This window comes from Loxodonta africana, chromosome 12, assembly GCF_030014295.1.
Source record: "Loxodonta africana isolate mLoxAfr1 chromosome 12, mLoxAfr1.hap2, whole genome shotgun sequence".
Lineage (NCBI taxonomy): Eukaryota > Metazoa > Chordata > Mammalia > Proboscidea > Elephantidae > Loxodonta > Loxodonta africana.
The window spans coordinates 5,571,097-5,632,044 of NC_087353.1; the positions used below are offsets into that span (position 1 = coordinate 5,571,097).

General features: G+C 43.7%; 1 protein-coding gene across 25 annotated transcripts; it reads right to left on the minus strand.

Moving 5' to 3' along the window:
- Positions 1–4,278: 4,278 nt before the first annotated feature.
- On the minus strand, positions 4,279–59,996 carry KBTBD11 (kelch repeat and BTB domain containing 11). 25 transcript variants are annotated; one of them, XM_064294966.1, is made up of 6 exons: positions 59,777–59,996; positions 38,400–38,534; positions 23,583–23,745; positions 20,162–20,252; positions 19,409–19,503; positions 4,279–11,228 (listed from the first exon to the last, which is right to left on the minus strand). In XM_064294966.1, exon 6 carries the CDS (start codon positions 10,349–10,351, stop codon positions 8,225–8,227), a length of 2,127 nt encoding a protein of 708 aa, XP_064151036.1. In that variant the 5' UTR covers positions 10,352–11,228; positions 19,409–19,503; positions 20,162–20,252; positions 23,583–23,745; positions 38,400–38,534; positions 59,777–59,996; the 3' UTR covers positions 4,279–8,224. The 25 variants fall into 25 exon arrangements, with proteins under 25 accessions (XP_064151036.1, XP_064151040.1, XP_064151022.1 ...); XM_064294970.1 differs by lacking the exon at positions 23,583–23,745 and having other exon boundaries at positions 59,777–59,995; XM_064294952.1 differs by lacking the exon at positions 19,409–19,503 and having other exon boundaries at positions 59,777–59,994.
- Between the last annotated feature and the right edge of the window lie 952 nt (positions 59,997–60,948).

Genomic DNA, 60,948 nt, shown 5'->3' on the forward strand with positions numbered 1-60,948 from the left:
GCTTTTTAAGAGGAAAAAAATAGTCTTTAAAAGATCTTTACATTAACAATAACATGGGCTCAATCTCACATTGAATGCAAATGTAAAAAGAAACTCTTGCTCTACTAATTGTTACGCAAACTTTTCATTTATAGGAAGCTAGATGTGGGTGGGTGGAAGGTGCTGGGAGGAAGAAGAGAATAAGGCTTGGGCTGCAGATTTGAAAGGAGTGGCGGGCGGTAACCGAGTCACTGTAGCTTCTGAATGGGGTGATAAAGGAGACACCATAACAAGGATTTGCTCTCATTACCGTGTTAACAGTGGGGGGCCAGACTCCTCAGGTGCACCCAATCAAGATCGTTATCTGCCCCACCTTTTCGTCATCTTCATTACAGAACCGTTTCCTTTCCAGTGCTTCAGGGCCATCTCTCCAGCTCTGGCATTCTATCTGATCAGAGTGCTGGAATTGCACCCTGTCCCCTCCCCTTCCCAGTTCCGTTGCAAGCCTGTGCACGCATCTCAGGAAAAGCCAGCAACGGTGAAGGGTCCTGTGTGCTGCAGTGCATTAGAGTGAGGGTAACTGGACCGTAAGGGGCTCTGATCCTTGTTCGCAATGACACCCTGTGCGACATTCTGATCCAACCTCCAGCATAGAGTATATCAGACCATCTCTCCACTCCTCACTTCTGGCCCTGATGTTCTCTGTGCTAAAAATTACCTCCCTGCTTACACACAGGGAGTAATAGTGGGATGTTGCCTGAAGCTACAGATGTGTGGTCTTATGAACGACACAGTCACCACTCCCAGTTTCCATGCAGAGGAAATTCCCAAGGGTCCTATTTCTGGTCTCTGGGTTGGTTCTACTGCTCTCCCCATTCCCTTTTCCCCTGGAGTAGGGGAAGAATGACTTAACTGAGTGGTGAATTTGGGAACCTGGTGGCACAGTGGTTAAGAGTTATGACTGCTAACCAAATGGTCAGCTGTTTGAATCCACCAGCTGCTCCTTGGAAACCCTATGGGGCAGTTTTACTCTGTCCTACAGGGTCACTGAGTCAGAGTTGACTCGATGGTGGTTATCCTCCCCTTGGAGTTCCTGGGTGGGACAAATGGTTAACTTCCTTGACTGCTACTTGAAAGGTAGGTGGTTTGAGTGCACCCAGAGATGCCTCAGAAGAAAAGCCTGGTGAGCTATTTCTGGAAATATCAGACACTGAAAGCCCTATGGAGCACAGTGCTACTTGGACATATGTGGGGTGGCCACAAGTTGGAGTCTACTGGATGGCAGCTGCATTTTTTTTGTTTTTAAATATTCCCTTTACATATGTAGTTCAATCCATTCTGGGTTCTCACTTTTTTTTTATATATATATTTTATTGTAGTTTTGGTGAAAGTACACACAAGAAAACAGGTTCTCATTCAACAGTTTCTATACATAATGTTCAGTGATATTGGTTACATTCTTCAGTCTGTGTCAATATGCTCGTTATTTCCCTTCTAGTTGTTCCACTCCCATTAATTTAGCCTTACTGCCCCTTCCCCAAACTTCTCATCTATGCTTTAGAGTTACTGTTGTCCAGTTGGTCTTATGTGGATAATTTTTAAAAGAGTATAGTTCTCAAGGGTGAAATTCTTTACTTTTTGAGCTAACCTGCTGTCTTAGTTATCTTGTACTGCTAACGAACTAACACAAATAGGTGGCTTTAACAAACAAACATTTTTTTTTTTTACAGTTTAGAAGGCTAGAAATCTGAATTCAGGGTCCCAGCTCTCGAGGAAGGCTTTCTCTGCCTGCTGTGAAGAAAGGTTCTTATCTCTTTTGAGCTTCTGCTCCTGGGAGATCTTCGTGTGCCTTGGAATTTCTCTTCCCCCATCTCTGCTCGCGTACTTGCTTGTTTAATCTCTTTTATATCTCAAAAGAAGGAGCCCTGGTGGCCCATTGGTTAAGGGCTCAGCTGCTAACCAAAAGGTCGGTGGTTGGAACACACGAGCTGCTCTGTGAAAGATATGGCAGTCTGCTTCTGTAAAGATTAACTAAAACCAAAACCAAACTTGTTATCATCCTGTAGATTCCGACTCATAGCGACCTTATAGGACAGACTACAACTGTCCCACATGGTGTCCAAGAAGTGCCCGGTGGATTGAAACTGCCGACCTTTTGGTTACAGCCCTGGAAATCCTTGTGGCAGTTCTACTCTGTCCTATAGGGTCGCAGTGAGTCAGAATCCACTCAAGAGGCAATGGGTTATACCTCAAAAGAGATTGACTTAAGACACACCCTAAACTAATACTGTCTCATTAACATAACAAAGAATTAAACGGGATTATAACCACAAGTATTAAACACACACACACACACACACATTGCTGTCAAGTCAATTCCGGCTTACAGTGATCCTATAGGACAGAGTAGAACTGCCCCATAGGGTTTCCAAGGAGCAGCTGGCGGATTCAAAATGCCGACCTTTTGGTTAGCAGCCAAGCTGTCAACTACTGTGTCACCAGGGCTCCAACCATAGGTATACCAAACAAAAAACCAAACCCATTGCCGTCGAGTCGATTCCAACTCAGGGGTTAGAATTTACAGCACATATTTTGAGGGAACACAATTCAGTCTGTAATACTTGCTATTTAATTAAAAGGTGATTTCATGGGATGGTTTCTGTTCAAAGTTTAAAGAGTATCTCAGGACAATAGTCTCGCGGATTCCTCCGGGCTCGGTGGGTCCAGGAAGTCTGCTGCGTTCACCCTCTGGTGAACCTGCAGAGAGGCATTCTTCTGTATGATTCATGTCAACTAGACTGAAGAAGAGGCTTGTAGTGGGTGGGAAAGTATCTAATTTAGGTGGTATTTGCAAGTCCACCTAAGTAAACTGAAAACCACATTCTTAACAAGCCATTGCTAGCAATAAAAATAGCATCTAGGTCTGTTTGATTATTGTGCCTGTTTTTTTGTATTTGTTCTGAACCTGGCAGAGGGACGGACAACCATGTTCTATGTCGGACCTCTTAAATACCAGTATGCACGGACTTTTGAGTTTTAAAATGAGGGTTTGCTTATGAAAGGGCAAAAGAAGACCCAGTAAATCTTTTCATGCTTTCATCTAGCGTTCCCATTGGTACCTCTAAACTCTGTCCAGGAGGAGAGAGAGAAGTCTACCGAGAGGCTACAGTTGGCCAGGAAGACAGGCTAGGGAAGAAAAAGAGTAGCAGCGAGAATTATTTTCCCTTCATAAACAGAAAAAATTTAATACACTTTCATAAATATTAAGGAACATCCTTATGATTTTGGAAATTATTCCTGTCCTTGACTATAAAGAATGTGACCCAGCTGGAGCTGGACTCACAAGGACACATCAGCTGGGCCCTGAGGTATCCAGACAATAGCTAGGATGATGTTGGAAAACATCTTTTAGGGAAATTTTCACAACAACAAATCATAAACATAGCAGAAAAGACCCGCTATTTTCCACTCTTTTTTATTAGCATTCAGTCATTAGTAAGATTTGCTGGACCCATGAAGACCCTTCTGACTGCGATTACTGAAACCTGTACCAATACTTATTTTAAAAGACAAAAATGTAGAATCATGGTGATTTGGCAGTTTTTAGCCAATTTGTGAAAAGGTAGAGCTTTAGAGCAGTGATTCTGCCCATTTGTAATGTGAACACATACTGACGATTCTGTAATGTTCCTTGGACTCAACAGACCTGGCTCTGGCAGAATGCTTGTCAGTTTCCCCACTTTTGCCTCTGTTAATATATGCTAAATAAAATCTCTTTTTTTTTTTTTTTTTGCCTTACTGTAACTGTGTGGTGTTTTTGACCCTAGAACACTTAGAAATTGTGAGCTGGAAGGGATCTCGGGAATGGTCTAGGTCAACTCTGGGTGACACAGACAAACCACCATCTCCTGACGCCCAGGCCAGTACATTTCCCAGGAAGGAATTCCCCACGGTTGGAGAACATTCTGGTGTTCTGCTGCTAAGAGAAAAGAAGAAAGACAAACACCGCATGGATTTGAGGAGCGCTGGCACTGGCATTTTGCACATATTTATTTCATCAGCATAAGTTGACATACATAGAAGGTTTTACAGTATTTATTTATGCCTAGGATTATAGAACTGAAGTGTTAATAAATACATTAACTACACATTAAGAGCTGACCTGAACTGTGCCTTAAGCAAGTATACACTGTCTTTAACATATGGAAACATTCGAGTACTACTCAGAGTTTTTAAATGCTTTGAAGTAGATTTATCCTCACATTAGAACACATCTAGCACTTTTTTTTTGCAATTCAGTTTAAATCAATTTGTGAAGCCTGCACAAAGCGCAAGCTACTTGAATGTCACACAGTCCAGGCTTTTCCTGGACACGGGAAAACGTGTAAATAAGGAGACGGCTACTGACATAAACTCGGATGCAACTAAAATGTTTGTACATTTCCATTTTTAGCTCGTATCGTTTTCTCCTCATGATCAGTGATATTGTACAGGAATGAGAAAATTGATTTTAATCCAAAAATAAAACTTTTCGTAAATTCAAAAAGCATCTAAAATAAGACAGCACAAAAGAGCACTTTTGTGTACATGACCCTCCTGGGATACTAAACAGAGTATGCCCTGAATCTACCTCAGCTTTACGAAAAGGCAAAAGGACCTCAGAAAGCATCCAATTTTAACATCTGTTCCAGGAAGTTACATAAGAGACCCACAGAATAAATCACTGCTGCTGGAACTGCTAAACTGACGCTAGAAATTAACAGAATTGGAGCAGAGGATTCAATTAATACTACTGAAGTATTTGCAGCAAAACTGATGCAGGGAAGAGTTTTAACTAACAAAAGAGTTTCCAGGGCATTCATTTTCTTAAAGGACAAGAAGTAGGTGTCACCAGAGACACAGAAAACAAATCATTAAATTCCAAACCCAAGCTCCACAAAGCCGCCAAGAGTCAGTCCTAAGGGATGGGAGTGGGGGTCTCAAGACAGAGTAAGAACAGAGGAAATGAAGTCTTCAGCTAGTTCCCTTGAGTCCCAAAGGAACCCTGCTTAACAACACAAAAGTCATCACTGCCCACTAACGAAAGATCAAGCTTTCCTGCATACCACGCTTTCCCCTCAAAATACAACTGCTCTTTCAAGTGTTTGGAAATGTCCTCAGTGGGCCTGGGTTACTTAATTTTATGAGAATTTTGGATGAATGTCATAAATGAGTTAGACTCATTTTTTAACTCTTAGCTGACTGATGATCAGGAATATTTCTGCAGCAACTGTTGCGCAAAACAGCGCTGGATACAGAATTAGAACACCACATTGTATATGGGGGATCCCACTCACAGCAACAGACCTCTAGAGGCTAAGTCTCGACAACCACCCAGCAGTCCTCCAACCTAAGATCTTGGAGAGGGTGGCTTTTCAGTTCATCTGATTGGTGTACACCCTCACGGCTCCACGCTCCAGGGCGGTGGTGTTGGTAGCTGCTGTCCAATAGCTTCCGATTCACGGCAACCCCGTACGTGCAGAGTAGAACTACGCTCCCCAGAGTTTTCAGGGCTGTGACCTTGGGAAGCTGATCTCCAGGCCTGTCTTCTGGGGTGCCTCTGGATGAGTTATAAGCAACTTTTCAGCTAGTAACCGAGTTCATAACTATTTGCGCCACCCGGGGACTCCTTCGCTGGCCCAGAAAAACAAAGTGAACTGGTCCTCACGGCATGTCAGGTCCTCTGGCATTTGCCTTAATGTAAAATTATTATTTGGGGATTCCCATGATATATAACATTCTATACTTTTTCAAAATTGGTTGGCTAGACATCCATTAGTGACTGCTGCTAAATCCTTTCGAATATCCTTTAGGTTTCCTGGTGTAGTTTGTTTTGAGAAGATAATAGGAAAACCCTGGGACTCTGCTGCCAGTTCCCACAGGAAGTGATGCAATGTCTAGTACAGAAATTCCTTTATTGAATGAAATGATAAAATAAACATTCAAAAACTCCAGCTGGGGATGTTACTGTGTGGCCGTCCACATCCGACAGCTACAGCACACTTCTAATATCCTCTTATGTGAGTGATTTTACTTTAGAAGCCAAGTTTTAATATTATCAATAGTAAAAATCATACTTTTTCCTGTTACAATATGACAATTTCTTAAGTAAAATCACAGTGATAGTATTTTATGAATTTGATATTTAAAGCATGAAAAGACTAATCTGGTTCCACTTCATATCAAAATTTCGGCATAAACAATAAAATTCTAGAGAAAAATGTACTCCAATATGAAATGTACATTTCTTTAAAAGAGTACGATTTGTTTCCTTTGTTCTGTGTTTTTTTCGAGTATAATTTCTCCAGTACACCCTTAGGAAAGGCCAGTGAAGTCAGGCAAGAGGATGTCTGTTTTTCTTTCCTAAAATGATTAGCCAAGTTGCCAAGACGTCCTCTCAGTTGAGTGACCATTAGCAAGCATACATGCATCCAGGATATACTCCAACGGAAGTCATAAATTCCATTCCTTTGGGACATGCATAAGACTGAAGCGGATCATTTCTAAGTATACTTAACCGGTAACTTTCATAACCACAGATGCTCTAGAAAGCATAATCCAGGTGACCCGCTGATTTCTACAGAGATGACAACTCCAATCACTGGGTTAACTAGCAGGTTAGCATAAGGTCGGTGTGATTGTTTAAATGCCTACATTTCCTAATGTAATAAGAAAATGTACTGGATTCAGGATCCAATCAGCTTGCCTGTTTGTCAACATCTATTTATCTTTAAACTCTTCATAAACAGTGAGTCCCCTCAGTAGATACTTGAAACGTGAACTACTATGACAAATAAGGAGCCATCAATTGACTTGTCTTTCATCCTGGCGCTCTAGCAAAGTAGTGAGTTGCATGGCAATTTTATTAGGGTATTTTGGAATTCATAATTAGGTTAATGCAGTTTGCTTACTAATCACATTAAAAATACGTTATTTCCCCTTATATTAATATGGCCGTTGTCACTCTGCCACATTTTCATAGAATGACGCTTATAAAAGTTAATTTCCCTCATCAGAATTACATAACACCTACTTAAAAGGCTGTAAGTGGTGGGTTCAAAATGGGAGGAGAGGTTTGCTGCAAGGTTATTTTTAGAACTGTCAAAAACGCACGATTTTACCTATTCTTTTTAGTTTTGAGGAATATCTCAGCCTGTTATAAAATACGAAAATAGTTGAGCATAGGCTCTCAAAAGTTCCTTTTAAAATAAACAGATCACCTTTGTCAGATTTTCCTACTCCAGATATGTTTGTCTCTTAACATTCAGTCACCAGACTTAAAATCTAAATAACTGTAAATCTCCACTGTATCATTAACATCTCTTTAACCGAAAATATTAATCTCAGTTAAAGAGTGAGATGAAACTGTTCTCTGTGGGTGTCTGCGTGTCTGTGTGTCCACGCGCACGCGTGCCATGTGTGTCTGCGTGTCTGTGTGTCCACGCGCACGCGTGCCTGCAACTATGACATCGTTTCTGTAAAGGAAATAGTCCCAATGCTTACAGGACAATAAACCATACTGGAAATTACAGATTCTACCTTTCATTCTTATTACATTGTTCTTTTTGGAATTGAGCCAGCCAAAACTTAAAAATTAGTGCCATGAACTTTTTGCCTGTTAAATAGGTTTGAAGAACTTTACTTATCAGTTATCGTTTTAAACCTCAAGACAAAAAAAGAGCGTGACCTTCTTTCAGTGGTTCTACTAATAGTTCAGGCTGGCCCACTTTACAGTCCTGTTTCCATAACCCCCAGGTTCCTGCCAGGCATTCTAATCACGTGGTAAGCAACAGCACTCTTCAAGATCCAAGCCTACTCACCCACAATGCCACTCAGGAGCCTGAGTACACCCTGGGTACACCCTGACCTCAAGCACCGACCCTGAAGCTGGAGCTTTATCTTTTGATTCCATTGCCTTCTCCGTTGGGTATCCTGTATCTTGTTTAGAAGGTTACCTAATTTTGGACACATCCTACATCTTACCACTGATCCCATTAAGCAAAGTGAAGCAAAGGGGACTGCAGAATAGGGTAGCCGACCTCTAAATTCAAGGCGTTTAAATGATCCAGCATCTCCAACGGCCCACCCCACAACTCTCTATTCTCCACTTCACCCTCCCCTCCCATTTTGGAATCTCAGCGCATGTGGGTGGTTTCCTTCACCGCAGAGCTGCCCTAGGGAGATACCTAGTGGACCTGGGCCCTCCCTACACGGTCCCCTGCTCCCCTTTCTCCGGCTTTTCCGGCAAGGTGAGCACAAACGGGAAAAGCACACCTCGGGCATCGAAGGGCGCTTGGAGCAACTCGGGCTCGAAGTTGCCCCTCTGGCCCCCGTCCTCTCCAGGCTCCCCATCCTGGGAGAGGGCGAAGCGCCAGGTGCCCGCACGGTTCACACAGTAGATGGTGCCGTCTAGGGCCGCGCAGCGGAAGGGCTGCAGGCCTGAGAGTCCGCCCGGGGGCCGCAGATTCGAGGCACACTGACTCCACTGCTTGGCCAGACAGTGGTAGCGAAAGACGTTGACCCCTCCGCTCGTACCGGCCACCGCCTGGGGGTCGCCGCGGCCCCCGCAAAGGTCGAAGCGATAGATGAAGCCCTTGAGGGCCACCATGTCGGCCGAGCGCTTGCGGCTGCTACTGCAAGGGCACTCCTGCCACTCGTCGCGCCGGGGGTCGTACTTGAGCAGGCGGTAGAAGAGCGACCCCCCGGACACGTAAATCTCTCCGTTGCAGGTGGTAGCTTCGTGGGCCACGGCGAAGGCGCCCTTGGGCAGCGGGGCCACGGGGCTCCAGCGGTCGGCGCGCGGGTCGTAGCGCTCTACGCTGAAGAGGCACTCGCCGCCCACGGCGTACAGGTAGCCGTCCAGGGCCAGCAACTTGAGCTGCGAGCGCGCCTGGCCCAGGGGTCGCACGGTGCTCCAGCTGTCCGTGACCGGGTTGTAGCAGAAGACCTTGTCGGAAAGGCGGGCGCGCCCCTCGGGCCCCCCCTGCAGGATGCCCCCCGCCAGGAAGAGGTAGTTGTAGAGCACGCACATGGCGCAGCCCTTGGCGTTGGCGCCCTCGGGCAGCCGGGTCAGGACGCGCCACTGGCGGTCAGCCTCCTGGTAGTAGTAGATGACCGAGTCGCTGTGGCCGTCCTCGTCCTCCGAGGGCGCGCGGGCCGGCGGCGGCGACCTGGGCGGCTGCTCCCCGGGGGACTGCGCGGAGGCGGCGGCCGAGGGGCTCTGCGGCCGGCTGCTCTCGCGGCTCTGCGGCCGGCTGCCCACGCGCTCGAAGACGTCGTTGATCTCGGCCGCCAGGAGGCAGCCGCGGCCGCCCTGCAGCCGGCGCTGCAGGATGAGGTCCCTCTCGGCGCCGGTCAGGCGGCCGTAGACGGCCGGCTCGCGCAGCACCTCGAGGTAGTGGTCGCTCATGAAGCGGTAGGCGGCCTCCCGGAGCTCGCCGAGCCGCTGCTGCTTGGCCAGGCTCAGCACCTGGTAGCAGTTGGCCAGGGTGATCTGCGTCCGCACGGCGTCCATGGCGCACTGCACGGCGCAGGGCATCTGCAGGAAGCGCGCGCCGGCCACCACCTCGGCGACGTTGTCCGGGCGCACGTCGCCCATGCGCCCGCTGTACAGGTAGTCCACCAGCCGCCGCAGCGCCGCGTAGCTCACGCCCTTGATGCGCAGGATCTCCCGCGACGAGCGCGCCCTGAAGTAGTCGCTCTTGGCGGCCAGCACGGCTTTGTGCGCCCGGATGCGGCGGCCGGCCACCTCGATCAGCAGGTCGGGCTCCTCGGCGGGCGGCGCACTGCTGGGGGGGCCCGCAGCCCGGGGACCGGGGGGGCCGCCGCCCTCCGCTCCCCGGGGCCGCTCTCCAGCCCGGACAGCGTCAGCGGCCGGCGCAGGCTGGGGCGCGGGGCGCTCCCGGGGCGCCGCCTCCTCCGGCGCCGGCTCTTCGGACGTGGCACCAGCGCTGCAGATTTCCCACTGGCTCTTCACCACCCGGCTTCCTCTGAGGGCGGAAGGCGGCGAGGCCGCTGCGCCCTCCGCCGCCGAAGACGCGGTTGCACAAGACTGCGGTGGAGAGTCCTCCCCGGAGCTGAAACACAGGGAAGAGCTGAAACTGCAGGGTGTTTGCACCAGCGACTCGGTGCCTTCTCTCCCGTTGATACCCGTGCCCTGGTCCTCCTCGTCCGTGTCCGGCTGCTGGAGGCGACCCTCTCCACAGACCGCGAGAGCGTCCGCCTGGCCCCCAGCCTCTCTGCACACTCCATTAGCAAAGGCGCCCCCGGGCTTTGACCCACTGACTGTGTCGTCACCTGGGTACAGGACGCAGGAAGCCACTGAGTTCTCCATGGTGCAGAACGGCTGCCCCCACACCCACTTCCCTTTCAGCAGCTGTACATATCGACCGGACTCGGGCTGGGCAAGGTTAATCGTTACTCAGGGTTTCTTGCCTCACACAGTTTTTTCCTGGCACGTGATCAGATTTCACTTGTTTCCACACTTTTTTTTTTTTTTTTGCTCACAGGCAGATTCCCTTTTGTCCTTCCACACTCCTTTCCTGTGAAGAGGGGTGTGTCAAACTCTAGCTCACTCTGCTGAACTTTTGAACCGTCATAAACTTTAACGTTATATGGCTATCTGCTAAGAGTCTTCAAGAATTAGCCTCATTGCCCAGGTGGTATTGGTTTAATTAAATATACAGGAAAGTCCTGGAGCTACAGCGGGTATGTCATTTATGGTTCCTTCCTCCGCTAAACTGAGTTATCAAGGTACAGCTAACAAATCAGGGCATGCCCGTTCTGTGAGCCAGTGTTTACCCACATTATGACTTTACATTTCGTTCACTCTTCATTTCCACCGCATTGCTGCTGCCCACAGAGCCAGCAAATCTGAGACAGGCTGTAGCCGAAACCTTAGGATCTTGATTTTTATCTCCGTTTTTTGTTGAGTCACCCCAGTGAGCTCTCATTTGTGACTCCCATTTGTGATTATGGTTTACGGAAGGTCAGCTGGAGAATCTTTGTGTCCTGGTATCTGCAGCCCACACTTATCACCTGGGCAGAGACGCAGCAATCCACAATTCACGTGCCATGTGGGTGTTAGAAAAAACAATTATGGTAACTGTTTGAACGGCCTTCCCCATTTATCAATCATGAGCCTTCCTTTGCAGCTTCCTCTGTTGGGATATCAGGTGTTTCCATATCATTTCACCATACTCTTCTTGTTCCTGTTTACAGGGGGAAAAAAAGAGAGAATGTTTGAATTCACATTTTTCAGTAAGATTGTTTTGTGTCAGTGGAGTCTGTCATACTTCCCTCCCCGACTTTCAGGTTATAGGATTCAGATCTGGTAGCAGGAGATGGTGATGTTTCCCCTCTGCATATTGTGATGACCAGGACGTACGGAATCTTATAGGAACATAAGCCATGACCTCTCCACACTCCTCCCAGGATTTGGATGGACGCGGAGAACACAACTCAGGCAACAGGCATTACCAAAGAGGAAGGTCTTAAATATATTAAGTTGGGCCACATGACATTGCTAGGTTAAAAGCAACCAAACATCACCAATTTCATATTTTTCAACCAAATAAGATATATAGATTAAATTAAGAACTCCTTTTAGTGGAGAAAAAAAAAAAAAAACGGCTAGGCTATGTTTTATTAACATGTGACAGTTTTCCCTTAGTCTTTTTCAGCCAATTTTTTTAAATTCAGTTACTGTGCAACAAATACTTGGAGACAGGTGCTGAAGGTACTTCTCTGGAGTTGCCTTCCTCCAAGAGTATATAAAGGATCCCTGGGGCTCCAACTCCAGTTTTGAACTAGTCATTCCTGGAATTACATCTCTGATAAACCGCAGAGAAGCAATTCTCCAAATAGCTCAAATGCAGCAAAAGAAAAGCAGAAGCAAAAAGGCTGAAGTACTTAGATGACAGATGTGGGCATCTGCAGATGAATTATAAAGTATTTCCTAAATTGGCAAAATGTCCACTGAGACTCCCTAATCCACTGAGAAGGGACTTAGAAGTCTTCTGAGTCAACACGAAACCTGTTGCTGTTGAGTCGATTCCAACTCACAGCGACCCCATAGGAAAGAGAACAGCCACCCCATAGGGTTTCCAGGGAGAACCTGCTGGACTCGAACTGCCATTTTGGTTAGCAGCCAGCCTTTAACCACTGTGCCACCAGGGCTCAAGTCAACACAAGGCGAAAGCCAAATTGCATTTCAGCTTTCTAAAGAAGAGAAGGTGGAAAAGGAAAACATAAAATACAACTCAGCCTTGTCACTGCTGTATAGAAGGAAGTGTTCACATCTCAGATGAAACAGACAAAATGATACTTAACTGTCCTTCTCTCAACTTCACTCTTCTGATCTTACACGTGATACCGTTACCTGCTGTCTAAATGCTCAGGGTGAAGCATTATCTATCTGCTTGTCCTGTCCTTCTTGCTAGCATCACTGAAAAAGCTTTCCCACTATTCTCAGAAATAAAGGTGTTTTAGAGTTGGGAATTCAAGACATTCAATCCTCTGTTGGAGATTTTCAAACTACATATATATATATATATTTTTTTTTTTTTTTTGGCATGTTCACTATGTGCAAGGCCCTATCCCAGGATGCACGGGAAATGCAATGTTGAGACAATTTTGAGAGTAACCTGAAACTCTGATCTATGGGGTGTGTAGGTCACAGACAATACTCAGCAGAACACAATGCTCTTGAATGTTTACTCAGCTGCACACCACCCTCATGGTGATGTCCTGCTTTCTCTGGAGCTATATTCGGGGAAATGGAAATGAACGCGGGCCCACGGTGATGAGAATGTAATGACAAAGTATAAAACCTTTAAAAATGTTATAGGTTCATTAGAATTTTCCCCCAAGGGTTTCAGAGGTGCTTTTCTAATGGGCTGAGTCATCCAAGGGAAAGTCAGATAAAAATTGAGACATATTTCACTATATACACACACACACCCCTTAAGGTCTGAAATAAAATAAGAGAACTGGCTCTCTTGCTTAGCTCATTCTTTTCATGTTTCTTCTATAAAATGTTACTGGAAAGTAACATAACAATTTTTTTCTTTGGCCTGCAAAAAAAAAAAAAACTTTCTAGGTCTTTGTCTGGCTTAACTCTGATTAGAATGTGCAAAAGCCTAAATTCCAAGAGCTATGTTTATGTTTATGTAAACCATTAAAGATTTGAAAGAAAAGGCATGGAATAGAGCAAATTTAAAAGCTAGATCTGGACCTCTGTTCTTTAAGACACCTACAGAATCAAGTTGAAGCTAAAAGAATCAAGCTGATAAGTATGTATTTTGTAACAGCTACAATGAAGCAAAAGATACATCTCAGTGATAAAACATAAGCCAACCAGGGGCTGATGTGAGCGGTAGTGATTTCTGCCTTCATAATAAGGATGCCGTTTAGTCAACTGCAAGAGAGAGAATTGGTTCTTGTTCCCACTAACCCCAAGAAAGAATACAAGTATCTCTAAAAATCATGATTCTAGATTTCTTAATAACTCTATTAATTTTACCTCCCCCACGAAAAGATTATTATTATTAAATTGTGTCCTTTTGAGGTACACTTCTGGTAGCCATGATGATTTTGCGGTTTGCACCCACATTTTCCCACCTCTGTCCCCAGGTGCCCCTGGGCGTGTATTACAGTTAGCTGGCGGAGTCAGGGATATAGTCTGAGGCCATGAAATAGCACAGGACAGCTCTACCAATCTCGCAGTGATCAAACTATGAAAGTCTCTTAGCAATTACTCAACCAAGACAATCAGCTATATAAACATCAAGAAATCTAAGGCAACGGGTATCTGTTTACCATATATATTCAGCAAAATTGCTACTGGACCCATGCATTTTATGAGATGAGTTAGAAGATCACCCGTGACTAGGATGTCAAAACAGCAGTGATGCTCAATTTCGAGTCCTGAGAAGCCACATGAGCAGTCCTGCCACTACTGAGCTACCAAAAACCAAACCAAACCCGCTGCCCTGGAGTCGATTCCGACTCATAGTGACCCCACAGGATGGAGTAGAACTGCCCCACAGGATTTCCAAGGGTGTAAATCTTTATGGAAGCAGGCTGCCACATCTTTTTCCCTGAGTGGCCAGTGGGTTCAAACTACCGAGCTTTCAGTTAGCAGCCAAGCGCTGAACCAGGGCTCCACATTGAACCTAACTGTTATTGTTAGCTACCATTGAGTCAGTTCAACTGATAGCAACCCTACAGGACTGAGCAGAACTGCCCCACAGGGTTTCCAAGGAATGGCTGGTGGATTTGAACTGCCAACCTTTTGGTTAGCAGCTGAGCTCTTAACCACTGCGCCACCAGGGCTCTGTTGTTGTTGTTGTTAGGTGCCGTCGAGTTGGTGCCGACTCATAACGACCCTATACACAACAGAATGAAACACTGCCTGGTCCTGCGCCATCCTTATAACCGTTGTTATGCTTGAGCTCACTGTTGCAGCCACTGTGTCAATCCACCTCGTTGAGGGTCTTCCTCTTTTCCGCTGACCCTATACTTTGCCAAGGATGATGTCCTTCTCCAGAGACTGATCCCTCCTGACAACATGTCCAAAGTAGGTAAGACGCAGTCTCGCCATCCTTGCCTCTAAGGAGCATTCTGGTTTTACTTCTTCCAAGACAGATTCGTTTGTTCTTTTGGCAGTCCATGGTATATTCAATATTCTTCGCCAACACCACAATTCAAAGGCATCAATTCTTCTTTGGTCTTCCTTATTCATTGTCCAGCTTTCAAATGCATATGATGCAATTGAAAATACCATGGCTTGGGGCAGGCGCACCTTAGTCTTCAAGCTGACACCTTTGCTCTTCAACACCTTAAAGAGGTCCTTGCTGGCGGATTTGCCCAGTGCAATGCGTCTTTTGATTTCTTGACTCCTGCTTCCATGGCTATTGATTGTGGATCCAAGTAAAATGAAATCCTTGACAACTTCAATCTTTTCTCCATTTACCATGATGTTGCTCATTGGTCCAGTTGTGAGGATTTTTGTTTTCTTTATGTTGAGGTGCAACCCATTCTGAAGGCTGTGGTCTTTGATTTTCATTAGTAAGTCCTTCAAGTCCTCTTCACTTTCACCAAAGCAAGGTTGTGTCATCTGCATAACGCAGGTTGTTAATGAGTCTTCCTCCAATCCTGATGCCCCATTCTTCTTCATATAGTCCAGCTTCTCGGATTATTTGCTCAGCATACAGACTGAATAGGTATGGTGAAAGAATACAGCCCTGGCGCACACCTTTCTTGACTTCAAACCATGCAGTATCCCCTCGTTCTGTCCAAACAACTGCCTCTTGATCTATGTAAAGGTTCCTCATGAGCACAATTAAGTGTTCTGGAATTCCCATTCTTCACAATGTTATCCGTAATTTGTTACGATCCACACAGTCGAATGTCTTTGCATAGTCAATAAAACACAGGTAAGCATCCTTCTGGTATTCCCTGCTTTCAGTCAGGATCCACCTGACATCAGCAATGATATCCCTGGTTCCACAGCCTCTTCTGAAACCAGCCTGAATTTCTGGCAGTTTCCTGTCAATATACTGCTGCAGCTGTTTTTGAATGATCTTCAGCAGAATTTTGCTCGCGTGTGATATTAATGATATTCTATAATTTCCACATTCGGTTGGATCCCCTTTCTTGGGGATAAGCACAAATATGGATCTCTTCCAGTCAGTTGGCCAAGAAGCTGTCTTGCGTATTTCTTGGCATAGACAAGTGAGCACCTCCAGCGCTGCATCGGTCTGTTGAAACACCTCAATTGATATTCCATCAATTCCTGGAGCCTTGTTTTCCGCCAATGCCTTCAGAGCAGCTTGGACTTCTTCCTTCAGTACCATCGGTTCCTGATCATATGCCACCTCTTGAAATGCTTGAGTATCGACTAATTCTTTTGGTATAATGACTCTGTGTATTCCTTCCATCTTCTTTTGATGCTTCCTGCGTCATTTAATATTTTCCCATGGAATCCTTCACTATTGCAACTCGAGGCTTGAAATCTTTCTTCAGTTCTTTCAGCTTGAGAAACACTGAGCGTGTTCTTCCGTTTTGGTTTTCCATTTCCGGCTCTTTGCACATGTCATTATAATACTTTACTTTGTCTTCTCGAGCTGCCCTTTGAAATCTTCTGTTCAGTTCTTTTACTTCATCAATTCTTCCTTTTGCTTTAGCTGCTCGAAGTTCAAAAGCAAGTTTCAGAGTCTCCTCCGACATCCATCTTGGTCTTTTCTTTCTTTCTTGTCTTTTCAATGACCTCTTGCTTTCTTCATGTATGATGTCCAGGGCTCTGAGGAGGCAGCATTTCTGAAAGATGGTTTCACACATGAGAACTATCTGACCTGGTTCTATGGCTCTCCCACCACCTTGCATAGATGTGTGGTATCAGGAGATTTCACAAGGGCAATTGGGAAATTAAGCAGGGGGACCCTATTTGTTTTCACACAGTGGTAAAGAAATTCAACATTTTTTCCCCCCAGACCTCAGCAACTCTGCTAAGACTGTTAGTTTCGAATTTCTCTGGATTAGAAGTTCAGGATTTCCAAAGGGATTTTTTTCCCCATCTTGTGGTTGGCTCCAGCATCAGAATTCTCCACTGAGAGGCTCGACCAAGAATTCTTCACAGAGGGCCCATCCTCGTTATTGCGCAATAACTGAGACTCCGGACCTGACGGAGACACTGGAAGGGTTTACTTCCTGAGTGATTATCACTAAGCATTTCCCTGAGCACCACTTAGAAGTCTGTCACAGTCAGACAGCAAACAGAATCTCAGCACGGTGTGCTAACTGTAAGGAACTGCGGGTGGGGGGGGGGGCGGAGTAACAGGTTTTCCTCTTGACTGTTGGAAAATTATTTAATAAGAACAAACTTTAAATATACTCAACATAGCATTCCCCCCAATGATGTAAACTTCTTTCTGACCTTATAAATACCTAAACAGAATTTTAAAAGGTTTCTTCTTATTAATTTGAATTCACTATTAACATGAATTAAACACAAAAAGCAAAGATGAGAAGGCAGGAAGGGACAGGAAAACTGGACAAATGGAAACAGGGAGCCCAGGTGGAGAAGGGGAGAATATTAACACATCACAGGGTTGGCAACCAATATCACAAAACAATTTGTGTGTTAATTGCTTAATGAGAAACTAATTTCCTCTTTAAACGATCACCTGAAGCACAATAAAAAAAATAAAACATCGTATATGGTTTCCTAACTGAAATTATGTACTGAATGTAGGCATTAGTTTATTTATGTATTTAATATGGGTATTAGTTTATTTAAAACTAAATACCATGCTTTATTATAATAACACCAGTTGCTAAAATAGAATCTTCCTCTCAAATAATAAGCTTAAAAAAAAACTGTTAATAGACTTAGGAACCTTATCTAATCTTCTGTAATACGTGTTGTTTATAAGACATTCATTCCATGTATTCCACCGTCAGCCTTGTAGTGGTTTTTTCATACAAGACTCCCCCACCACATTCCCAATTTGATGACAGATTCCTTGAGGAAGGAGCCTCTGCCATGTACATTGTGTGCTTTCCACCACATCAGAAAGATGACATTCATATAGTAAAGAGCCAATAAACTGTGAGATTCATTAGAAAGAAAACTCATACACATAAGAAAAATCACAGACTCTTAGAAAGTTGCAGGGAACCTCTGGGTCATTTCTGTTTAAGAAAAAATGTGTTGATTCATTTCCACTGTTGATACAAATATTGCTTTCCAATGCTATTTTTTCTTTAGGCCCAAATTAAAATTAGTTCACAACTTCTAAGCACACATGACCAAGGGTGGGAAGAGATGGCCTGGAGTGAGCTGAGGAAGGAAGCCTGCCTGAGACTGAAAATGGACTGCAGACGTTCCGTGAAGCTAACAGTCCTCGCTGCAACCCTTAATACACATTTTCTCAATACTCTTTACAGTATGGGATAGAGTTTTACGATTACCATCAAAACGACTTATGCAGAATTACATAGTCCAAAGCAAGCCTGTCAGGAGCATTATTCATGAAATATGTTTTCATTTTATAATGGATTCACTAAATATGCTGTATAGAGAACCCCTGCAGGAACAGGAGAGCAGTGGGATGCAGACCCCCAATTCTCATAAAAAGACCAGACTTAATGGCCTGACTGAGACTAGACGGACCCTGGTGGTCATGGTCTCCAGATCTTCTGTTAGCCCAAGACAGGAAACACTCCCAAAGCCAACTCTTCAGACAGGGATTGGACTGGACAATGGGATAGAAAATGATACTGGTGAAGAATGAGCTTCTTGGATCAAGCAGACGCATGAGACTATGTGGGCAGCTCCTGTCTGGAGGGGAGATGAGAGGGCAGGGGAGGTCAGAAGCTGGCTGAGTGGACACGGAAATAGAGGGTGGAGTGTGCTGTCTCATTAGGGGGAGAGCAATTAGGAGTATATAGCAAGGTGTATATAAATTTTTGTATGAGTGACTGACTTGATTTGTAAACTTTCACTTAAAGCACAATAAAAATTTAAAAAATATATGCTGTATAGCTGCTAAAATTAAGGTACTGCTTGAGTCTTGGGAGGGTATGAAAAGTCACAAGCTCTTAGTCTCTGTCTTCAAGATATCAACAGTACAGTTCAAAAATGAGATACTAAATGAATAAAAGAAAATTAAAACTAATTTAAAGCAATATATTCTGTACAGTTTAGAAATGGACAGGGTGTCTAATAAGTGGCATAGTTTGTTAAGTAATCAAACGAATAACTAAATGACATTAATTAAGTTCACCTCTATTCCACTAGCTATAATTTTTTTCTTTTTTTTAATGAAGAACATTCTTAAAAGCCTAAAAGGAACGGTAATACAACTTGAATCCACAACAGTAACAATAAAAGTATTGACAGTTAATGTTTATTTTGCCAGACACTGTTTTAATACGCTTCACATCATATTAACATATTTAATCCTCACAACCATTCTATGAGGTTCTTGTTATCGTTAACTGCGGTGGAGTCGATTCCGACTCATGGCGGCGGCCCCATGTGTGCAGAGTAGAACTGCTCCATAGGGTTTTCAAGGCTGTGACCTTCTATGAAGCAGATCACCACACTTGTCTTCTGAGGCACCTCTGGGTGCAATGGAACTGCCAATCTCTCGGCTAGTAATCAAGTGCTTAACTGTTCATGCCACCCAGGGACTCCTGTGAATGGTTGTTCATTTTACAGAAGAGGAAGTAATACCTTGTATGATTTCACCAACACGATACAACTAATAAATTATGCAGCTCCTAAGTGTCAGAGCCAGAAACTGAACCCAGGCAACCTGGCTCCAATGCACGTGCTATTAAACACCACGCCACGACGCCTTTTGCATCATTCTGTTGTTCGTACCTGATTGTGCGTGAGGTGACGTCTGCTATTCCACGCATCACAGTGACTGAAGCCCACCAAATATTCATATTTATCAGTCTAGTGCCTATGCGATCCTGCAAGCAGAGTTTTAGTCAATCTGGATAAGCTACTCAGTTCTGAGAACAAGGCAGATGGCGACAGTGGGGAAGCACACAGTGTACTGGAATAGTCTCAGCCTGGCTGTAGCAGCATGTACTCCACGTGCCTTTGTGCAAGTTATTTAGGGGACTAATAGGAGGTTGAATCTTCTGGCAGGGCTTAATTAGGAGAAATAAAATTATTGAGAATTCCCCCCCGAAAAAAGATTTTATGTAACAGATATTCTTAAAGCCCCAACTCCTTAGGCTTGTAAATAAGGTGCTGAGCAATCTGATCCCAACTTACCCTGCATTTTCATCTCTCACTCCACTTTACCAGAACCTATATCTCTATCCTATTACATGAGCACACGGGATTGCCCATCACTCTCCATAATAAACAATGTGTGTTGGTATGTGTGCATGTATGTATGCATGTGCACACATATGTGTACCTATAATTCTACAGAGCCTTGCTCTCTACAACCACCTTTGTCCTTTTCTGAGCTAGGAAATTATTGCTCAATCTTCAAGCTCAAGGTCCAACGCTACCTTCTCTACATCACCTTCCTCACCCCTGCCCAGTGTGAGTCACCTTGGCGTCTCCGTTTGCATACAATGTCTTACTTTAGCACCACATAGTATCATTACTTACACGTGTATGTATCACCCTCTTCCATTAGAATATGAGATTCATGAAAAGGAAGGTTACTTTAATCACTCCATCCTCAGCACAGAGATGGGCTCTGCAAGGTAATCAATAAACATTTGATGAGGGAAGGAAGGAATAAACGTTAGCCAGGAAACTTAAACAAAAGAAAAGAACAACTCTGAAAGTATTCAAATAAAACATATAAAAGCAAGTTCTTAAAATATTATTCTTGAGATATTATCAGTGACATATGGTGTACCAAAAAAAACCATTGCCGTCGAGTTGATTCCAACTCATAGTGACCATATAGGACAGGGCAGAACTGCCCCATAGGGTTTCCAAGGAGTGGCTGGTGGATTTGAACTGCTGATCTTTTGGTTACCAGCCAAGCTCATAACCAGTGCACCATCAGGGCTTCAATATATGATATATTCCACAAAATGAGGTAGTGCACATATATCAAATATGATGTATTCCTTTTAAAAAGAAAGGTTAACTCTGGATGATGGATTAAGATAGGGCATCTTACCTTCTATAAAACTATACTGAGTTTTCCTACTTTCTGAAATAAATATATATGGCTTTTGTAATCATAAAAGTAGTGGGTTTTTTTAAGTACAGACCAGTTAAAAAAATAACACACACACACAAAAGCTCGTTGCCGTCAAGTCAATTCCGACTCATAGCGACCCTATAGGACAGAGTAGAACTGCCCCATACAGTTTCCAAGGAGCGCCTGGTGGATTCGAACTGCCGACCTTTTGGTTAGCAGCTGTAGCACTTAACCACTACACCGCCAGGGTTTCCATGAAGAATGAGAAACATCAGCATAAGGACAGGGGTTGGGACAATGGACAATTTTTATTTTCTTCTTTAAATATTTCTGTTTTCAATTTTTAGTATGAGGAACGAGTGTGACTTTTATAGCCACATTTTTTTAAATATATAGGCCATTACCAATCCTGGGAAATCTTTCAAATTATTTACATCTCTGGCTACCAAGTGTTCTCCTATTCACCCTTCAAATTTAACCACAGGTCTCTAAAAAATCTCATTCCTGTCTCCCTTTATCAATCTACTTTCCTCACTTATTTGTTCTTCTTTTCTGTGTATATCTAGGCAAAGGCAAAAGGCAGGAGGAATAAAACATATGCTTTCAATTAGGTGCCAGGAATTGTTCTATGGATGTTAGACATGTTGCCACGTCTCCCAACAACCTTGGAAGGCAGGTATTATTTCCCCCATTTTACAGTTCAGAAAATCAGTGCTTGGAGATTAAGAAACTTGCCCAAGATTCTTCTTTCGTAAATGACTGAGCCACGATAAAATTCTATACCATGCTGCCTACTGTGAAATGAACAGGCATGGCCATATTCCAGGAACGCCAGTATTCTTTGTGAAAATAAGGTACTACTAGCAGTAACTCTCAGAAGCAGAAGATGAGGCTTTAAAATTAGACATTCCTAAGTTAAAAATCATTTGCAATGTGGCCTTGGACAAATTAGTTAACATCTCTGAGTGTTTCATCACATGTTATATCCTCCCTCATAGTCTTTTTATAAAGATTAAATAAGCTCAGAATGGTAAATCTCTCACTTTTTTATTGTACTTGAGATGAAGGTTTACAGAGCAAACTAGTTTCTCACTAAATAATTACTACCCGTATTGTTTTGTCACATTGGCTGCCTCTAATATGTTCTTAGAAACACTCCCTTTGGTGTCAATCAGGCTCAAGTTTGAATATCTTCTCTGTAACTTTCTAGCTACAAGACCCTAGGCATTTAGCTTAATCATTTTAAGCTTCAGAGATCTCATCTCTAAAATTGAAATGATAATACACTAATGGGCATCTTCCCACTGAGACTGCCCCTGTTCTGCTCCATTGAGGAAGAGCTCTACCTTCAGTAAACATTCCCTGTAATTTGGTTGGGCTGCCAACCATAGTACCCTACCCCAGTGGCCACAACTTTAGACTTTTCTCTAGTCCCAGCCAAGCATAGTACCCCCTCCTCCTGGCCACAGTGGTTGGTCCAAGGAAAGCATGTGGCTTAGGTCAGGCCAACCTTCTTGCTGGAGTGGTGATCCACCATCAACCAACAGAATGATGCTCAAGGAGAAAGGGCCTTGCCTTAATAGATCATACAGCTAGAAGCAAAGTCTGTTGGGAACCATTTTTCTACCACATGGAGAAAGCTTGTCTTCAGTAGAAGAAAGCCAGCACAAAGAGTGAAAATCCAAGAGACAGAACACGAGGCAGAGAGGGAGGGAGAGACCTCTGGATTGAGCCATACCTGAAGACAACTTCACCCTGGGCTTCTTAGCTATTTGAGCTAATAAGTTCCATTTCTGGCTTAAGTTAGTATGAGTAGGATTCCTGTACCTGGAAACTGAAATAATTCTGACGAAAAACAAATACCTACCTCACTGGGTTGTCATGAGGATTAAATGGGATGTTTACAAAGAGCTTAGCACAGCACAGATCCTGGCCCATGCTTAAGCATTCATGAGCAGGAGTTCCCACTCCAGAGAACAATGGAGTTCCCATATTTTACAGAATACTCGGCCTAAGAGGACAATAAAAAGCACTAACAATCCCACCAACATTAATCTAAACTTGGTTCCTGCTGCTTTCACAGCAATTTTCACATTTTAGTCTCATAATTCACATGTGAGACAGGTAGAAGAACTACCATTACCCTGATCTAGTATGTGAGAAAACTGAAGCACAGAAACATTAAGTTACTACTCTCAGAAAAAGCAAGCAAGCTTAGCAACAGACTAAAACCAACATCCAATTGGTTGGACACCCAAAATACTCCTCTTATTCGTTTCATGAGCAGTTAACATGTTGCCTGAACAAAAATAATGCCTGAGATTATTTTTTCACAACATTAGCTGGGCCAATGTGAATTAATAGGGATTAACTCCTAATGGTGAAGACTCTAAGATGTCTGGTCTAAACATGGGGAAGCTGAACTCATTTGCTCTTGATGAGGCACTTGCAAGGAAAAGGAAAAAATATAATATCAACCATGTATTTTCAGTCACTAATCCGAGTGGCTCAGCCCACCTTCCTTTGCCTCATCCACTGGAGGGTGTGTGTTTTGCACTGTTCAGGTCAGGTTCACTGCATGATGTAATGGAGGAAGTGATAACAGCTATGAGTTTTCTTTGTGCCTGTACCCTTAACTATTACCAGTTATGAGCTACTTGGAGGAAGTTGAGAAACAGATTAAATGTACATGAATACTGTTGGGCAACTAGGTCATGAAAACTTACTATATGCATTTACTGACCTCCTTTCTTCATCACATCATAGGTTTTCCTTTCTGTAAATTCAAGAGTTCTGAGATACACACTGTTAGAGCTTCGTGCCTCACAAGACATCCCTTCACTGGTGATGGGATAATACATCTGAACTTACCAAACTTGAAATTGGAGGACGAGCATAAAAGCCAACGCTGTCTTGTTCAAGGAAGTGTTGTGCATTCAGACTCAGTCTAAAGCAAGATTCAGTAGTGAACAACTGGTATCTGAACTCATTTCTAGTTACTGCACTTGAGTCCTGAGCTTACTGGAATCCCAGACTTTGAAGAATGGAAAACAAAACAAAAATTGGTTGAATTAATGTCACTGAATTGTACCTGTAAAAAATGTTTAAGTGGCAAATGGTTTTATACATACATATTTTTTATACATATATATTTTTTATATACCTGGAGCCCTGGTGGAGCTCAGGCTGCTAACCAAAAGGTCAGCAGTTTGAATCCACCTGCCACTCCCTAGAAACCCTATGGGGCAGTTCTACTTTGTCCTATAGGGTCACCAAGAGTCAGAATAGAATCAACGGCAACAGCTTTGATTTTGGGTTGTGTGTGTGTGTATATGTATATATATATATATGTATATGGAGCCCTAGTGGCACAACTGTTAAGCATTTGGCTGCTAACTGAAAGGTTGGCAGGACTCCCTGGGAGAAAGACCTGGCTATTCTACTGTGTCACATGAGGTCACTGCGAATTGAAATCGACTTGACAGCACCCAATAATAACAAGAACTATATATACATATATATATATATATAGTTGATATAATTTAAAGAGGAAGTCTGTCTTGGAAGAAATACAGCCAGAATACTCCTTAGAAGCGAGAATGGCAAGACTTCATCTCATGTACTTTGGACATGTTATCAGGAGGGACCAGTCCCTAGAGAAGGACATCATGCTTGGTAAAGTAGAGGGTCAGCAAAAAAAGGAGAAGACCCTCAAGGAGATGGATTGACACAGTGGCTGGAACAATGGGCTCAAACGTAACAATTGTGAAGATGGCACAGGACTGGGCAGTGTTTCGTTCTGTCATACATAGGGTTGCTATGAGTCGGAACCGACTTGACGGCACCTAACAACAATGACATATATAATTTACCACAGTTTAAAAAAACTGGTTGAAAATACATCTGCACATTCATTCAAAAGAGTCTCAAAGTTAGGTAACTGCAAATTATGCTTTAAGTTTCTGTAACTGCCTTTGGGGTGCAGACTCGGAAAGTTATGAAATATGAAGCATCTGCCCTTTCTTCTGCCTCAGATTCAAGAATTATTTATTTAGCCAAACATACAGTATGAACACCAAGAACACAGAATCACGGAGACTCTGGAGAGAGGAATTTTGTGAAACCATTAAAATCAAAGCTGTGTGGCCTACCAGTGATGGGAAGCTGGAGTCAGAAATGAGAGATACCTGGTGTCTTAGTCATCTAGTGCTGCTATAATTGAAATACCATAAGTGGATGGCTTTAACAAATGGAAATTTGTTCTCTCACAGTCTAGGAGGCTAGAAGTCCGAATTCAGGATGCCAGCTCTAGGGGAAGCTTTCTCTTTCAGTTCTAGAGGAAGGTCCTTGTCACCAATCTTCCCCCAGACTAGGAGCTTCTCAGTGCATGCTCCTATCTGTATTTTCTTGATGGTATGAGGTTCCCATGTCTCTCTGCTTGTTTTATATCTCAAAAGAGATTGGCTCAAGACACAATCCAATCTTGCAGATTGAGCCCTACCTCATTAACATAATGTTGCTCATCTCATCTTATCAAGATCATAGAGATAGGATTTACGACACATAGGAAAATCACATCAGATGACAAAATGGTGGACAATCACACAATACTGAGAATATTGGCCTAGCCAAATTGACACACATATTTTTGGGGAACACAATTCAATCCATGGCACCTGGATTAAATAAATTTTATATACTTTCACAATTGCTCAATCTGTCAATTCTGATTGACTACCATAATACTGAGAGTTAAAAAGTATTCATTCATTTGCAAATACATACTGAACACCTACAATGTACCAGATAGTGTTCTAGATACTAGAAAAATAGCAATGAACAAAACAGAGTTGGTCCCAGGCCCCCTGGAGTTTACAGTCTAGTGAGGAAGGCAAATTTTAAGCCATTATACAAATTCTTATGAAATTACAAATCACGATAAATGCAATGAAGGAAATATAAACAAGACTCTAAGAGATTATGACAGAAGGACTGGATTTCTACTATGGGGTCAAGGGAGACATCTCTGAGAAGGAAATTTAAGGCAAAACCAGACAGAGGGGTAGGAGTTAGCCAGATAACAAGCATGTCTTAGTCATCTAGTGCTGCTACAACAGAAATACCACAAGTGGATGACTTTAACAAACAGAAGTTTATTCTCTCACAGTTTAGGAGGAGGCTAGAAGTCCAAATTCAGGGTGCCAGCTCCAGGGGAAGGCTTTCTCTCTCTGTAGGCTCTGGGGGAAGGTCCTTGTTATCAATCTTCCCCTGGCATAGGAGCCTCTCAGCACAGGGACCCTGGGTCCAATGGACATACTGTGCTCCCAGCACTTCTTTCTTGGTGGCATGAGGTCCCTCTCCTCTCTGCTGAATGCTCTCTTTTATATCTCAAAAGAGACTGACTCAAGACACAACTTAATCCTATAGATTGTGTCCTGCCTCATTAACATAATTGCCTCTAATCCTGCCTCATTAACACCATAAAACCACCTCCTTTGAGTTGATTCCGACTCATAGTGACGCTACAATACAGAGCAAAACTATCCCATAGGTTTCCAAGGAGCAGCTAGTGGATTCGAACTGCTGACCTTTTGGTTAGCAGCTGAGTTCTTAACCACTGCACCAGAGGTTAGGATTTATAACCCAAAGGATAATTGCATCAGATCACAAAGTGGTGGACAGCCACACAATACTGGGAATCATAGCCTAGCCAAGTTGACACACATTTCTGGGGAACACAATCCAACATAACAGGTAGATAGAAGAGAAAACAAGAGTGAAGTCCCTGAGGCAGAAACAAGCTTAACCAGTTCTAGAAACTACAAGGAGGCTTGAGTGTAGTGAGCAAACGAGGAGGCCAGGGGCGAGGCTGTCTGGGTCAGCGCAAGGCAGGTCATGCAGGACCAAGTCCACAGATTTCATGATCTTACTCACAAAGGGAATCCACTTGTTACCGGAATAAGGTTCTTGGCTCTCACTGGTCAAGAATGGGCATGTACGGCACATAGTTTTCCACACGAGCAAAGCTTTATTGAAGAGGCTTGCAAGTGGAGACGAGGAGGGCCTAGAGCAACACTTACCCTCATCTCAGGGAACAAAGGACAGGCCTGAGTTTTTACAAGTTCTTGGGCGGGAAAAGATTCATGTTTATTCATAGGCACAGGTGGGGATATGTTAACTAGGTTGCATGTGCAGCAGCTTTCCAAGATGGCTCCTGTCCTGGAGACCTCTGGGATTTGTAGCAAGACTTATCATGGGGTGTCACGCCTGCGCAGTCTCTCACTCCCCGGGTTCTAGTCCCTGGCTGGGGCCGTAGCCCTTCACTGCCCCTGGTGGGAGGTCACATAGCAGTCACAGGTGGATGTTCTGTGCATGTCCCTGGGCCTGGTTTTCTCCAGCTGCTTCTGAAAGGCAACTTTAAAGAAGTTTGCAAGCTATTTTAGATACCCTGCCCCATTGTTCTGGGCAATGGCTTTGTTTCTGTGCCCTGGCCCATTTCTTATTACTTCGTTTGCAGATTTGGGGGCCCCTCTGTTCCCTGTCTTACTAAGTCTCTAGGTTCCACACTCAATCCCCTATTATCTCCCTGATAGTACAGGCTATTTCTCTTTTTACTTGCTTCTCCTCTAACCACACAGTCTCTTCACTATCTCTCAAACAGGCACCCTCCGATCTCAGGGCCTTTGCTCCCTGTCTTACACTGATAGCTTTTAAAATGGCAGGTTTTGTCTTGTAGAAACATTGCACTGTGCCCTCTCATACAGAAAAAAAGCTGATTAAGCTACTTTTACACTGATTTGGTATTACTGCTAAAATTACTACACACATTAAAATGAAGGAACTGGATGTATGTGTATCAATGTGGGTAAGTTTCAAAAGCACAGTTTTGAATTTTTGAAGGTTTGCAGTTTCCAGAAAGACAGAGTAGAATTCAGTTACATAAATTTTAAATAATCATCTACGTCATACGCAGAAGTATAAAAACACAGAAAGGAGAGGTAGACATGAATTCTGCTATAGTGGCTACTTCCGAAAAGGAACGGAAAAATGGGGTCTTTGTATTCTTTAGTTTCTTGAAAAAAAAATAATTAAAAGCATATATGGAAAATTATAACATGATTAAATACTGACAGGGTATGTGTTTCTTTTTATTATATTATTTATGGTATTTGAAATATTTTATAATTTACAATTCTATATTTGTAAATAGCTACCATCATCAACTACATAGTTCATCTGGCCTACCACTAAAAATCAATGAAAGCCATACAACTGTAAACATAAATAAGTAAAGTCAGTCATCAGGTAACAACGCTCTTAAGTTACTCAAATACTCCAACATTTGAAATAACTTAAGAGTATCATTACCTGGTGCTCAAAGTTCCAATTAATTTGAAATATGGGAAATTTGAAGAAGCCTTGGTGGCACAGTGGTTAAGCACTCAGCTGCTGACCAAAAGGTCGGAAAGGTTGGCAGTTCGAATCCACCAGCTACTCCACGGGAGAAAGATAGGGCAGTCTGCTTCTGCAAAGATCACAGCCTTGGAAACCCTATGGGGCAACTCCACTCTCCTACAGGGTCGCTACGTGTCAGAAGTGACTCGATGGCCGTGGGTTTTTTTAATGGGAAATTTCAATAAAAACTTACATTTTGTGATTTTTAAAGTTCTAAACTCTTGATTTTATAAAAGACAGACTTGTTCAAGATGACAAAACAAGTTATTGGCAGGCTCAGATCCAGAGTGTAAACAGCCTGGTTTCCAACCCAGTGCCTTTTCTATTAATTCCACTTCTTGATTTACCATTGTTGGTATAAAATGCAAATAACGCAGAAACACCTCTCCCCAAGTTTTTCGCCCTGTTTTGTTCTTTTTGTTGTTGTTGTTGTTCCGGTTTGGCCACTATTTAACAAAAAGATCCTCAGGCTTTGCTCTTTCCGGTGTAACTTACAATCCAACGTTTGGTTTATGGTCTTGTTTATACACCTGCATCATGAAAATTGTCAGCACAATTCTCAAAAATGGGAGGTCATCTAATTTGTAAAAAAAAAATTTTTTTTTTTTTATCCAGGCTTAGTAATCCCAGAACAAGGAGAACTAACTGCTTTACGTCTACAGAAATTACCTGAGATTTGGCTCATCTAACTGACACTCAAGAAAGACTGTACTTTCTGAGTTCGAGTGACTGAAGAGAAGGTGCCTTAGAGTAGCTTACAGAGATACGAGGTTGGAAATTACAGAGAAAGACATCGGGAATTTATCCAGACTCAAATTTATTCTGGTCTATTCTCAAACATCAGGTGACTGTGGAAAAGGAGAACCTGAATGTGAAGGGAGGGCAGATGAAATGATAATTTATCTGTCATTGCTGTTGACCTTTTAGCCATTATTTTTGCAGCAGAAATCAAGATACATGAGTGTACTTATGGGAACAGCAGGACAGATCATCTGAAATCCAGGTGGTCCTGAAGTAGTAGCGAGGATGGCTGTAAAAGCTCTGTATCAGCCTTGAGATTAAATCGAAAAAACCTTTGTGTTCTTTCATTTGTTGTCTTCACAAATTCTTTTAACATGTGACTACATAGGGTTTATAGATGAGAGCTGTCAATATATTGATTTTTATTTCTTTTTTTTCCCCCCCTAAAATGCAGGTTTGAGTTTAAAGGGTGTGGTGAGTTCAAGATGAGGAGGATATTTTGGTCTCACAGAGATGATTATTCTGGAAAACAACGATCCCATTTTGGTAAACAGCATAGTGAGACATCCAAGTTAAAGCTGAAGACAGCTCTCCAGGGGACTGATGAGGCTGTGACTGTGCACACAGTTTGCTGGGCACCACAGACAGACCGTTTTATGCAATGATATCTCCCCCACAGTCTGTCCAGCGTTTGAAATTCTCATTAAGATGTGGAAACTCCCTAAGTGTACCAGACAGTTTTAAAACAATAAAGCAAGGTCATGACTGGGTCTCTCTGCACAGAACCATAGCACACCTTCATATTTTATTCTGATGAGCTTCTGAGGTAGATGCAAACTCCAGCATTATAAACACATAATCAAGGGGCTAAAAGGTCACAGCGAAGGATTTTCCTCCAGCAAATGTACCTTCTCTTGCCAAGAACTCATTGCTGTCAAGTCAATTCCGACTCACAGTGACCCTATGGGACAGAACAGAACTGCCCCATACGGCTTTCGAGGAGTAGCTGGTGGATTTGAACTGGTTAGCAGCCTAGCTCTTAACCATTACACCACCAGGGCTCCTTCTCTTGCCAAGAAGACTCTTCTTGACCAGTCAGGTACCTTCTCTTTGGGTGGTCTCAAACAAGTGGTCATGCCACCTCCCAGAGGCATCGTGGCTTTCCAATAGGTACCCTAGTCCCTGCCCCTCAGCAACAAGTGCTCTTTGAAAGGGCTTTTGATTTTCTATAGAAGTTTCTGCAGACACTAGAAAATCTGATGAAATAAACATTTATGGTATGAGAACCCAATACTTTGTTGCTATTAGGTGCTAGTGAGTCAATTTCGACTCATAGCGACCCCACGGGACAGAGCAGAACTGCCTCATTGGATTTTCTGGGCTGTTATGGGAGCAGATCGCCTTCCTTCTCCCACAGAGCCACTAGGTTCCAACAGCCAATCTTTTGGTTAGCAGCCGAGCACTTAACTGTTGTGCCATCAGGGCTCCCGATACTTTATCAAACAGTACTTACCCACCCACCTTAATTCAAAAGTGTGTAAACTTCTAAAAGAGGTGAACCGGAGCTATGAAATTCTTATATTGCTTTTTGTGCCCATAAAAGCACTCAGATGATAGCCTAAAAACCCAAATTAAAAAACATTGTCTTCACATCACAGAAAATCATATAGCAGGGGACGTGAAAACAAACAAACGCTGCAATTTATACGTTCCTAAAATCGCTTATAAAGTGCAATGACCTGCTACTAACCTGTGCTCAACATCATTAATAGGTTTCACCTCAGGAGATGACACTAATCAAAGAGAATTTAAAGAGTGTGTTGGATTTGCCCAAATGGTGCAGCTTTCTACTGGAATTAATTAGGTATTCAACACAATTCTAAATGCTCATGACACATTTACCAAAAAGCCAAAAACTCATTGCCGTCGAGCTGGTGCCTGACTCATAGCAACCCTATAGGACACAGTAGAACTGTCCACAGGGTTTCCAAGGAGCAGCTGGTGGATTTGAACTGCCAACCTTTTGGTTAGCAGCCAAGCTCTTAACCACTGTGCCAAAAAATTCACCTAGCTGTTAATACCTGACTTTTTATGCATACTTCCAATTTGTACGTCAAAATTCAATAAAATTTTCTTTTTCAAAACGATACCTATGCTACGCTAAAGCAGATTGCAGACTACAAGTCGGCCCCAACTTACGACATATTCAAGTTACAACAAACCACTGTATCTGGAACACCGCGTCTTCCTGGGAGGGAGTTATGGGAAAATGCATGCAGGGAATACGGGAAAAATTGCTGAATTATGTGCACACGCTCCAAGCGCTTGATCAGGATAATATGATGGAAGAGATCAGTGGAACAATCGTCCATATGGCAAGAATGCGGAATTTAGAACTTCGTAGCTCTGGTGACACAGTGGTTAAGGGCTCAGCTATTAACCAAAAGGTCAATAGTTCAAATCCATCAGCCACTCCCTGGGAACCCTATGGGGCAGCTCTACTCTGTCCTATTGGGTCGCTATGAGTCAGAATCAACTTGACAGCAATGGGTTTGCTGCTGATGTGGAACGGTTCACAGATCACAAAGAAGGAGAATTGACATATCAGGACTTAATGGATTTTGAAGGGGAAAGAAATGCTGAAGAACAAAGAAATAATGAGGAAGAAAGAAAGAAGTTGTTGTGATGGTTAAGATTGTGTGTCAACTTGGCTGGGCCATGATTCTCAGTGTTTTGGCAGTTGTATAATGTTGTGATCGCTTCCCTGTTGAAATCTGATATGTGATCACTCCCATCTTGGAATCTGTTGAGTGGTACCAGTGGAGATGGGGCCTGTGGCAGCTCACCACCCCCTCAGCCTTCATCTCCCCACCTCCCGCTGCTTACTTTCTTCCTACTCCTCTTGCCAAGGTTCTTGGCTTGTTCTGGATCCAGCAGCTGTCTCGTCTGACCTCTGGTTCTCGGGACTTGAGCTAGCAGCTTATCTGTCCATCTTGGCATTCTTCAATCTTCACAGCCTTCGAGCAAGAGTTCTGCTCCCTGACCTGCCAATCTTGGGTTTGCCAGCGCCTGCAGCTACATGAATCAGGAGAAATCTCGTGATCTTGCCTGCAACCTTGAGATTCCTTGACCTTCACAGCCTATGAGCGGGAGCCCTGCTCTCCAACCTGCTGATCTTGGGTTCACCAGGTTCTGCGGCTCCGAGATTTGGGAAAGGCTTCTATCCTGATACACGGTCTTGGAGCTGTTTCCTTGATATAAATCTCTCTCTATATATATTTATATGCTTTACTGGTTTTGCTTCTCTAGAGAATCCAGCCTAAGACAGTTGTCAAAAAATTTTACAGTGAAATGAATAGCTGGAGTTTTTCTAAACTAAATCAGGGGTTTCAGTTGCTTGAAAACATAGATCCAAACACTGATCGCTTTGCTAAAGTCAATAGGCAGATTTGGAAAACAATGACACAGTGCCGTAAAATATATGAAGGAAAAAAGAAAAGGACCATACGGACAACTCTCACTAATTTTCTGACCAGAAATGCCATCCCCACTCCCAGGGATAATCCAAATGATCCAGAACCTTCCACAAGTAGAGTTATTACTGTGACTGACAAAATGCCAACACTGTTCATCTCTCCTTCATCATTGGAGTAAATTTTTATGATTTCTGTATTGTTTATGTATGTGTTAAAATATTTCGTAAGTTTATATGTAATGTTTCCAATCCCCAAAGACAAACAAAGACTGGATTTATAAAGACAGTGATCATAAAAGGCAATAATAATGAAAGCTAAAAAAAAAAGTGAGGTATTTGGCTTACATCAGAACTGACTTACAATAGGGTCATTGGAACGGAACCCAGTCGTAAACCACAGACTATCTGTAATTGGGAATGCTGCGCTAACACATTTATAATTTATTTTGATTCAACATTCATTGCCTTATGTGTACAAGTAGTTCCTGGGTGGCGGAAATGGTAAAGTGCTGGACTATTTGCCAAAAGGCTGACAGTTCGAAGCCCCCCAGAGGTGCCTCAGAAGAAAGACCTACTGATCTACTTCTGAAAGGCTATAGCCTTGAAAACCCTGTGGCGCAGTTCTGCTTTGCACACATGGGGTCACCACAAGTTGGAACTGACTAGACAGCAACTAAAAACGGCAGCAAGGATCCTAGATCTTGTAGGCACAATGTGAAAAGTCATAAACTCAGCCCTCACGCAGTCAATTCTGACTCATACCAACCCTACAGGACAGAGAAGAACTGCACCACAGGGTTTCCTAGACTGTAATCTTTACGGAAGCATATTGAAGCATCTTTCTCTCCACGAGTGGCTGATGGGTCTGAATCGCCTACCTTCCAGTTAGCAGCTGAGCACTTAACCACTGCACCACCAAGGCTCCTTCATGGAGGTATTTAAAAAAAGAAAAAAACAAACCCATTGGCATGGTGTCCATTTTGATTCATAGTGATCCTACAGGACAGAGTAGAACAGCCCCATAGGGTTTCCAAGGAGCACCTGGTGGATTCAAACTACCGACCTTTTGGTTAGCAGTCAAGAGCTCTTAACCTCTGTGCCACTAAGGCTCCTCATGAAGGAATAATAAAAAAAAAAAAAAAGAAAACCAAACCCAATGCCGTCAAGTCGATTCTGACTCACAGTGAGTCTACAGGGCTGAGTAGAACTGCCCCACAGAGTTTCCAAGAAGGGCCTGGTAGATTCAAACTGCTGACCTTTTGGTTAGCAGCTGGAGCTCTTAACTGCTTAGGCCACCAGGGTTTCCTCACAGAGGTACAGTTGAGCAAAACTAATTAAAGAACAAAAACAGAAAGACCTATAATGAGATTACACATGGAATCCTGAGTCGAGTGTTACAAACTAAACCAACAGACGGGAAGTAAGGAACCAGGAAAAGGTAAACTCCCTGGGGTCCAAGGTCAGAAGGAGGAAATTCACGTGGCAGAAGAGGCATTAAAAGGAGCCTTCTACCAGCTGGAGTGGAACATGAATTTATGAAAAAGAACATCATAATCAGGGACAGATTTTGAGGGGCCTTTAACTCCTGGCTGAAGAGCTAAGAGCTGATGACCTGAGAAGACAGAGGTATTTTAGGGCGTGGGAGTGGCATACAAGGTGACTTAGGAGGCAGTACCAGACAGCGGGAGATAAGGCAGACTGCCTCTTGAGAAAGCTGAAGTCTAGGTGCAGTTTGGCTTTTAATCTGTGACGAGGAAATTAATCCCATACAAGTAGTGACCTTGAGCGAGTCACTGCTGGTTCTGGGGCCTCGGTGTCCTTTTGCCTTTAATTACAGCTGGTGACGGAGCAGTGAGTCAGGCACCCCACACACTGCAGGCCTCAGGGAAAACCAGCCAAGTCTTTCACAAACCTTATCAAACCACAAAATAAGCTGCGTATAAATTATTGAACGGGAAGCTAATTTGCTCTCTAAACTTTCACCTGAAGCACAATAAAATGTTCAAAGAAAAAATCTTATCAAAGTGCAACCTTACCCAAAACATGAAAAGGCTGACAAGAACAAAAAAGCTCAGAGATGTCTCCAGAGAGTCAGTAGAAGGATATGTTCCACAGCGTCTTTGTTAGGAAAGTGCCAGAATAATAAACAAACAAGGAATCTGATTCGTAAATTACATTTATATGCAGGTACTAAAAACCACGTTCTCAATGTTTTCTACGGTTATGTGAAAATACTTCAACCACAATGCTGAATTTAAAGACCAGGACACAAAATGGCACATGCAATTAAAAAAAAAAATACACACACATACACACACACCCAGGGAAAGAAAAAAAACATTCAGAAAAACATCAGAAAGTTTAAAGGGCATATTGATAGTGAGATTATGAATTATTTTCTTTCATACTTTTTAGTATTCTTCAAACTTTCTGTAATCAATATGTTATTACTTTTAGAATTAGAACTTTTTAGTATTCTTCAAACTTTCTGTAATCAATATGTTATTACTTTTAGAATTAGAAAATATATATATATAAGTTATATAAAACTTATATATATATATACACACACATACATACACACAAATATCCCTAAAGCCCTTCTCAAAACTCAAAATGTTGAAGTTCAGGTAGACTGAATAACGTATCTAGTTCAACCCTCCCTCGCTTTTACAAAAACAGGAAGAAATTGAGACCCAGATAGGGCAATTGACCTGCTCAAGATCACACAGCTAATTAGTGTTGGTGCTAAAATTAGAACCAAGATCCTATGATCCTTGTATCCTTTTTTGCTATACTGCATTATCCCAGTTCCAGAAATATGAAACAAACTAAGAGAACAAGTCTAAGATTCAACAATTACTAAAGATTTCTACGAATTCCATGGCGCTGCAGCAGACTTAGCTATTGCAACAAGCAGACACGGTTTCTGGGGTCAGGTTGATTAAGTTACTGAGGTCACACTGAAAGCTTTCAGTTATTTATCTGCTACTACCCTCTTGCTGGTGCCTTCTGAGAAAAGGCAATAAATAGAACCCTATGGAAGAGATGCTGTCAATGTCTCTGCCCCCAATCACTTTTTGCTGTGTAACAGCACCTCTATTTGTCGGAGGCTTCGCTGGCAGCCACGAGTACCTCTCATTTCACAGAAGGCCCCCCCCGCCTCCACAAACCTGTAACCTCAGGCCGTGGTCACAGCAGCATGAGATTTCCCTGACTAAAAAGCACTTAACTGTACCTTGTGGCAACTTCTACTCTAGGATAATTTATCGTTTCATGTGGCTCACCTAACAAGTTTCACATTGCTATTTCATATGGTACAAAAACTGGGCCTATATCTTCTATCTCAACATTTCCCCTCGAAATGTCGAATCCTTACATAAGCACACAGTGGGCTAAATACTACACAACCATAAAGAACAACGATGAATCCTCAAAACATCTCACAACATGGATGCATCTGGAGGGCATTATGCTGAATGAAATAATTACAAAAGGACAAATATTGTAGGAGACCACTATTATAAAAACTCAAGAAAAGGTTTACACACAGAAAAAAACAATTTTTGATGGTTACGGGGGTGAGGGGTCATAAAATTTTGATAGGAATTTTTGAATGACAAACTAATTTGCAGTGCAAACTTTCACCTAAAGCACAAGAAAAAAAAAAAAACCTTACACATGGTCATATTAATACAACAAATAGTAAGAATACTTGCATTAAAAATGAACCACCTTGCTGTCTGATACAAAAGAAATGAAGTTGATGGTTCTTATTGTATATCTTGACTTCTATGCCAAAATGATTACATATACCTAAAGATATTTCATCTTATTTCTGTGTTTAATCAGAGAGTGATTTCCACCCACTCTTTGAAGCACAGGAGTTTGCACAGGTGAATGACTCATGCAAAGTGACAATAAATAACAAAGCCACGACTTACAGTTATCATCAAACACACTGTGCTTGTCACATTTCATATTCACCACATTATCCTGTTGACATAATTCTACTCTAGATATCCTGTTTGTCAAAAGGATCAACCCAAGATGAGATCTTCTCTCCTAGCATTCATATTCACCACATTATCCTGTTGACATAAACTGCACTAAATAGATACCCTATTTGACAAAAGGATCAAGGTAAGATGAGACCTTCTCTCCTAGCATTCATATTCACATTATCCTATTGACATAACTGCACTAAACAGATACTCTATTTGACAAAAGGATCAAGGAAAGATGAGACCTTCTCTCCTAGCAACATGTAATTTTAATCCATTTAGAGCTTGGAGCAACCATTCCACCTTGTAGGCATAATGTCTAAAATTGAGCACTAGAGATCTTTATTAGTATATACTTCTTTTTCATTCACTAACTTATTCATTCATTCAACAAATATATATTAGAGCCCAGGTGGCATAGTGGTTAAGTACTACAGTTGCTAACCAAAGGGTCGGCAGTTCAAATCCACCAGGCGCTCCTTGGAAACTCTATGGGGCAGCTTTACGCTGTCCTATAGGGTCACTATGAGTCAGAGTTGACTCGACAGCACTGGGTTTTTGGTACCATACAGCAGGCACACTTCTAGGCTCGAAAGATACAATAGTGAACAGAATTGGGGAGAAAAAAAAAAAAAAACTGACCTTACAGAGCTTACATTCTAGTGGAGATGCTTACATTTAGTATGAAGTGCTTTAATTTGAAATTTTCTCAGTAAACCAGTCAACCAACCTCATTGAGAGCTAATACATGCAACACTGTGTGCCAGACACTGAGAAACCACAGTGAATAAGACAGATAAGGAACCTCCTTTCAGGGAGATTTTAGTCTAAGGAAGAACACAACAAACATTAAATGTGGGCTTTCCAAGGAGCGGCTGGTGGATTCTAACTGCTGACCTTCTGGTTGGCAGCTGTAGCTCTTAACCACTGTGCCACCAGAGCCCCTTAAACACATGATTAATTAAATGATTATAGATATGAAAAGCGCTTTGATCAGTATGAGGCAGAAGAATAACAAGGGAAAAGACCCACCCTGGAAAGTCAAGGAAAGCTTCCCTGAGAAGGCGATATATCTGCAGAGATGTACAGGAAGAGCTGGAATTAGCCAGATGACAACAAGGAGGGTGGGAGACCATGCTAGGCAGAAAGGAGTGCACACACAAGGCTGGAAGATGGTAAACAACATAACGCATTTGAGGAATTATTACAATTCTAGTCACTTAGAGTAGAAAGCAAGGAGGAAAGGAGCTGGGAAGATAGGTGGAGGCCAGGTCATGCAAGGTTGTGGCCATTTTCAAAGATGGTCCATCAGTATATCCCATTCCACATGCTCTTCTTACAAAGTGCTGTTGACTCCCTCATTGAGAACTTCTCTTGAATCTAATCAGGCCCCTGACTACAGTGAAGTGAGGCTATGTGATTTCTGGGGCTACTTTTAAAATGACAATACAACTTTGTCTTGGTTCTCCTCCTCTCTTAGGACTTGTATCTTGGATTCCCTGTGTCAGCACGTAAGAGGTCCAGCTACAATGAAGTGCTATGCTGGAAAGGTAGAGTGGAGTGTCTACACAGAGACAGAGAGAGACACCCAAGGAGCCCCAGCTGTTCCACCCCTGGCTATTTGAGTGTTCCTAGCCCATGCTTCAGAAGTGTGTGTGAGCCTTCAGATAATTCTTTTGAGCTGCCCTAGCTGACCCGGGGGAAATCCTGGTGGCAGTAGTTAAGAGGTTGGCTGCTAACCAAAAGGTCAGTAGTTCAAATCTACCAGCAGCACCTTGGAAACCCAAGGGGGCAGTTCTATCAGTCCTATAGGGTCGCTACTAGTCGGAATCGACTCAGTGTCAACGGGTGTTTGGTTTTGGAGTTGAGCCTGAGTGAAGCAGAGGTGAGCTGCCCCTGCCAAACCCTGCCCCGAGGGCAGATTTGTGAACGAAATAAACCTTGCTGTTTTAAGTCACTAAGTGTTGGAGAGATTTGTTATGCAGTCATAGTAACCAGAGCAGATTTTGATACCTGCAAGTGGGGTGCAGCCAAAACTAAAACAAGTGGAACCGGCTTCAAGGCTGGGCAGTAGGTGTACGCCGGAAGTGCCTGGAAGAGCCAGTTGGCAGAATCCTGATGGTTCTCAAGGAGGCTGTGAGTGAGGGCCTAAAGGAAAGAGAGGACAATGTTATTGGAAGCTAGGTAAAAGAGGACCCTTGTTATGTTGTGGCAGGAAGTTTAGCAACATTGTTGCCTACAAGAATGTGGAAAGCAGAAAATGTGCTTAATGAATTTGTGGAAGAGACTTCCCGGAGGAGTACTGGTGATCCTGCTTAGCTTTTTCTTGGTGATTTAATGAGAAAGGAGACAGAAGAGCTGAAGAAGGAATTGTTCTGATTTTCAGGGACATTCAGAGGCAATATGAAAGAACTAGGAATAATAAAACTGTTCATCGTTCCCAGCCTCTCCAAGATTGTCAAATGAAGAAAGGGCTTCAGAGCAAAGACCAAAACCAGGGTAGGAAATCAGATCCTTTGTTAAGACCTCATAAATACCTAAGGTGGTGCCTCAGAATACTTGTCAGACAAAAGGCCTGCTAAGGATATGCATGTGAAAGCTGGACAATGAATACGGAAGCCCAAAGAAGAATTGATGCCTTTGAATTATGGTGTTGGTGAAGAATATTAAATATACCATGGACTGCCAGAAGAATGAACAAATCTGTCTTAGAAGAAGTACTGTCAGAATGCTCCTTAGAAGTGAGAATGGCAAGACTTCATGTCAAGTACTTTGGACATGTTATTAGGAGAGACCAGAGTCCCTAGAGAAGGACATCATGCTTGGTAAAGTAGAGGGTTGGCAAAAAAGAGGAAGACCTTCAATGAGATGGACTGACACAGTGGCTGCAACAGTGGGCTCAAAGATAGCAATGACTGTGATGATGGCGCTAGACCAGGCAATGTTTTGTTCTGTTGTACACAGGGCTGCTATGAGAAGGAACCAACTCAATGGCACCTAACAACGACATCAACAAAGGATATTAAGGGCATGCCTTGCAGATCCTTTTCAGTAAACAGAGCTCTGAAGAGCCTTAATTGGATTTTCTCACAGTAGCCTTGCTGGAAGTCCAAGATAGAGATGGACTTATCTCCACGATATTTGTGGGTTTAGCTTTTGTCTAATGGCATGAATCTCAATATATCCATAGAAAACCCACAGAGTTTTTAAGATAATTATACAGAATAAAATACTGCCAACTTGGATTAAATGGGACATTACAAAATGAAAATAGGCCATTGGACTCTTAAACTACTATTTCTAAGAGGCTGACACAAACTACTCAGCTGCAAACATCCAGCTTTTCTTATAAAAAAACAAAGGATGACTCAGAGGGAAGAACCAAGAGCCCAGAAAGCAGAGCCAAGAGCAATGGAGAATCATTCTCAGAAGTTGAACTGAGCCTTCATCAAGGAACTGTCAATTTGTGCCCAGCTGCATTTCAGGATTACTATTGACCAGAGAATTCTAGGTGCCTCCCATTTCCCACAATTAAGTCTGCAATAAAATTATATTAAAATACAAATTTATTACGCTCTTTTCTAGGTGCTTCTCATTGGCCTTCTTTCACCTCTCTAACGTGCCCTATCCCTTACCACAGGGTCTTTGCACATGATCTTCCCTCGAACTCTCCACCCCCCAATCACCCTCCTTCTCATCCTTCAGATCTCAAGATTATTCCATAGGGATTTCTTCCTTTCCTTCACAGCACTTGCCTCAGTTTATTACACATGAACTGACATGATTGTACGTTTAATGCCTTTCACGTCCTTACAGTCTAAGCTGCAAGGGCCTGGGGCATTGGGTCTTTTTTACTCACCATTGTACTCCCAGCATCTAGAACTGTACCTGAGACACAGCATTCAAAAAATATTTGTGAAAGACAGAAATTAATCAAATAAAATGTACACAAGACATGCCACAGCTTCAGTTTCCAATACTCCTTTTTAATTTTACTTCAAGCTTATTTTTATCAGGACCTGGGCTGTTGACAAAAGGAAAGCTCCTGACAAAACGTAAACTCCTAGAAGTTTTCATTTTATTCCAAAAAGCACTTCTTACTGTTAAAAGTTTCTCAAATACAAGTGGGTACCAACACTATGATTTTGGCATCATTACAATAATTTGAGGAGAAAAACCCCAAATCAATGCCACAACTGCGAACAAGAATTCTCTGAACTCTAGGGAAGAGCAGGTATGGTCCTGAGTCACCCGGAAAAGATGAGCGAGGTGACACACCTGGCTTCTGATATGCAAACTGACTACCTCTCCTGGCACCTCTCAGACTCCAGTCTAAGAATAGCGCCCCTTGATCCCAAAGCCTCAGATGCATGGGTGGCTTAGAGGCATTACAGCCGCCTAAGTAACTCCGGATGTGCTACAAAGCTATTATTACCGAGCAGTTTATGCTATCGGTATTTAGAAAACAACTGAAAGGCAATCCTAGATGGAAGCGTTCACGGCATGGAGAGCCTCTTTGTTTCTTTATAAAGAAAAGATGCTGAAAGTATATTATACTTTAGGCTAAAAACAGACCTTCTGTTTTCCCATCGCCAACGTTGCTAACTGTATTGAAATGTATGGAAGCCCAATCAAAAGTGATGGGGACTGCTGCCTGGAAGAAAGTTCAGAAATGGGCCACCACGTTGCCACATTCTTCCGTTCTCTCAGGACAGGAGCCGGTAAAAAGACAAAGAACAGTGTGTTCTGAAGTCAAGTTAGGGCTGCCCCTAACCCCTATATGAAAGCCCAGACACTGGAAAGGTGAGATGTTTGGGAATTTCTTTCGTCAGTCTTAGACCAACAACCTTTAACTTCTTTCTCCCCTCCTCCTAAGCCCAAGATTTCCTTAAAAAACGTAAGTGGAATCTTTTAAGTATTTTCATTCTGTACTTTCTAATTATATTACTAGTGCCTGCAGAACTGGCATTAAAGCTTGAAAGAGTTTCCGTCTCATTAGAATTTTTACCTGGTTATCCCCAGACGGGAAGTTGGAAAGGCCAATTACCATACATTTGCAGAGGCATTCGATGGTCCCGGGAGCAGATCTGATGCCAGTCGCAAGCTCCCTTCTGTGATACCAGGGCGTGCACAGCAGTATCCCAATAATAGGGCGCTATTAGCTGGGGATGAAAGGCTGCAGGGCCCCAGTGACATTCATTAAGAGTTCCTAATTAGAGAGTGAACAACTGCTATTTAATGGGAAGCGGAGGGCGGCGGCCTGAGAACCCGTAAGAACAGGGTGAACTCTTCCCCCCTCGGTGCTGGCGGGGATACGAAGAAACTTTAAAATCTGACGTCCAGTGTGCCTTGAACCGGCTGAGTAAAAATAAAGCTTCTCATTACCCAGAGAGGTTCTTTTTCTTTTCCCTTAGGGTCCGTACGGGGCAGGGAGAGGGACGCAGAGAAGGAGAGGGGCGCGGCAGACAGAGAACGCGGTTCTGTAGGAATCTAAGGGGTGGTGTTTTTACAAAATCTCATTACCTGATGCTACAGGAGTCACCAAGCCTGGGAGGAGGGGCTTCTCCAGACACCCCCGCCGTGACGGGCGCAGACAAGGAAGGGAGGCCCCCACAACAAGGGGACCGGACGGGGGGGTGGGTCGCTGGAGGCGTTGCTGGGAAACACGAATTTAAACTCCACTCTTGGCATCTTTAAGTTGATACTTTAAACTGAGCTAGTTACTCACACGCAGTCTTTATTTAAACACTGCCCCCCCCTTTTTTCCTTTTAGTATCCCCCACCCTACCGTGATGCCAGGCATGTTGAAACACGGCTGATAACAGAATTAATGACAGGCTGCTTTGCTATTTCCATCTGTCTGGCTCAGTCAGCAGAACAAACGTCCGAAGAAAACAAACGAGACGTTGTGCTACAGCCCCAGACGTTTCCACGACCCTCGAGCACCCCGACTCTGGGAAAGCAGCGTGGTGGGGGACACAGCGGCCGCCGTCGCCGCGCGTCAGCGAGAGAGGCGGCGAGGTAAGAGGAAGCCTGGAGCATCTAAGAGCATCTCAGGAAGCCCCGGGTCCCCAGGGCAGGGCAGCCGGAGAAGCCGACTAATTGGAATGGAAGGAAAAGAAAACAAGCACGATTCAAACTGACAGAAGGCCCAGCCTCTGGAAAAAACCTCGAGCAGCTTCGCTCGTTCCCCGGGTTCAGAGTCCTGGGAAACCTTCCGCCGCTCGCTTCCTGTGCCTTTGTACTTAATCAAACACCTCTGAACGGACGACCCAGAAGCAGTCTGGGAGTCCATCTAATGTCAGTCTGCAAGTCAAAGCCAGGTTTCCAAAGAAGCCGTGCAAAGGAAGTGTCCTAAACCACTCGCCCTCGGAATAAGGGAAGAGCCGGGATGGCCTCCTGCCAACCGAAAATATGGCAACAGGCACTCCGACCGCATTCCCTACGGAAAAGCAACACGGTGCCCTGACACACACAGGCTGCAGGGACAGCCGCTCAGGAAGGTCTCGGTCAGCTCTGCCCCTCCCGGCCAGCCCGGTTCGGTGCCGGTTCGCTGCCGCGCAGCGCCGCTTACCTTTCCGCACCCCGGAGCGCCGCGCCCGCGGGCAAGCACTCCCGGCCCCGAAACGGCGCGCCCGGCGCTCGGCCGCGCTGGGTTCCGGGCAAGAGTCTCGGACTTGGGCGCCAACCTGGCCGGCCTCTGAGCATGTCCAGCGCCCGGCGCTTCTCGGGCGCACTCCACTTCTCCGGGTTTTAGCTCCGGCTAAGGGGTGGGAGCGCGCGGGGAGAGAGAGCGAGATGCCAACAGGCGGCTGGAACCGAGGGTCCCCGGGGAGGGGGCGCGGAGTCCGCCTGCCCGGAGGTGGGCCGAGAGGTGGCGGCGCCTCCCGCGCTGCGCGTCCCGGCGCGGGGATCAGCGGGCGCCGCAGGCCACGAGCCCCTTTCCTCGCTGGGCACGCGCCTTGCTGCGAGGAGCGAAGCTGGCCCCTGCGAGGCGGTAACCACCGTACCGAGCACTCATTGTTCTCCAGGCCCTGCGCTCACTGTATTCATTTCAGCCTCCCCACAACCTACCAAGTAGGGCTCTTCTCCCCATTGCACGGACGAGGACACTGAGGTTGAGCCCCGGCGCCCCTGGGATCGGGGCCCAGGTCTGCCCCCCACCCTATAGCGGCTTCTCGGGCAGAAGGGACCGGCTTGGCCGAGGTGAGCGGAGCGCGCGGCCTCCGGGAGACGCGCCCACCCACCCCGCGGCTGAGGCCGCCTCTGACTCAGCGGACGCTCCCACCGGCGCCCCTCGGGACTTCCTCTGGGCTCCGCCGCCTCTGGCTCTGCGCCGCCACCTTCCTCTCCTCGGGGCCCCCCCGCCCCTTCGCGGCTTTGCGCCTCTCCCCCTACCCTCGGCGCACACCCGAGCCCCGCGAAGCCGACTCCTCCGCCCGGGGTCCCGGAGGCGCATGCGCCTGAGCGCCCGGGCGGCGCGGGCACCTTCCCGCGCACCTGTCTGAGCGTGGCTAGGCGGGGCGCGCGTCCTCCCTCCGTCCCTCCGGCTGCCGACTCCGCCGCTAGTGTCCTCAGGCACCGCCAGAGGCCGGCACGGCGAGCCCTCGTCCCTGCAGCCCCCTCCTCACAGACCTCTCCAAAGAAGCCGTTTCCCCGTCCCCCGCCCAGCCAGCCGGGGGTCGCAGTCGGGGCTCAGGCGCTCACCAGTGTGTCCCGGGCTGCAAGGGCTGCGGCAGTCGCGGGGGCTGCCAGCCTGGGAGCCGAGCTGCTCAGGAAGCCAGCGAGCGCAGCGCCTTCAAATCCAGCGCCCCCGTGCCCGAGCGCCTGACAACCATTCAGAGACGCGGGGGAGGCAGGGCCCCTGGCAGCTTCCCCCCCTCCGTGCACACCATGCAAATGGCCGCACTGCCTCCGAGGCTCTACCCTGCGCCTGTGTAATGCTCACTGGTTTAGATGTTTAGATGAAAGGGGGCTGAGGTTTCCTTTGTTTAATTCCACCTACTTACTGTACACATCAGGAGAAGCCAGCACGCTCTTCGGTTCCAAGGCTTCTCACACACCCACACACCCGCTTCGTTGCCCCCTCCGTTCACTTAACCCTTTACCGTTTCCGAATAGATTTTGAGGGCTTCAAGGTATTGCAAGAACATCACTCATTGGAAGGTCATAGCCTTTGGATTGAGTGGCCTTCATGGAGAGGGGGCTCTTACTGTGAGCTGGGCTCTAGCCAGCTCTTCGCAACTATTGTATTTTGAGTCTTCTGAACAACCCTACAAAGAATCCGAGAAACAAAGGTTACCTCTAGTGTGCGCAGCCACTCAGAGGCAGAGCTGGCCTGAGAACTCAGGCCCCACGACAAAGACCATACTTTTCTGCTTGGCCTATTACCTGCCCGCCTCTATCGCCTGCAGCACCTCATTTAAACAATGAAATAATGGAATTGAGTGTTTATATATTTTTATAAAATCAGGGACAATGATAAGAGCCCACCCAGCACCACTGCAGAAGAAAAGCCTGGCAATCTGCTCCCTTAAAGATTACAGCATAGAAAACCCTATACAGCGGTTCTCCTCTGTAAGGTGTGGGGTGTGGGGTCACGGTGAGTGGAAATTGACTGCAGGACAACTCGAGCAATGGTTTGATTTGGGTTTTGGGGGGTTTCGTGACAGTGCATTGTTAGACTGATTGACATATTTAGTGGTTAAAAACTTATTGCCTACATCTTTTAAATTCCAGAAAAAAAAATCAGAACACTGAAGTTAACAGTGAGTCAAAACGTCTTCTCTTGTCTAGAAATGTGGCCTTCACCGCCACCAGATCTCTGCAGTGCAGATGGGGCTCTGAAGTGATGATGTACACCTTCCAAACTTCACCCTGAAGAGTGAAGAGCAAGCTCCCAAAAGATCCACCAGTGGAGAAAGAACAAAATTTCTTTCTGACCTAAGCTCATTTTTTGTTACTGCATACATCTGCTTCCTGCCAGATTGACTTCTAATTAAGACTGGACCCCTGATGCTAAGTGCTATTTTTAAAAGTTTTGTGCAAATTAATGATTAGATTGCCACAGACACAGACAACCTGAGCCTTTACTTTTTTTGCTTTTGAAAATCTTTGCCAGTTAAGTATGTATCATGAGCCCTTCCAATTTCAGTACCAGAGCTAATACTCTGAGACCATCCTTCAAAAACTTTTTCATTCATTAGTTGGTAGGTAAGAACTACTTTAGGTGAAGGGAAAGACAACACACAATACAGGGGAGGTCAGCACAACTGGACTAAACCAAAAGCAAAGAAATAACTGAGTGCTTCAAAGGCCAGTGTAGCAGGGGCAGGGGCCTGGGGACCATGATTTCAGGGGATATCTAAGTCAATTGGCATAATAAAATGTATTCAGAAAGCATTCTGCATTCCACTTTGAAGAGCGGCGTCTGGGGTCTTAAATGCTAGCAAGCAGCCATCTAAGATGCATTAATTGGTCTCAACCCACCTGGATCAAAGGAGAATGAAGATCACCAAGGACACAAGGTAATTACAAGCCCAGGAGACAGAAAGGGCCACATGAACCAGCGACTACATCATCCTGAGACCAGAAGAACTAGATGGTACCCGGCTACAACCGATGACTGCCCTGACAGGGAACACAACAGAGAACCACAGAGGGAGCAGGAAAGCAGTGGGATGCAGACCCCAAATTCTCATAAAAAGACCAGACTTAATGGTCTGACTGAGACTGGAAGGACCCCAGTGGTCATGGCCCCCAGACCTTCTGTTGGCCCAGGACAGGAACCATCCCCGAAACCAACTCTTCAGACATGGATTGGACTGGACAATGGGTTGGAGAGGGATGCTGGTGAGGAGTGAGCTTCTTGGATCAGGTGGACACTTGAGACAGTGTTGGCATCTCCTGCCTGGAGGGGAGATGAGAGGGTGGAGGGGGTTAGAAGCTGGTGAAATGGACAGCTTCTAATGGGGAGAGAGGAGGGAGAGAGCGGGCTGTCTCACTAGGGGGAGAGTAAATGGGAGTATGTAGCAAGGTGTATGTAAGTTTTTGTGTGAGAGACTGACTTGATTTGTAAACTTTCACTTAAAGCACAATAAAAATTATTAAAAAAAAAACTTTTCATTCAACTGCAAAGTAGAGTAATTTACGTCAGGAGTTGGATTAAATGAGGCACAGACTGAGTAAACTGTTGGGAGAAAAAAATTTAATAATGATAATTAAATATTTTATTCCAACTATAGCAGAAACTAGAGGCCCTGGTGGCAAAGTGGTTAAGCACTCAGCTGCTAACCATTAGGTCAGCAGTTTGAACCCACCAGCTGCTCGGAGGGAGAAAGATGTGGCAGCCTGCCTCCATAAAGATTTATAGCCTTGGAAACCCTATGAGGCAGTTCTGCTCTGTCCTCGAGGGCCTCTATGAGTCAGAATGGACTAGATGGCAGTGGGTTTGGGTTTAAAGAAGAAACAGACGTCCTTTGGGCTGAATTAAGTCCCGCCATGCTCCGTTTTTACTTTGTTAAATACTATATTCCAAAAATATTTTCAGAGTCTACTGAGATCTTTTTAGTGCGTCTGTTTGCCTTTAACAGAGAATACTGAAGCTTTACCTCCATCTTTTTCAGGGCAAACTTCAGGCCAACCAGCAGCTTTATCTGGCTTCCCCACCGACCCTTGTAGGCGAGCCTCTTCTGTGGCTCAGAGGTCGTGTGGGTTGAACTGTGTCCCCCAAAAGTATGTACTGGAATCCTAATTCCTACTCCTGTGGATGTAATCCCTTTGGGAACAGAGTTTTTATTATATTCACTAGGCCTTAGGGTAGGAAACCCTCGTGGCATAGTGGTTAAGAGCTATGGCAGTTGGAACCCACCAGGTGCTTCTTGGAAACCTTATGGGGCAGTTCTACCCTGTCCTATAGGGTCGCTATGAGTCGGAATCGACTTGACAGCAATTTTTTTTTTTTAAGTGTAGGGTGTGTTTTAAAGCTAATAACTTTCGAGATACAAAAAGAGCTGATTGGACACAGAAGCAAGCCAGCAGAAATGGCGAAAAGATAGATGACACGTGGAGATCTCAAGGGCCCGGGGAACACTGGGTTTATAGAAGCTGACACAAGGACCTTCCCCCAGAGCTGACAAAGAGAGGCGTCTCCTAAGGCCAGTGCCCTGAATTCAAACTTCTAGCCTCCTGAATTGTGAGAAAATACACTTTCATTCTTTAAAACTACCCACCTGTGGTACTTCTGTTACAGCAGCAGAAAGAAGCTAAGAAAGATGGCTAAGGTCAAGCTCAATCGTAGCATTTAACACACTGTGCTGTTACCATTCAAATATTTGTCTGTCTTCTCTCCATCCCACAAGCTTCTGCAGGTCAGGAAATACGTAATATTTAACTGTTTTTTGCCCGCTGGATTTTACTAGGTAAAATACTAGTGCTCAAAAATATTTATTAGATGAATGAAAAAATAAATGAAGGAATTAATATAAACTGTCCACCCAACCCCTAAATCATCTAGTATACAAGTACTGTGGGGTGCACCATATATTTTAAGACTTTAGATGTTATATTTTAAAAATCAGACTGTAGCCCCAATATAATCAATGGGAATTGTGGGCAAACATGCTACGGATTTAGTTAGGCGTTCACTTAAACTACAGGGACTTCTAGAGTTCCTGAAATTGAACCTGGAATATTATGATGTCAGGGAAGAAGACTTAATAAATAAAATCTCTCTCGAGTATTTTAAGAGTAATACCATTTTACTATGGAAATTTTCTGCTTCTCATGAAGAGTCTTATCATGTACGGTAGACTTGAAAAAAAAAACACTCAAATATATCACCATGCAAAACTGTGTTCTAAAAAATATAAATGAAGCTTATTGAATTGCTCTGCGTGCAATGGTTTACAATCTCCTGAATGCTAGAGTTCGGCAATCTGGCTTCCAAGCTCAGGGGACATTAAATTTAATTTAGACGCTGCATGGAGTAGTGGAAAGAGCACTGGCTTTGGGATTCACCAGATGGAACACCAAATATCAATTTACAAACCATCGCCATTTATAAATCTTGGAACTTTGGCAAGGTATTTAAACCTCCCTCTGTGTTCCAGTTTCCTCTTCTGCAAACCAGGGCATGACAGTACCTACCTCACGGGGATTTGATGAGTTATCAACTTAGCACGTGCGACCTTAATCAAAAGGTAGGAGAGCTCACATTTGTCACTTCCGATTCCATCACTGCACCTCTGGGTGATTTTCAGCAAATATTTTTTTACCCTTGGGTTCTGTGCTCCCTCATATCATGTTCGTCTACACTTACAGTCTTTAGGACATAGAAGAGAGAGAGGAAAAAAACAAAACAAAGCAAAACCCGCTGTTGTCGAGTCAATTCCAAACTCATAGCGACCCTATAGGCAGAGTAGAACTGCACCATAGGGTTTCCAGGGAGCAGCCGGGTGGATTTGAATTGCTGACCTTTTGGTTAGCAGCCATAGCTCTTAACCACTGTGCCACCAGGACTCCAGAAGAGACAGATGGCTGGGGACTTGTTTTTAGCTACCTCACACGTTTCATGCTAGTTGGTTTAGTTCTGTTGCCTGTTAGCATGCTGGATATTGTTTTCCAACATGTGTTAATACCAGATAAGAGAGAATTTCCCAAAGCCTTTTAACAGCTCATAAGAGTTCATGAACTTCCCTCCCACGCTTTCAAAAAAAAAAAAAAATCAGTTAAAATCCAGTAACTATCAGGAATTGACTCAATTGCTGTAAGTACCTTGAGCTTCTTGGCATGAAAAAGTTATTAGAATATTTGTGTTTGTATTGAAACAGTATCCATTATCTCATTTAAAAATTCTAGACATATTATATAAAAGTAAAACATCTCCTCCATTAACCTTACCCAACTTGGCTACTCCCTTCACCTTTTATGACTCCTGCTTGCATTTGCATTCTTTTGTATGCTACTTTTTAATTATTTTGAAGCTTTTTTCCTTGTGTTTTAGTTTTTCCAAGTATGTTATAAACCAACACTTGAGAAATTTATGCTCAAGAAATTTATGCTCAATCTCTAAAATATTGTTGACTATTGACTATTGTGGAAACCCTGGTTGTGTAGTGGTCAAGAACTACGGCTGCTAACCAAAAGGTCAGCAGTTCAAATCCACCAGGCACTCCTTGGAAACCCTCGAGGCAGTTCTACCTTGTCCTTTAGGGTCGCTCTGAGTCAGCACTGACCCGATGGCAATGAGTTTGGGTTTTTTTTGTGTAGATTATTGTACGCATGGAAACCCTGGTGGCATAGTGGTTAAGTACTACAGCTGCTAACCAAAGGGTCGGCAGTTCGAATCCTCCAGGCGCTCCTTGGAAACTCTATGGGGCAGTTCTACTCTGTCCTATAGGGTTGTTGTGAGTCGGAATCGACTCGACAGCACTGGGTTTGGTTTTTTTGGTTTACTGTACGCACATATTAAGTATATGCTAATCATGTCATTCCAATAATTTAAAATTACAAATCTTCCCTGGTTTCAGATAATACCTTATTTCTCCTGAAGGACCTTTCTGATCTGAACATAATAGCAGAGACCTGTATTTTTCAGCCTTATACTCCCAGGGTGCGACACAGACGTGGAACAAAGTCATGGTCAGTAATTGCTGAATGAATGATGTCTTATTGGACTTAATGTCTATTGAGTATCTGCACTTTATCGTGTTCTGCCGTGAAGTGTAGGTATGTGAGCGTATACATGCTTTCCTTCTGTAGATTGCAAGCTACTCACCACCAATCACCACTGAGTTGATTCTGACTCATGGTGACCCCCTGGGTGTTAGAATACAACTGTGCTGCATAGAGTTTTCAATGGTTGGTTTCTTCAGAAGTAGATCACCATGTCTGTCTTCCAGAGTGCCTCTAGGTGGTCTCAAACTGCCGACCTTTTGGTTAGCAGTCAAGGTAGGCAGCAATAATTCTTGCCAAGTGAATTTATATTAAGATCCCTAAACGGCCATTAAGTTTATAGTCATTTTAGTGTTGAGCCTAACAAACATTCTTCTGAAGAATAAATTTTTAAAAAATGGAATGTTAATGGTTATTTTAAAATATTTTCAAGATATGTGTTCATGTTAAGGCAAGCTATCTGCAATTAAATATTACATCACATAAATCTATAAAGCATATCTATATATATAAAAAAAGAAAAATTTTTTTATATATCATATATATAGATATACATATATACTGTTTTTTATGCATATTACATATATACTATACTATAGCTATATAGTACATATACTATATATATTATGTTTTGTATAATATGTAGTATATATATTTATGTAATATATAGTATATATATTTTATAATATATTAAAATAATATATAAAAATATGTATATTTTTATATTATATAGTATATATTTATATAATTTATAGTATATATTTATATTATATATAGTATATATTTATGTAGTATATATGTATATAGATCTATTAATACATAGTATATATATATTTATATATATACTCTAGCTATATAATATAAAAACCAAACCAAACCCATTGCTGGCAAGTTGATTCTGACTCATAGCAACCCAACTGGACAGAGTAGAACTGCCCCATAGGATTTCCAAGGAGCCTCTGGTAGATTTGAACTGCCAACCTTTTGGTTAGCAGCTGATCTCTTAACCACTGCATTACCAGGGCTCCTCTACAGAGTATACCAAAAAAAAAAAAAATCATTGACTTCGAGTTAATTTTGACTAATAGTGACCCTAGAGGACAGAGTAGAACTGCCCCCATAGGGTTTCTAAGGAGCAGCTGGTGGATTTGTACTGCCATTCGTACTGGTTAGCAGCCAGTCTCTTACCCACCAAGCCACCAGGGATCCCTACATAGTATAGTTCCACAGAAATCCTTGGTATAGGTACACACACACACACAAATGCCTGGAGTAGGGACTATTTCCATTTCACACTTGAAGAAACTAATGCTTAAAAAGTTTACATTGTTCAAGATCATACCTTTTACATGAGGTAGAGCAGGAATTCTAATCCTGTCTCACTCCCAAGCCCTTGTTCGTGAAACGCCACTTTTCAAATGAATAAGTACATTCCTACTAAACCCAGAAAAGCCCACTGCCATGGAGTTAATTCTGACTCATAGTGACCCTATAGGACAGAGTGGACCTGCCCCCATAGGGTTTCCAAGGCTGTAATCTTTACGGAAGCAGACTGCCCATTTTTCTCCTGCAGAGTGGCTGGTGGGTTCCAACCACCGACCTTTAGGATTGGCAGCCCAGGACTCTTAACCACTGCGCCACCAAGCTCCTGAAATCCGTATTTCAGAGTACAAATCAAGAAGGCTTAGCAGCACAAAAACGAAATTTCAAGTGCCAGGGATTAGTGTATTAGAAATAACTAAAATTGGAGTCCTGCCACATCCTATGGGTAATTTCACCACAAAGATTTCCACGCCACCCTCAAAAATATTTTGTTCTATGAGTTGAAAATTAACTTTGGAGTTTAAATTTCACAGGGAGCTATGACACTTGAAATTGTCTGAGCCCCCCAAGATGGTGGAAAACCAGAGCTTAAGATCACTGGGCCGGGTGGTAGGCATTGGTTATGCAGCACGGGAACCAGGCTGCCCTAAAAATCATTTCACTCAAGACTTTGACTGCAGACAGTAAGGTGTGCTGTGCTGCACACGGTGGAAGCTTCCAGACCAGACCCTCAGGATACCTTGTTTCTAGCTGCCCTAGGGAGAAGACGCTGGCACTAAACATCACAGTGCAGCGGGAAATCACTCTGCTGTGACTGGTGCCCAGGAGGAGCCAAGGATACAGACAGGCATTCACAACCATTTCAGAGAAGGCGAGTCCTCTCTGGAGCCAAAATCCATCTTACTGTCAAGTAAAATTGTTCTAAATCATATTGTTGTCACAAAAAAAGTATATTAGCATGACTTGATGTCTTATAAAGTTAAAAAAAATCAGAATCAATATGTGTCTACTGTGTTACCGATCTTACCACTAATAATAACTGCAAAAAATGCTTAATTTTTAAAGTCATCTTTATATAGTAAAGAGCCTGGTAGTGCAGTGGTTAAGAGCTCAACTGCTAACCAAAAGGTGAGCAGTTCGAATCCACCAGGTGCTCCTTGGAAACCCTGTAGGGCAGTTCTACTCTGTCCTATAGGGTTGTTATGAGTTGGAACCAACTCTAATACAATGGGTTTTTTTTTTTTTTTTGGTTTATATAGTAAAGGTCTGTATAGTAAATACTCAAAAGAATAAATTAAAAAAGCACCCTTTATCATGTAGAACATTCTGATGAACTTCAGTTTCAAGGCTGTGCGTCTTTTCTATAAGCAGTGCTTTTCAAGCTAACTCTAGTAATGAACCATTTTTTAAATCCATTAGAGATTAATACTTTTATAAAATACAGTAAAATGAATTACTAGAAAAATGAAATTAAAAATAAATGCAAAATACGCAGCTATTTTATTATTATTATTAAGATTGTTGTTAAAATATTTATATAATAAATATATAGTTAGGTGCTGTCAAGTCAGTTCTGGCTCAAAGTGATCCCACACGCAACAGAACAAAACATTGCCAGGTCCTGCACCATGCTCACAAACGTTGCTATGTTTAAGCCCATTGTTGCAGCCACTGTGTCAACCCATCTCACTGAAGGTCTTCCTCTTTTTCACTGACCCTCTGATTTACCAAGCATGATGTCCTTCTCTCGGGACTGGCCCATCCTGATCACATGTCCAAAGTATGTGAGACAAAATCTCACCATCCTTTCTTCTAAGAAGCATTCTGGCTGTACTTCTTCCAAGACAGATTTGTGCATTTTTCTGGCAGTGAATGGTATGCTCAATATTCTTTATCAACACCATAATTCAAAGGCATCAATTCTTCTCTGATCTCCCTTATTCATCATCCAGCTTTTGCGTGCATGTGAGGCGATTGAAAATACCATGGCTTGCATCAGGCATGCTTTAGTCTTCAACGTGACAGCTTTGCTTTTTAATTACTAGGATAAACAGGCATAAAATAATTCTGTCAAGTTGCTATGCCTCTAACTTACCGTCAATGTTAGTGCTGGTAGCAGAAAGTTTGCAAGCCGCACTGTCCACGACCACACTTTGAATAACACAGCTATCAAGGACACCTGTCTGTCGATGACTCCAATCAGCTTGGAGCTGAAAAATGCCAATTTTTTCCACGCTCTCGCAAAACTTCAGCACACAGGGTGATTCGTGTCTCTCTCAACAACGTCTGGTTATAGAATTAGGTGACGCACTGATGAAAAATCAGTTTTTTGGGTGTAAATGTTTGAAAGTGGGTTGTAACCTATTCCCATAAATATAAGCGGAAGCCTTGTAGCTTGCCAAATAAGCCAGGCTAATCTCTTTTCTGCTACTTTATGGGATTAAAATGCGATGGCTTGCAGGGTGCCAAGAAACAACTTTAGAAAAATACTAATAGTCAAAATTGGATGGCCTCTATTTAAAACCCTGACCTTTCAGCATGGGGGGTGCTCTTTAGCTTGCATTTATAGAGCTGCCGGACACGGATCAGCTCTTTGGTGTTTTCCTCTGACCTCCCAGCTTTTCCTTACAATATCCCTGGGAAGTAGGTCGGTGCCTTTTGCTGAGGAGGAAATGAAGACCTAGAGGCCACAGCTGCACTGGGCTGGGTCAAACTCAGTGGACCCCGCCCCACATCACTTCCTCTTTTGTTACCCCACCACCCAGAGGTTGTTTTGTTTTCTGCAGGAGGTCCAGGAAGCAAGAAGGGAGGGAGAGGGTAGACATTGAGTCAGGGCTGACCACAAAACCTTTTCAAGCTCCCAGCTTGTTTCTGTGATCTCTCAAGCCACTCCCTCCGTCCTAAGATCCAAAGTCAAATCTGTGGTCCAGTCGACTCTGACTCATGGCGACCCCACGTGTGACAGAGCAGAACTGCTCCAGAGGGTTTTCTTGGCTGTAACATTTACAGAAGCAGATTGCCAGGGTTTTCTTCCACAGTGCCACTGGGTGGGTTTGAACCACCCACCTTTAGGTTAGTAAAAACAAACAAACAAACAAACAGACAAAAAACAAACCCATCGCCATGGAGTCCAACTCAGAGTAGAACTGTACCGTAGAGTGCCTGGTGGATTCAAACTGCCAACCTTTTGGTTAGCAGCCATAGCTCTTAACCACTATGCCACCAGGGTTTCCTCAGGTTAGTAGCTGAGTGCAAACCATTTGGGCCACCCAGGACCTTTGGAGATTCCCATAGCTTTAGCAGATCACACAGCGTGCCGGTAGCAAACACCAGTGTGTTTCTGAAAGGCCTCTGAGCTGGGAGTCAGGCGGCCTAAGTTTTGTTGCCAGCTCTGTCCTTCCTCACTTGAGTTTATTTCTTAGACACATCACTGAAATTTGCTAAGCCTCTGGTATGTTGTGTGTAAAGTTAGGGTGAGGCTAGATTCTCTCAGACTTCCCTGCTAGAGCTAAACTGACCTCAGACCAGACACCTGGGATATTGACTGCCCGCCTTCTGACTCTTACCACCATACCATCTGCTTGGCTTTATTAACAAACCAGACACCAGGGGCATCACTAGGGTTAGCGTCACCCCTTGTAGGCTCTCCCTACCTTGTGTGCTGGCTGCCTGGGCTCCCAACACCCGTAGGCCACCACCTCCTCCTGCACTAGCACCTGGTCCAGCCATGACACCGGGCCTGTACCCGTGCCTGGTGGGCCCACCAGCATCTTGCACACCAGCGCCCACAGCTTGCACTACACAAAAAATTTTATAGACAGTCATTTTGGTGTCACCCCTCTGACAGTGTAACCCAGTGCTGTCCACATCCCCCACATCCCCTTAGGACACCACTGCTAGAGACAGTGAAAAATCAAAACCAAACCTGTTGCCATCGAGTCATTCCAACCGCCCCATAGGGTTTCCACGGAACCACTGGTAGATTCAAACTGCTGCTTTTGGTTAGCAGCCAACCGCTTAACCACTGCACCACCAGGGCTCCCCAGAGACTATACCAAAAACCAAAACCATGGCTGTTGGGTTGATTCTGACTCATAGCGATCCTACAGAACAGAGTAGAACTGCCTCCATAGGGTTTCCAAGGAGCGGCTGGTGGATTCGAACTGCTGATCTTTTGATTAGCAGCCAAGTTCTTAGCCACTGCACCACCAGGGCTCCTAGAGACTATAGAAAATAGTAAATTTGGAGCTATTTTCAAATGTGGTAAAGTGAACTTCCTTACCTTACCAAGTTCCCATATTAGAGAGAACTGAGACTTAAACTTGGATCTCTTGACCCTTCTGGAAAAGATGAGCAAATCCTAAACTTAATAACAGCCATGCCCTTTTGGATTAAGTGTCATCCAAGATAATTTTTAAACGTAAAACACCATTCTGAAGAAACTGAAATGTAAAAAGTGGAAACTGTGAGGGGGTGAGGGATCGATTTTGTTATACTTGGAAGCTCTTCAATCAGGCAGGCTGTCTGTCCTGAAGAAAGCTCCCCTGATTAGCTGAGGTAGCGCTTCTTCTTTCTTCTTCTGCCCAATTTTTAAAGAGGAAAATTTTAACTTTTTTTTTTTTGGTCTTAAGTTTCCCCTTCACCCCAGTGGGCTTTTATTGTCAATGATACTATAAAACAGAGATTAGAAGTCTTCCCCAGATTCTACGGAGATCTGCCCAATGTAGCTGCCCAGTTGCCACGTGGACATCTTTGGGAGTAGGGAGCATTACTCAGTCTATCACAGGAAATTACAGACATAGATATATGTGAAGGGAGGAAGCTGAACACCATTGAAAAGACACTATCTCAAGGGGTAAGAGGCTCTGCTTGCCTTGTCTCTGTATCTCCAACACCTAACACAGGGCCCGAATCACTGCAGGCAAGAATATTTGTTGAAAGAATGACAATATCTAAAAAGAAGTGGGAAAATTATGCAGTCATCAGAGTTATCATGGGTGGTAAGACTGCATGATTAAGACAAAAGTCCAGAGGGTAACAGTATTGATAAATAATAGTTATTACTGGCTAGAGCAAACAGTTAAGCTCTCAGTTACTAACCAAAAGGTTGGTGGTTCAAATCCACCCAGAGGCACCTCAGAAGAAGGGCCTGGCGATCTGCTTCTGAAGGCCGGATCCTCGAAAACCCTGCGGAGTGCAGTTCTGTTCTACACACATGGGGGCGTCTTGAGTCAGGATCAACTTGACAGCAATGGGATTTTTGGTTACTAACTGAATACTGACAATATCCCAAGCTCTGAATTAAACCCTTTGCATATTATTCCCTTTAAATCTTCCACCAACCTTGTAAAGCCACTTCTACTAACTCTGTTTTACAGATAAGAAAACCCGAGGCTCAAAGTGAAGTAATTTGCCCAAGGTCACACACCAAGTAACAATAAGTAGTAAAGGTAAAATTTGGATCTCAAAGCTGATGTTCTTAACCCCTCTTCTGTGTTTCTGAAAAGTCAAATGAAAAGAAGTTTCAGAACACAGACAATCTTCACGCACCAGGAGGGTAGTTCTGTTCAGTTTTTTGGTCACTAGGTTTGACAGTAATATTAATGCTATGAACCTTTTCCCGGGGGGTCGGGGGTAACGAGGCAGAAGCACACCGAGGCAAAGCAGTTGGCACGCTCTTTCCAGGAATCCATACCCCCCTGAAGTTCAACCCCAAGCCCTATGGGTCCAAGGAACCTCTGGTAAGAATCCTTGCCTAGAGAAATTCTGTCTTTCAAGGAACTCAAAAGCGAAGACTATTGTGAATCTCTGACTATGTAAAAAAACAAGCCCAAATTTACCATTTGGTGTAAATCTGGATTTCCATGTGTTGAACATGCTTAAAATAAGGTATATTAAAATGTCTAATCTACCAGGAATCTTCCTTTCTCTCACTGGTCGTGCATGAAAACAAATCCCTTTCGGTTAGAACTCCAATCTTCTGTTAAATCTTGCTTCCAGATGAATTTAGGGTGTTCAAATATGGGCTGATTGCCACTGTTAACACCTGCTAGGCTGCAGGAAATATTCCACTCCATGGCCTAGACAAGATATTTTTACATTCAAATTAGAATAGCCGTGCTAAAACAAGACAGACACTGTAAGGAGTCAAGGACATTTGAGAATAGAGCAGGAATCCCATATGTTACCAACACAAAAAAAGAAATGAAGCAATTACTTGTTGATACAGCAGAAGAAAATAAATATTCCATTACTTATTGACTAAGCCGGGCTTTCTCCACCTCAGCACTATTGGCGTTTCAGGCTGCCTTGTGCACTATAGGATGGTTAGCAGTAGCCTCGGCCTCTACACACTACAGTAGCCCTCCCTCGCCCAAGTGGTGACAACCAAAAATGTCTCCAACCCAAACCCATTGTCATCGAGTTGATTCTGACTCCTAGTGACCCTATAGGACAGAGTAGAACTGTCCCATAGGGTTTCCAAGGAGTGCCTGGTAGATTTAACTGCCGACCTTTTGGTTAGCAGCCATAGCTCTTTGACCACTACACCACCAGGGTTTCCAAAACAAAATGTCTCCAGACATTGGCAAATGTCCCAGGGCAGTGTGGGGTATCATCTCCCCTGGCTGAGAACCACTGAACTAGCACTAGAACAGAAATTCCATATGGTAATAACACCTCCCTCCACACACACACACACATACAAAAAAACACCAGAATTTTTGATGAACAGAAGAAATAAAAATAAATCCTCCAAGACTTACCTAACCAGAGCAACACACATTATTTTCTCTCTGCTTCACTTACTGAATGTGTGCCATGTACCAATATGTCAAACTCTTTGAGAATCCACCTGTTTCTGGCTGGGGAAAAGCGCTTTTTCTTGGCTGTGTCTCAGATTCTTACACGATCACTTCTCTAGGTCTCCTTCGGCACAGTACTCAAGCATTGTCTCTGAGGAGACCTATCTAAACAAGACAGGCTGGGATTCGGTGCAAGCACAACTAAGCCAATGGCACGCCCAGCTTCCGCCATCTGCATCTCAGACTTGCCCTCTCTCTTGTTCCCCACCCACCCCTTTACCACACTGCAAGGCTCTCAGATTTGCCATCAGCTAGCAAACATTCCAGAATACAACAAAGGTTGGATCTTTTAGTTATCCTTATAAAAGGCAGCTCTGTGATGCTCAGCTGAGTAATTCTATACAGGGTGGCCTCTTTGAACCAGAACTTATGGAAACCCTCTAGATCTTAAATGGAGGCAACCTGGAATTAAATGACCATTTTCCAGGCAGCAAGCCACGCCAACGGAGCTTAATTATCACTGGCAATTTACATGGAGCACTGTGAGTGAAAAAATCCCTAGATTGCATAAAGTCATTTTTGTGGGCAGTTTTTTATTTGGTTTTTGCTTGCAGCCCTTTTGTTTGTTTGCCTTTGTGCACTGGCCTGGCTCCAGACATGGATATTATCCTGGCCAAGCCTAGAGTTCCCAGTGAACGGTCTAAGTTTTAACTCCTTCTTTCTCTCTAATTCCAGCTCCACACCCCCCGCCCCCCCCCCCCCCCCGCCTCCAATGCTGGTAAATCCTGGTCAGAATAGTGGGCTGATTTCAATTCTCTCTGCTGGCGTAGTCACAGCCACTCCAGGCACCTAACAGTCATCACTGGGCAGGGGCCACACGCCACTGAGCAAACCTGCTTCCTTGGCGAAGCCTAGCTCCTTGATCTGGAGCCAGGAGCCAGACTCTGCCTTTCTCTAGCTGAGTCACCTTTGACTTCTGAAGTCTCTGAGCCATGGTGTTTTCATCTGCAAAATGGGGATATAACACCTACCTCACAGGGTTGTTATATTAAAAACGTGTAAGTTTCTACATAGCGTCTGGCAATGGGAGTCTCAAGGAGTCATAATTTCAATAGAGTCGGAATTAGAGACTGTACTGACTATAAAGGAATTATTCCACCCCAGCAGGAGTTCCTGGGACTGACAAAGCTCTTTCATTAGCTCCGCTGGTTTTCACAATTACTTAGAAGTGGTGGGGCATCACAGCCCTCACTGTAAAGGAAAAAAAACAAAGTTAACTAACTTTTCCAAGGTCACCCGGCTCTGACGCTAGCTCTCTCGCTTTCTAACTAGGAACCCACTACCTTCTTTGCTACACCCACTTTGCATATTCTTATTAGAAACAAGCAGGAGTACCACACGATATGTGCCCCAAAGGTTAGGGAGGCACCGGCGAATCCCTAGAAGGACCGAGATGATATTTTCACCCACCTAGAGACTTCCAGGACTTCTTTGGAAGCCATAACTACAATAATACATATGTGTGCATTCATCCCAACAGAAGCTGTCAGATAAACTGAAAAAAAAAAAGATAGCATAGGATTTACTCACCTGCTTTTAAAGAGTTAATTCTTGCTGAGCTCTATGGAAAGAGCCACAGGGAAGAAGCTGGGGCCAGACCCAAAGCAGAGGGATGGTCCCTGCCAGCTGTCTCCTCTTTCTTTTTCCACGCGAATAAACATTGCCCAAACAATCCCTTGCTGGAGAGCAGGAGATCCGTTGATTCTGCAGTTAAAATGGACAGAGTATGTGTGTGTGTGTGTGTGTGGAGTGGGTGGGAGAGAGAGAGTGAAAGGAGAAGTGGTTTCTGAAAGAGAACATGGAACTATAACTGTGTCCTTAGATTATAAACTACTCAATGGGTGTGAAGGCCAATGATTTCAAGATCTTCTCAAAGTGCCTAGAGATGGTCCAAAGAATACTATATAATCTAATCATTTATTCACTTTTCTTATGACAGTCCGTCTTAAGAAAATAAGCGAGATGGATACAATCTCACATTGCTTCTCTCAGTAAAACGGTACACCCTCAATGTCTAATGGAATGTTCAAAGGAAGGAACAAATCTGTCTCGGAAGAAGTACAGCCAGAATGTTCCTTAGAAGCAAGGATGGCAAGTCTTCGTTTCCTATACTTTGGACATGTAATCCGGGGGACCAGGCCCTGGAGAAGGACACCATGCTTGGTAAAGTAGAGGGTCAGCAAAAAAGAGGAAGACCCTCAAGGGCATGGATTGACACAGTGGCTGCAACAATGGGCTCAAGCATAGCAACAATCGTGAGGATGGAGCAGGACAGGGCAATGATTCGTTCTGTTGTACGTTGTGTGTTGGGTCGCTATGAGTCGGAGCTGACTTGACGGCACCTAACAACAACAACAATGAAGTGTTCTATGTCAACATAGCAAATGCTCTTACTACTTCTAGAGCCTTTGTTAATAATAAAAACCTCTCCATTTTATGAAGCACTTTCACACATATAACATTTGAAAAAGCCACTGAAAAACTGTAAGGTGCCTTGGCATAGAGTAAATCCATTTTACAGGTGAGAAAACTGCAGCTTTGAGTTAGTCCTCTTCCCACAGGATCTAGGGTATTTTTTATCAAATCCAATTTATGAAAATATTGATTTACAGAGCACGTGCTGTAGGGCATGATTTACAATATCAAACAACGTGACTCTACTTGCAAATGTCATTTTTCATACAACTTCTCAGAAGTATCCT

Bases quoted from the DNA above. Each gene is read 5' to 3' on its own strand.
- KBTBD11 (XM_064294966.1), bottom strand. From the start codon at position 10,351: ATGGAGAACTCAGTGGCTTCCTGCGTCCTGTACCCAGGTGACGACACA.